Genomic DNA, 69,891 nt, shown 5'->3' on the forward strand with positions numbered 1-69,891 from the left:
AGAGCACTTTTCTACTTGAGTTCTCCAGGTCCAGCCACCCACGTGCTGGGATCTGCCCATTGCTGGACCACATCCCCTCCCACCCTGCCTCTGGCTAGGACTAGCACGGAAGCCAAGCGGTGCTCGGTGTGTTCTGTGGGCTACACGCCCGCTCTTCGCACCAGCTCCTCATCTGAGCTTGGGAAGATGCTGGTGTCTGTGTTTTAACTTTGTTCAGCTCACAGAGCACCTGCATCCGAGTTGAAACTCAGGTGTGTTGATGGCATCTCCTCACGCAGCCAACTCCTGGGAGGGCAGCGCTGATATAAAAATCGTGTTACCAGACAAGGCCACCACTCTGCCACCTGCGCGCCTCTGCTTCCACCGGCAGCTCCCGCGCTCCGGGGGCCGCGCCGTGCTTCCCACCCCCGGCTGTATCCCCGGGGCCAGGAGGGGTTTCCAGCCCTGAATTTCCGCGCCGGGCCCTCTGGAGGTCAGTGTTCGCCCGCGCTGCAGCGGACCTGTTGCAGCCCCGCGGAGGCTCCGCGGGCAGGGCCGGGCAGGAGCCGGCCCGCTCCGAACCTCCGCCAGCCCCCTCGGAGCGCAAGCCCCACGCGTGTTCTACCTGCCCGACCCTCCGAAAGGGGCGTAGGGTCCCCGCGCCCTGCGGCGACCCCGTGGTGCCTACGCGGCCGCGGAGCCGCTCCTCGCCCCCCCGCCCGGGGCGGTGCCGCACCGCGGGGCGTACTGCGGCGCGGGTGGAGCGGCGGGAGCTGCGCGGCGGGAGGCGCCGTGCGCGCCCGCGGAGCGCCCCGCGGAAGATGGCGTACATCCAGGTGGGTGCGGAGCGGCGCGGCCCCGGGATGATCCGCGTCCCTAGGCGGGGCGGTGGGGTCTGGGGCGTCTGCGGGACGCGTGCCGGCACCGCGGCGGGGTCCCCCGGCTCCGTGCCCGGAGCGGGTGCTCAACTTCGGGTTAAGTTCTGGGGAGGAGTTCTTGCGGCAGCCCCCGGGGAGGGGCAGGTGGGGCCGGGGCAGGAAGCCCTCGGCCGCTCCTCTCTCAGCTGGGGGCATCGAGGGAACCCCGAAGGGGTGCGCGCCCGGCCCAAGCCCGCACAAGGACTTTGTGGGGAGGAGGATGCTAAACCCCGCGGGCAGGATGGGAAGCGTTGGGGACTTCATCGGCACCTCTAGCCTGGGCATATCCCGGCGGGGTGGCGGCCACTGATGCCCTAGCCGCCATCCCCGCAGCAGTGTGGAGCGGGATTGAATTTCGGGCCGGTTTAACCCCGGAGCGAATTTTCCCCGGCCCTGTAGCTCCCAGCAGCTGTTTCCCAGCTGTAGCTCCGAAGGCTGCCGCCCAGTTTCAGGATGAGCCCGAGCGGAGCGTTTGTAGCTGCGTGGGGGAGCCCGGGCGCCTGGGGCGTTGATGGAGACACCCGCTGGCAACGCCACCCGTGAACCCCGCTCCAGTGGGGCCGCGCCCATGCCTCACCCCAGTTGGGGCAGAGCCGCGCCTCCTGGGGACCCTCGTCCTGGCGGGGATCTCGAGTGCTGCCAGGCTGGCGCTCTGTCTGCCAGGTGGTGTACTCGGGTGGGGAGGAGGGCAGCGGGGACATGTCGTTTTCTCCATCCTGTGATATTAGTCATGCTGGGGGAGACCACGCCATCCCTAGGCTGCAGTGGCCACTGTGGTGTGGCTTGTGAGCCTTCCCTGGGGATGTAACTGCAGGGGCACAACACGGTCTGTCACCTGTGGAGACCCCAGTCTCCTTCAGCATCCCTGGGGACACGGCCACGGCAAGCTGTTGTCGCTGGTGTCTGGACCCGGCTGTGGCTGGTGGCTGTGCTGACTCGGTGCAGGTGCTCCCTCCATGGGCCCAGGCAGACCAGGGGGACCGGGCCCCTGCAGCAGGGTGTGGAGATGTACCCCTGCCTCACACCCAGCCCAGGCCAAGAGATGCAGCAGGGACGATAGCCCTCCGTGAGGGCTCTAGTTCTGCCTGGAGGCACACACAGAGCTGGGTTGCTTCCTGCTTGCCCAGCTGGAAAGAAGGTGGTGGTGTGCGATGGTGCTCTCCTGACCCTGGGAGCTGAGTGCTTCTGGGATTGCCAAGTGCATTGCAGCAGCTTTGCTCCCTGGGATCCCTCAGAACCTGCCTCCTAGAGCATCCTTCCTAAAATCTCAGCCCTTCCTCAGTCTCGACCCTCCAGCTTGCTGTGAGCCAGGTGGATGAACACAGCTTGTTATGGTTGCTTTCCTTTCATGGGCCCCTGCATTTGAGCCACGATGTCACAGGTTGCTTGTTTAACTCTCATGTGCTATAATCTTCAGTTCTTACTGCTGTCCTCCTGTTTCCTGGTGGAGATTGTGGGTGGTCACAGACTCATTTCATTATGGTGCCTGTGGGACCCCTGTGTGTGCTCTTGGGGCTGGTGGCACTCCAGTGTGGTTTCACATCACTGGTGGCTGATTGTGAGCAGAAGGGCTTTCTGACAGGAGCCTACCCGTGTGTCCCTGTGGGCTTCCTTCACACAGCACGTGCTACAGCCTTCCATCGTGTGGCATGGATCCAGCCACTTCATTTCAGAGCAGTTTAAATATGCATGTTGCAGCTTTGCTAAACCTCTGTCACTTTGGCTGCAACATTGCATGAATAAGGAATGATAAAGCCTTTTAAACCACCGAAGAGTTTTCTTAAACAATTGGTCCATGGGTATCTGGTAATCGCTCTCTTGTCACATTGTGCTGCAGCATTTCTAGTCTCTTAGTCTCCACTTCTAACAAGAGGTGGCCTTTTCACCAAGCACTGGTCTCTGGGTTTATAAAGCCAAGTCTGTGCCAAAATGTGATCCATGGGAGAGCTCTTTAAACTCGAGGCAACTCCTACATCCCAGCTTCTTTATACAAGACCGCTCTTATCTCTGCTATGAGCATAGAGCTAGCAACCAATTTCTGTGGGGCAGAGTGGGTGTGGGGGGGTTGTAGGTTGTTTTGTTCTTTGTTTCTTTTGTGTGGTGGGTTGTTTGCTTTGTTTCAGGGATTCCCCCCTATAAAAAGGCAGCCAGGACAATTAGGATGCTCCTAAACGTTGTCAAGGGAAAGCAATAGAACAGAGATTTGAGCAGGCATCTGAAATGCTACTAAACCTCCATGAATGAAGTGAGTCGAGCATAATATTCTCAGGGTGGCTCTGGGAATAAACCACTGGCTTGCAATGATTCCTTCTTTTGCTGTAGATTCTTTCTGTGACTTGGGGAAAGTGGCTGCAGTGCAGGTTTTCAGTGTGACTCAAGTTTTAAGCGCTTCTAATTTGTGTGTTCTTCAAGTCACATCCGAGGATGAGACCAAAGGTGCACGGCTACCTCAAGTGATGTGTGTGTGATGGAGAGTATTCTGAGTCTGGAAATGCTGGTTTAACAAGTTGGCATTGAGACTGTTGGTGTGGACTGAATCTGGAGGAAATACTTCCCCCCCCCTTCCCCCCCATCCCACTGGAAAATTTGGATGTGGTTTGCTGTCAGTAGTTGGTGAAATTAGAGACAGGTTATTGGGGGGGAGGGGGAATGGTGGCATGAGATACCCCACTAGCAAGGGACAATGAGCAGGATTTTTGTGCTCTGAGATGGGTTTAGGAAGATTGTTCTTGGGGAAAGAGGAGCAGAGGGAGCTTGGTAGAGAAGGCCTGTAAATAGGAGAAGCTGATGCCTGGTCGGGAGACCTCTCCTGCCTCTAATATCTCCAAGGTACTGTACTATTTTCTCAGAAACTTAAGCTCATCCCAGGCCAGGGCATGTCATGGCAGAAAATTTAAAGTTATTTGAGCATTGCTAACCTGTTTTTGTCTTTTTCATTTTGCTCCCCTTTGCTTCATCCTGGATGTCTAAAAGGACAGTTGGAACCAATAAATGAGGTGAGTTAATCTGATGATTCACTCTCTGCTCTGTCTCCTCACTCCATCCTGAGGGGATTGTCTCGTATTTTCTGACTCTGCTGATGTCCTAGATATAAGTAATGCACTGCATTTTGGGCTGGTGATTCTTTTGATCTCCCCCCTCAGTGTTCAGGTTTTGTTCATGGGAAGAACTGTGTGTTGTACTGGAGCAAAGAGCAATGCTCTTGTGGAGTCTCCTCTGTATTTCTAAGAGGAAACCCCCTTTGCATGGTGTCATAGTGCCCTTGTATCTGCACACTTGTGAATACCACAGGAGTTGGCACTATTTTGGGGGATTATCTATGGAGAAGATTGCTCTTGCTTTACTCCTTCAGCTTCTTGGGGACATTTGAAGGTCACACACAACTGTAAAGCAATTTGACCCTGGATATGCAGACACTGTGCTCTTCTTGCAGCCCTGTGTGTCCTCTCAGACCGTGGAGTTTTGTCCTTTATTAGCAGTGCCCTTGTGCTGCTTCATGAATTCTTACCAGTTGCAGATGTTGGAGCTGGTGTGGGTGGGAAATCTAGTAAGATTTGTTTTTCTGCTCCTCTGCAGAGCTTTGAAGTGGAGGGAAGGGCATAGGGATGGCATGGACGTGGGACAGCAGCCTGCTGCCCCTGCCATGGGGTGCTCACACCCTGTGGCAGTCACAGCAGAGGAGCACTGTTACAGGTGGCACTGCCAGTGGAAACCTAAAGAATGAAATACTTTTCTGGGTCAAGTAACTTATGGGGGGGAAAAAAAATCATTGAAGGTTTCTCGTTAAATTAACCATCATAGCAGAGGGGAGGCATGAGGACAGTGTGCTTCTGTTAATCCATTCTAGTGTCAAGTTTTTGGGCTGCAATGCTGCACACATATAGATCATACAAATACCACCTACTGATACGTCTGCAGGGATGAAATGTGTTCAGATTGCTGTGTTAATTAAATAGACCCTTGCTGGATTAAATCAGAGCTTTCCCTTACCTTCTGTTTCTAATTCCTTCTGTTGTGTATTTGCTGATCTATTAGTTTGTTGATGTGTGTGAAAGAATAAGCATGTTTTCACTCTAGCATATTGCTGTGCCATAGTGTTTTGTAAATCACCCTCTTGCCAACCTACATAATAATACATTGCTGCTAGAGGGGAAAATACCTGTGGTGAATGCTTATTTTCTCCTGTCTAGTTATGACATCAGTGTAGCTGGGCTGATAACTGCATAGCACTTCTCTGTTGATATAGGTGAGATAAATATAGTTCTTAATGTTCTGTTGCAGAAACACCAACATAAATACAGCTGCATGTTATTTTTCAACAGCTCTTGATGGGTTGTAATCTTGTACTTTGGTTTCCAATGGCTTCAGGGTCTCCTTGCTAGAATCTCGGATCTCTTGCTGTGTCGGTGGACTTGCAGAAATTGTTGTCAGAAGTGCTTCGACTGTACCTGTTGTCAAGCAAATGAAGATGAAGTTGAGATCCTGGGACCTTTTCCTGCTCAAACTCCAGCCTGGCTGTAAGTTTTGAGGTGCAATTTCCTAGCTTTCCCTGAGGAGTAGGGGCTACTCAGCTGTGATACAGAATGCAAATAGGACATTTGGAGGATCCCATGGAGAAAGGAGGAACCTCCTGCAGGGGATGGGAACATAGGCTGCACAAACAGCAAGGTGAAAAAGGGCAGCCCTCTTAGCTCAGATAGTCAGGTTAGTCTTTGTAAAACACTTTTCCAATGGGCAAGGCAGGAGTGATTTCTGCAAACTAGCTGACAACTGCTTGAGCTGTGAGCCCTTTCCAAAAGATGCTGTTCGTCTCCAGTCCTATTTCCTCTTCCGATGGACCAGCCCTTCTGAGCACTCCAGCTTGGATGAAATCCTCATGAGGTTGTTTTGGAATATTTTCTTTTCTTAGAATGAAGGTGGTTATCATACAGGCAGATGAAAGGCATACCCCATATGTGCTCTGAAGGGGAAATTCATTTAAGGTTTCGTTTAGTAAGACTTGATCTCCTGCGTCATCTTGGTGCTCATCAAGATTTCCTCTCGAATCATTAAAGAGCAAGAGAGGCAGCATCAGGTTTTATCTGGGGCTTTGATTAGTGCATTTGCAAATCTATTGCAGAGAAAGTCAGTAAAGTTTTCTCTGTTCTGCTTCCTTTCATTTGGGAATCTGCAGCACAGAGGTGACCCCTTGGAGGCATTAGTGAAAACAAGAAAGGAGCAGAGGTCACCTGTCTTCTAGTGGCTACTCTGGCAGCCAGGCTGTTTTCTGTAAGAGCAGATAACTTGATGGGCATAGCTTCAGTGTGGTCAGAAGCTGTGGCGCAGGAGATGCCTATTTAGTGTGTCATGTGATGCTCAGAAGTTGGTACACAGGCACTGAGATGCTCAGTCAATTTTATCTGCCCCTGTGAGTACCTACTGCTATTCTGTGTCAGATCTGGAAGGTCCATGCCTTGATGCTGCGAGAAATTATCTCACATTTAAATCAGTCTTGTCCATCTTCTTTTTTGAATCCATGTAGAGTAGGGTGGTACTTAATGCTGAAGCAATGAAAATAGGGATATCCAAGATGTGTTAGTGTTGTTTTCAATATGGAGCAGCATATTGAAGAGTCTGGTATGTGCACAGAAGTGAATTCACCTGCAATCAGTGGGAAATGGAAACAAAATCAATGCTAAATAGGAAAGTATGGCACACGGGAGAGCACATTGAGGTTGCAGCAATTGGATGTAGGAGGATTGCTGCAGGAAGAGTTACATACATGAGAAACAAGTAGGTAGGTTTGTTGTGAAAGGATGCTTCAGAGTTTCTCTGGTGTACTGAGGGGCAGGAGGGACACTGTGTGTTTGGGAGTGTGGAGTGATTGTTCCATGGTGTAGTTTTTGACTGCTGGATCCTTCTGTCTATAGCAAATTGGCATTGTAAGGATTGAAGCTCCGTTCTTCTGATCTCAAAACTTGGGTGTATGGTGATAACAGATGAGGAGACTATGCCACAGGGAGAGAATATGGAGACCTCTGGGCTCATAAAATTTTTTTGCCCTAGTCCTGCTCCATCTGAAAGACTCTACAGTGATCTTACTGGACTGGCCATAAGCAGAAGACAAGGCACTCTGGAAGGAGGGGTGGGAGGGTGGGAAGGCAAGCCCAGTTTTTCAAGTATGTTGCCTTTTATTCTGAGCCTGCTCATGCTAGCAGCCCTGGGTAGGGTCCCTGGGACTGCAGCCTAGGTCAGGTATCCGTATGTTCTCCCCTCTTCATGTGATCCTGATGTAGTTAGGATCTTCCTGTTCTGGTCTAGTGCTGAAAGAAGATGAGTTCCCAGAGACAATACCTGAAAGGGGCAGCAGGAACCAAAGAGGACACATGAGAGTGGTAGCTTTGTGAGAAGGTGTGGATGCTGCCATGCCTTAGGCTCAGTGAAGCTGCCATCTCCTCTGGAACTGTTGCAAATCCTGTGGTCTCTAAGGATGTCTGTTAACACATGGTGGTGGGAACCTGGAGGTCAAGCTTTGTTTGCTTGGAAAGGCTGTTGGCTCCTCTTCTTGAGCTGGCAAAGAGCCAGGGTGCTGCCAGGGAAGATGAAGATGCTTTAAGCCTCCAGGGTGGAAGCTGGTGAGAGAACCCAAGAATGACTCGAGTAAGGAGGGCAAAGGAGGAGATACAAGGAGGGAAAGGAGGCAGGGTTATGGGAGGAAAGACAGGAGAAAATAAGCCTGTGGAGGAACAAGAGTCTGAAAGATAAAAAGGATCAGGGCCATGCTTTCTGTGTGTACAGGTTTAGGGTGGAAATGATCCCATGCAGTCTCAGCTGGCTCTGAATTCAGAAGTCAGTTCAGATTTCTATTGTTCACCGCATTAGTTATAAACTCTTAAATATCTGCATGTGGTTTTGGAAGCAGGAAATAATGTCTGGAGTTTGATGTGTGAGCAGAGGAAGAGTTTGGGGTTGGTCTCAGGATAAGATGTTTAATGGATGTGGTTTTAAGTTCTTAGAGATCTGTATATGCTAAGTGACCCCTTGTCCTTTTTCTCCCCCTTTGAGAAGCGGGGTTTGGATTCAGTGGAAACCCTTACCAAGGAAGATGGATTTGATATCACCATAGCCTGCATCTAGATGTATGCAATGGGTTTGGGAACAAATCAATTTATTGTATTTTAAAAATAGATCTAGGTTTTCAGCTGAGATCTGTTAGTCTTGCCATTGCTTCATGGCCTCAGGACACTGGTGTAATGCAGAATGCAGTTTGCTCCTTCCATACTCTCCACACTCAGAAGACTTCTTTTATGGTCTTCCCTGGCCTACTAGCAAATATCCAAATATCTGCTTAATAATCTATCTTTTATTTTTTTCCCTGTGGGTTTTTTTCCCTTTGACAGCCCTGAGACACCTTAGTGTCCTGCAGATTCAGGAGGGGATGTTGAAGCTGCAAGTTTAAGCCCTTCTTGGGAGAGTGTTGATTTTTCTCACTGTCTAAACTTCTTACAGTGGCATCTTATGAGGGGAAAAAAATCACTGAGGGTGATTATAGTGGCTCAAATGGCCTGGCAACCTCTTGTGTCATGAGGAGCATTTGTATCCTGGTCGTTTCAGAAATGGTCTGGGAATGAAGGTGTATGTTGGAGCTCCCTGTTATGGACTGTTCTACACAAACCTCAGAGATAAACAGCACAGGCTCTGTGAGACTGAATTAACATCAGCATGCAACTCCTCTTCCCAAAGGTTCAGATTAAACAGAAACAGAGCTGCTGCTTTAACCAGAGCCAAAGTTTATTTGAGGAAAAATTATTGTGGCTCAGCAGCAATTTCCTTACTAAAGGTCATCTGTATGTTATTAACTTACTATTACGTTTACCCATTGTAGAACATCCTTAATGCTTCTCTTCCTGATTCCCTTTTCACTCTGCCTTCTCCTCGTTCTGTGCATTTGCTTCTCAAACACTAGGGTATCCAAATGCCACCTGGGGTTGTGCAGATCCTCATTTCTGCATGGAAAAGCTGTTTGTGTTCCAAGTGCTTGATTATATGTCAAACCACATGATCTGGGCTGTGGAGTTGTGCAAATATTGTGTGCTCCTTTTAGCACAGGGTTTGGTTGTGATTATTAACAGACTGTTTTGGCTTTTAATGTGGATGAGCTGTGTCACTCAATTGGTGAGATTTGCATGGATCCTGCTGTGAACTTTGTGGGTTTGGATGAGAATTTCCAGTTGAAGTTTATTTTACATTTGGGGGCCTTTTCTGCAAGTTGACTGCTTTGTGCAGAGTGTATTTATTGCTATGCTCAAGTCATTGGTTAGGGAAGCAAGTGATCCAACACATTTCATTTATACCCAGGCCATGCATGTAGAAAGGGTGAATCAGGAGCAGAGCTCACCTAGTATTCTCCTTTGCTTTGCTCATTTCACACTGATGCTTTCCTCATGATATGCTGCTATCTTGTGGAGTGCTCTGTCTCATGGGTTAACCACAAGGCTCACTTGGCATGAAGCACTACACATCACCCAGCATTATGTGATTTCATTTCCATCAGCTCCCCTCTGAAGGTGCGCTTGCAGGCTTTATCTCTGGCAGTTGTTACTGTCTACTCTGGCTCTTCCTTCAGGCAAGGCTGGGAGGAGGTCAGGACTGCTTTTGTGAGCCACTGTGGCTGTGACACATTGCTTTTATTTATTTATTTGTTTTTAACCAGAACATTGTTTTATATGACAACAAACACTGTGTGTACATAAATAAAACCAAATTGAAGTGAGACCTGTGTGTGGAGCCTTCTCAAAGGTGCCACAGCTCTCATCGAAACTTGCTTTGTTATTCACATCCTGCCAACTTCCCTCCTGCCACCAAAACCCTTGGGCAGTAAAATTGCTTTCTGCTGGGAATTGCTTTTGGTTTATGGAAGTGGATAAAAAGCAGCCAGTTAGTTGAAAATGCACACCAATAAATAGCTCTTAATGACCTGTGTTTATAAGAGAGAGTTTTGAAACCTTAGTGGTGCACCTGCAGAACAGCATCTTACTGAGAGCTGTGTGGCAGGTTGGAGAGGTCTGAGCATGGTGGTTTCCCATGCTGGGTCATTCACAGCAAAGTCTGTGCTTCCAAAGAGTAGCTGGGAATTAACACCAATAAGCTACTGCTTGGGTTTCAGGCTTGGTAGGGTTTTGTTTCTTCTTGCTTTCTTTTTTTTTTCCTTCCTTAAAGACATATAATGCCTCTGAGGATCTGAGCCACGTGTACCTGTGTGCTCCAATAATGATATAACTCTCTTTGAAAGACAGGCAGAAAGATAAAGAATCTGTTTCCTACACAGATCTGAAGCCAGTTGCTCAACCTTTTGCTCACCAGGTAGACCAGAAAATACCCCACAGCATCCAGAGTTGTGTGCCTAAGATTAGAGCCAGAATACCAGCATGCATTTTAATCCTAAATATACTCCTTTTGCTGGGTTGAATCACCCAAAGGTCTCTTGTTCTAACAGGATAAGCAGCCAAAATGAGGACAAAGATGGAGACTCTGATAATGCAATCAGTGAGCTGCCTCCCACTCTTCAGGATGTTTCCCCTGACAGAAGGCGGTCATCCTCAGATGCATCACGGTCCACTTACAGCCTCACGAGGCGGATTTCAAGTAAGGTCGTCCTTCCAACGCTAATGTAATTCTTGTGGGGAGGAAAAGCTAACTCTGGTGCTTGCTCTTTCATCTTTGAGACAGGGAATCAAGTCAAGTGGAGGGTACATTGATTAAAATCTCATTCTGTCCTGTGGGAAGGCAGTGGAAGGGGGCAGATCTGTGTTTTGTTTTTTCCTGCTGAATCATGCACTTGGTCATTCCCTGTGGAAGTGGGTGGGGGGAATAGGTAGCTGAGCTTGCACTTCAAGGTGCTGTTAATTGTCGGTGATGTAATGGTGAAAAGTCCCATTGGGGAGTCTGCCGTGCTGGGCATGGCACGGACACAGAATAGCTGTACCTGAAGAGGCACAGCTTGGCTTGCACTGACTGCAGCTGAGTTTCTAACAGTCATATTTGTGCATTTCTTTCATTCAGGTTTAGAGTCGAGGAGGCCAAGCTCTCCGTTAATTGACATTAAGCCTATTGAGTTTGGAGTAATAGGAGCTAAGAAAGAGATCGTTCAGCCAACTGTCCTGCGGAAAACCTACACCCCAGATGACTATTTCAGGAAGTTTGAGCCAAGGCTGTACTCTCTCGACTCCAATAGCGATGACATGGACTCCTTGACAGACGAGGAGATCTTGTCGAAGTACCAGCTGGGCATGCTGCACTTCAGCACTCAGTACGACCTGCTGCACAACTACCTGACAGTGAGAGTCATCGAGGCCAAAGATCTGCCTCCTCCGATTTCCTACGACGGGTCAAGGCAAGACATGGCTCACTCCAACCCCTACGTGAAGATCTGCCTCCTTCCCGACCAGAAGAACTCCAAGCAGACCGGAGTGAAGCGCAAAACGCAGAACCCGGTGTTTGAGGAGAGGTACACATTTGAAATCCCCTTTTTAGAAGCCCAGAGAAGAACTCTGCTTTTAACCGTAGTGGATTTTGACAAATTCTCACGCCACTGTGTTATTGGCAAGGTGTCAATGCCCTTGAGCGATGTAGACCTTGTGAAAGGCGGACACTGGTGGAAAGCCCTTGTGCCTAGTTCTCAGGTAACAGAACTTGTCAGATTGTTGCCCCAATTTTTCTCACTCTGTTTGTCACGGTTCCCTTGCTTGTTGGCAGGTAATGGGGGTGCGTGTGTGTGTGTGTGTGTGTGTGTGTGTTCTAATTAGTCATTGTCATCTCGTTAATGCAGCATCTGCTGGGTTGAATTAATGTGGGCCTGTAACTGGTCTTACAGCTAATCCTGTGAGGTCAAGGAGCTGCCTTTCATATTCAAAGGAGGTGACATGACAAAAGATCCTGTGTCGGCTTTAATGAGAACAACTCAAGACTGCTTTGGAGGTCTGCACCTTTCTGGAATATTTTTCTTGTCACCACAGTGAGCTGCATCCGTTCCCAGACACTGCAGTGACACCATCCTGTCTGGGTCACTCCTGTGGTTGCTAGCATGACTCCGCTCTGCGGACAGGAGGGGAGCCGCTGGTGTCAGTTTCAGTAGTGATTTGATTCAGTAAAGTGCATAGAAGACAATCTCTGCAGACTTTGTGGCATAATGCATGAGCCAAAAATGGTGAGAGTGGTAGATTTATTTCTGTCTTTTTTTCCTTCTGTCCCTGAAGGAAACAAACCTGCCATAGATCTGGTTTTTCCCTTTTCTTTCTGATACAAGTGGCATGTTGCATGCTTCTGTGTTTGAGCATGTGTTTTGAACTAGATTGAACTGTCCCATGGGAAGAGGAGATGCACAGAGTCTCTATGCTTCCATGTCTCTTCTCAGGAAAGGGCCCTGGTCAGTGCCACCTGCTTGCCAGACAGTAAAAGAGCTGCTCAATTGGAAAGTCTGAGCTTTGCAAGCAGGGACGGTGGTTAGTTCTCAGACTTGCTGCTGGCAGTTTTCACTAATGTAGCTAGAGGCATGGCACCTTGTAAAGGGCCAAACTAAGAGCACAGCATGTCAAACAGGCTAAGGACAGGGGTGCCACTCAAGGTGCATCTAACAGGGTTGCTTCTCCCAGTTCCCTGCCAGCTCTGAGGTTGCAGTTGCTAATTTTCAGAGCCTTTGCTGAATCAAAATCCTGTGTGAACTTGGGTGGTCTCTACTTCAAGGATGAACTCATCCAAGGATGAACTCTTTGATTTTTTGACTGTTCACAAAAGGATGCATAGCCACAGGTATTAGGTGAGATGAACAGTAAACCATTGACCTCACTGCTGATTTATGGTGCGGGTCCAGGAGTCTGATTTCAAGTGGAAATTTGTGATCAGACATGTGTGGAAATGAAATTCGTTGAGCAGCATTCCTAGATAAAGCCTGCAGAGTCTGTGACTCTGCTTTGCCCTTGCTCTGTGTGTAGAGGGGCTGGGAGTGCTTTGAGTGCTTGCTCGTTCCTTCTGCAGCGTTTGAGGGGTAAGATCAAGACCTCAATAACTGCAAGAGAGCGGACTAGATTTGCTGCAGCAGGAGCTGGGGGTATTATGAGATTAGCCTGAACAATGTTCAGGCAAAAAGGAAGGTTTTGAAAGTTGTCCCTGAGTCAAAACTTAGGGTCACTGAGTGTGTCTTTAGCAATACTGTGATACTGTCAAGTCTTACATAAGGTTGGAAGAGACCTCGAGGAGCATAGAGTCCAACCTGGCAGTGGGATCTCCAAACTTGTGGCAGTGGGATCTGCTTTGGTAGTGTGGCAGTGGGCTGAGGGGATGGCTGTGGTAGGAAGTGGTTTATAGGGCAAATGGACAAGGGCAGACATTCCTGGGCTCCCTTCACTGCCTGGGCTTTTTCACAGAATGTTGGGGGAAGTTGGGTTTTGGTTTTGTTTCTTTCCTTTTTTTTCCTTTTCTTTTTACAAATGCCTAAAACAATTTTGGATTTTTTTTTGGCACTGGGGTTCAGCACAGGGCTCTGAGGACAGAGCTCTCCTCTTTGCATCCTGTTAGCTGCCTGTGATTCACACCATGCAGCCTTGCTTCTCCCCCCCCCCCCCCCCCCCCCCCGCTTTTGCATGATAAATACTTCTCTGCATTATGTATCTCTTTATTAGTAACATGGATTCATTCCACAGCTAATAAAGACTTGATTAGACAAGATCATCTCTGCCTTGGTGTGCCAGGCGTGGAGCCAGCCCCTCCTCCTCCCCTCTCCAAAGTTTCATTGAAAGCTGCTGCTGCTCTCAGCAGTGCTGTCTACTTCACCAGGATTCAAGATAAACTATTTATGCAGAAATTGGCATTTCTGATTATTTATAAAAGGAAAGAGAAGAAGAGAGAAGTCCATTTGACTGGGCAGGACTAACCTTGCAGATTTCCTTTCATTTGCATGCTGTCATGTGGGGGGAAAAAAACTAATTGAAGCAAAATGTCCTTCACACCTTGGTTTGTCAAGTGCCTTGTTGTGGCCTTTTCATACTTCTTTGTTCTTTTTGCATTAGCTGGCAGACTGCAACTGCAAAGAGAACAACAATACTTGTACTAGGACATCCAGGGAGGATGGAGAAGAGAAGGCTCCAAGGAGCCTTAAAGGGACCTACAAGAAAGCTGGGAAGGGACTTTTTAGGGTGTCAGGGAGTGATAGGACTGGAACAAAAATAGAAATGGATTGGTTCAGATTGGATGTTAGGAAGTTCTTCAGCATGAGGGTGGTGAGGCACTGGAACAGGTTGCCCAGGGAGGTGGTGGAAGTCTCATCCCTAGAGGTTTTTAGGGTCAGGCTGGATGCAGCTCTGAGCAACCTGATCTAATGTGAGCAGGGGGTTTGGAACTAGATGATCCTTGAGGTCCTTTATTTAGAATAAACCTTTATTTTAGAATAAACAAAATAAAGAGACCTTCAAGATCATTGTGTCCAACCCATCAACCAATCCAACCCACCCAAACAGCTAACCCATGGCACCAAGCACCCCATCAAGTCTCCTCCTGAACACCTCCAATGATGGTGACTCCACCACCTCCCTGGGCAGCCCATTCCAATGGCCAATCACTCTTTCTGTATAGAACTTCTTCATAACATCCAACCTTCCACCCCTGACAAGTCTATGATTCTATGATGCTTGGTATCATCTTCCCACAGTTTCACAGTGATTAAGATAAATATATATATATATATTTTAAGTTTATTGAATCAGGTATCTTTTATCTTAATGGTGATTAAAGTTAAGTTCATTGATCAGAGGGTTAAAGTAAATTCTGGAAAAAGTAAACCAAGAAAGCTTATTGGACAACTTCATTTTAATGTCCTCAATAATGGTAACTGTGGTGGGCTGAAAATTCCCCCCAACATTAAATTTAGGCAGACCAGCTCAGTTGGAAGCAAATGGAGCTGTATGTACAAGAAAAATTACAAGCCACAATGAAATGCAATGAATATGTTCAAAATATACAGTGTTTACAATTAATAAACAGCACAAGGACCCCCCTGGCCAAAGACCAGGGGAGCTGCAACTCCCTTTCCCTGCCTCCTTGCCTCTGCCTTTGCCTTTCCCTGCCTCCTTGCCTCTGCCTTTGCCTTTCCCTGCCTCCTTGCCTCTGCCTTTGCCTTTCCCTGCCTCCTTGCCTCTGCCTTTGCCTTTCCCTGCCTCCTTGCCTCTGCCTTTGCCTTTCCCTGCCTCCTTGCCTCTGCCTTTGCCTTTCCCTGCCTCCTTGCCTCTGCCTTTGCCTTTCCCTGCCTCCTTGCCTCTGCCTTTGCCTTTCCCTGCCTCCTTGCCTCTGCCTTTGCCTTTCCCTGCCTCCTTGCCTCTGCCTTTGCCTTTCCCTGCCTCCTTGCCTCTGCCTTTGCCTTTCCCTGCCTCCTTGCCTCTGCCTTTGCCTTTCCCTGCCTCCTTGCCTCTGCCTTTGCCTTTCCCTGCCTCCTTGCCCCTTCCCCCTGTACACAAAAGGGACAAGAGAAAATAGCAAAGAAGTTGTTGTTAATGCCAATCACAACAAAGTAGTGCAGCCAAGGTCAAACAGAAGTAAGTTAGTCTCTCCTAGAGCAAAGAAGCAAAATGACAGAAAGATTGTATTCTAATAAAGGTTTATTGTTTACATTACTAACTGAAGTCCATTATCTTTTGGGATTGTGTAGAACTTTATCATTGTTTTCCCTTTGTTCACCCAAGAGTGATTTATTTACATTTTACTACTTTCTGCTCATGGTCTGGGGAAAACTTTAAGGCTACCACAGTGACGCTCGTGCCAGCAACTTGTGAGGGTTTTTTGACTGCTAGTTGAAAGATTCTGCCTGTGGAATGATAGATTTGACAGGCTGACAATTTATATATATATTTTTATATACTTTTTTTTCTTATTACTTTCTTGTTGGATTGAACCTGAGCCTGCTGAAGTGTGCTTTGTGAGATCATGACAGACAGGAACCAAAAAGCCCCATGTGCAGCGGTACTTTATTTTTCAGAAGCTGTCCTTGGATTCTGGAGAGCAAGGCAGAGCCTCTGTGGTGCAGTTCTGATTGTTAGTTGATTGAAAATTTGCCAGGCTGGATTGGCTGCCCTGGGGCTCTGACATGAAGCAGCAGCTGGCAGCAGCACACACACACCCCCCACACCCCCCCAGTGATAAAGATCGTGTTGGAGAAGACGCTGAAGCAGGTGCTTGGAAAACCAGTAACAGGAGGGAGAGGCAAATAGGCAGTTGTAGATGTGATATGCAAAGATGAAAGACACAAAATATGTGATTTTAGATTATTTTTTTAACTGGCACTTAGGAAGATGATGAGCTGGAGAGATGGAGGAAAGTGAATACAGATGGCAGGATCTGTGGAGGTTTTTTGCTTTATACCGGTGGGAGTGGGGTGGGGGCAAGGTGTGTGGTAAAGCAAAGTGCCTAAATGATGTGGGCTAAGATCTCCTCTGCACTTGCTCTATCCTTCTGGAGGCCATTGCCACATAGTGTGCTGATAAAATCAGGTGTTTAGCCCTTGTCCAGCATCATGCTGAGCCCCCATCAAGCCCAGAGCTGGGACTGTGCCAGCATGAGTGAGCCCTGCTGAAAACACGGGGGATGCCAGGAATCTTTTGATGCATGTGGTGCTGGCAGAGATGGGTGGCTCTCTCCCAGGCTGAGGCATGGTCCAGCTCGTGCAGCCAACGGTTCTGTTGGCTTTGCTGTAAAATGGACCAGGATCACAGGATATTGTTAGGGGTTGGAAGGCACCTCCAGAGATTGAGTCCAACCCCACTCCCCACACCAGAGCAGGACCATAGAATCTAGCACAGGTTGCACAGGAATGCATCCAGATGGGTCTTGAAAGTCTCTGGAGAAGGATAAGGTCCTTAGGCCTGTGGATGGGATGTAGAGCTCCTCAGTGGGTGGCAGCCTGTTGTCATTAGTAGCAGAATATCTTCATGATGTAGTTGCTTGTTAGCTAACAGCATGAGAACTTGCCTTGGGTGTGATGAGGTGGGCTGTGCAGTATTGCTGTGCTCATTACGTTGGCAATAGCTTGCCAGAGATCCCAGATCTGGGCAAGTGGAATGCTGTCCTCTCAGCCTTGAGGAATCAGTGCCATAAACTACTTGATGCTAAGCTTCAGGCAAAAGCCTGTATCTGCTCCTAAGTGTTGGGTTTTTTTAGTTTGGATTGTGCACTTAAGGGGACTGAGTCCAAAGCTGTGGCACAGAGGAGCTGCCATCCCACTTATCATCAGAGCCAATAACTAAGCAGAAGGACTTGGTCCCTGTAGAAAATGTCAGTGCAGGTATTGCCAAATTCTTTATCCTTGCTTGTTCTGGGAGGCTTTTTCCTTGCAGGGTAATTAACATGTTTCTAAAGTGCAGTAGCTGCTCGTGGAGTAGCTCTTGAGTCCAGTCCCCATAGGAACACTCTGCACTCCTTAAATATCCCCTGAAACGTGTGTGGCTTTGCTTAATTACCATGAATGAAGTTGGCAGCCCTTGCTGGAGCTGGGCTCACATTCACATGTTTCACCGTGAAGAATAATTTCAAAACACATGCTCAGGACCCCAAGTTTTATTGGCATATGATTCATTTCTCTTTTGGCAGATTTGAGTGGGCAGGAATGAAATGTTTTAGGCCAGCAGTAATGAGAGCTTGGAGATCCTTCTGCAAATGGGGGGGGGGAGGGGGAGGAGGAATTGCCTGGTTGTGGTGGGGAAATAGCATGAAAATTCCTTCTTCCCTCAAACTAAGTAATTTTTATAGTGAAGGGGTTGTGTGTGTGTGTGTATTGGACTTGCTTTTGTTGCCTTTGTGCTGTGAGGGCCCTAGAAGGAGCTGCCAGCTCCTTCTGGTCAATATGGAATGTGCTCCACAAATGGAGTTGCTTTGCTATGGCAGCTGTCTGCAAGTTTTTGATTCCCACCTCGGGGATAAACTTATGCCAAGCACTGCATTGTTGTTCTTACCATGCCATGGCTAGGGAGGAAAGGAGAAAGGAAATTGACATCCTTGTAATTGCTCATTTCAGAGCATTCCTTTTGGGTGCTGTGCTACAATCTGCTGTGCAGCCAGGTGGTGATGGCATGTGGCTTGGAGACCTTCAGTTGTGCATGTACCAAGTTTGTTCTTGGCACCCTTGCTCCTTGACTTACCTATTGCAGTTCTGACAAGGAACCATCCTTGAGGGAGCATGGATGATGCTTTATGTTTGGTGGCACAGTGTATTAGTGAAAGTGATGTCAGCACCCATCTCCTGTGCAGATATAAAGCAGTGAACAGGCAGAGGCTTGGTTCAGAGAGCTGCCACAGCAGTTGGCTCAAGGCTGTGTCTGTCAGTGTACAACAGGGGTCTGTGTGTGTGACAGTCATGGGAATTAAATATGAAAGTGATGTTGTCAGGGATTTTCTGCTTCTTCCTTTTCTTTTTGGCTGTCCAAAACCTTAGCAGCTGTTTAATGAAAGGAGCAGTGCAGAACTGCTGCTGAGGAATGTGGGTTGGTTATGTGGGGCAGTGCTTGCTCAGTAATAGGGTGTTAAAATCAACCTGGCAGCTTTCCTGTGTCCAGTGGGCGAGATCCCCTGGGCAAAGCCTGTCTGGAGGTGGGAGGCCACCACCCTGCAGGTCACTGGAACTGAAGAATGCATGATGTGATTTGTTGTTGTATTTAGGCTTTGACATTCTACCATCTTTCTTTCACTCTGTCTTTCTTTCCCCTCCCCCCCTAGATCATTTCAGTAGTTTTCTCTCTCCCTGTTTTCCTTTGCCAGTCCTTAAGGCTCCAGTACTGAGATTTTTTTTCTTCTTGATATTCTTTTTCTTCATCATCCTTATCTGTTGGCTTACAGCTTCATCTCAGTTACCTCATCCCTTCCCCTCTGTGCTGTTCACTCCTTGTCCTTTGCAGACAACCAGGATTCTGCAGGGTGTATTTTACTGAGGAGGAGCACAGAGAAAGGGTCAATGGAGATCTTGGTCAGGATCTCCATAGGAAATCTTCCCAAAGGTGTTTGCACAGGAGAGTCTTTCTGATGTCCACCCAAACTGATACGAAGCCAGTTAGAGTTTAGAATGGATTTTGTGACTCTTCATCATACTCAGTTTGTTACATAGGTAACAATATTCTTATCCATTGGAAAGTTGGTTTGTGGCTTTTGTTTGTGTTTGGTTTGAGTTTGTGTGGGTTTTTTTCCTCTTTCTTTCCTTTTTTTTCAGGTTCTAGTCCTTAATAGCTCAGCCTTCCAGAAATAATTGCTGTGTGTCACAGGATGCTGTAGAAAGCCTGTTAGAGCAAACTGTTCTAAACCATCAGTTTTCTAATGTGCCTGGAGGTACCATCACAGATAACCTTGAGGAGGAAAATCAATCTGAAACTTCATTAGGAACGTTGCATAGATGTCTGTGCTGATGTAATGTGCTCTGGTTCCCGTCGGGAACCGGGAAGGGCTTCAGCTGCAGAATGTTGCACAGCAAACAGTCTGGGTGGGGTGTGTGTGGGGGTGTTTTGTGGAGACAATTGCCCTGATCCAAACGAGATGTGCAAATGGCATTAATTAAAAACTCCTCTCCCCTTGAGGAAGCCTCTTTGTGTTTCACGGATGACAGGAAAGAGAAAGTCTCACGTGTCTGGTTCAACCCAAACAGTAACTGCAGAAGGTTCTGGATCCACAGGCAAGCCCAAGGTTGCAAGCCCACGGGCTGGCTGTGTAATGCAGCTGTGGAGAGGAACAGCCAGGAGTGAAATGTTAATCAGAGCTCTAGGAGAGTCTTGGACATCCCAGACTTGATGTCTCTCTGGCACATCATCAAACAGGAAATTGCTTTTCCAGGGTCATCTGGGATCTGGGCACAAATCAGCGTGTCATCAGCATAACAATGGTGACTAAAATGATGCCTTTGCAGGCGGTGCCAGGGTGGGGGGACACTTCTGCATTGCTTCACTGAACACAATAGTCAAGGCAAAACCAACAGCAGTTTAGTTTCCTGGTGAAAAGACCTAGGAAAAGTAAAATTCAGGTGCTTCTTGCCCTGTGGTAGATGACACCTCTTGTGTATAGACTTGGGTCCCTCCTTTCAGCTCGGCCCCTGTGTAGGTCTGAGGTTTAGGTAGACTCTAGTGTGTGGCAAGACAAAAGCCATGCTTCTGTGCCCTCAGTCCCCCAGGAAGATGTCTTAATGCCACTGCTGATCAAGGTGCCTGTGAATAAGGTGAAGGGCATGGGGGTCAGTGGCAAAGGCAAGAGAGTGTTGCCAAAGTGCAGGTGAGCTCAGTGGGCTGGAGCAGCACTCTGGGCAGCTCCCATGGCCACACAAGCCATCTGAGACCTTTGTGGTTGCTTGTCCCTCCCTGACCTGAAACAAAAAGCATCCTAGGAAGAAGCTCTTCACCATGAGGATGGCAGGACACTGGAACAGGTTGCCCAGGGAGATGGTAGAAGCCCCATCTCTGGAGGGTTTTAAGGCCAGGCTGGATGTGGCTCTGGCCAGCCTGATCTAGTGTGGGGTGTCCCTGCCCGTGGCAGGGGGGTTGGAACTAGGTGATCCTTGACGTCCCTTCCAACCCTAATGATTGTATAATTCTGTTCCTCTGTATCACAGTGAACCTTGCTGTGTTATCCCCATTTTGCCCACTGTGCCAGCAAGTTGAAGCTGCAGCTGTTGATATCCACATCGTCATTTCTGACACAAGCTGTGCCACCAGCCTGTCCTGTTAGCAGAGCTGTCATGGCAGTGAGGGCACAGGGTGGCATGAGCTTGTTGTGGGAAGTGCAGCCAGCTCAAACCTGAGGAGGCCTGCCTTGTACCTTGGGCTTCTTGGAGCAACCCAGAAATACAGAATCACAGAATGTACCTGGTTGGAAGAGACCTCAAAGATCATCCAGTCCAACACTCATTAATTCCTCACTTGCTGATGGTCATAGGTGAAAGCTAGCAAGCATGGTGGGGTACATCAGGATGGAGGCAGTGCTGGTCCAACATGCCAGGGTGGAATGGGTGGTGGCTGCTGGCCACTGATTCATTTCTGAGTGCTTGATGTCCCCTCAGGCACCCTGGCAGGATTTGAAGCTCGTTTCCTAGATCCTTGTGGCTAAGCTAGAAATAATGTGTTTATGAGATCAGAGGCAGCTCACTGCTGGAGCTGAATGCCTTGGAAAGGCTGAGTCACTTGTACAGAGGTGAGCTGTCCTGAGAGCTGGGCTGCCTTCTCCAAACACCTTTTGCTACCACTGTGAACAATGGGGCTGCTGCTTTTTTGCTGGCTTTGAGCTTGCCTATCCTGATGGCCTCTCTGGGTTGGATTGACTGTTCCTTCCCTTAAAATAATGAACAGGAATCAGGGCATGCTTGAAAAGCAGTAAGGGGCAGAAGATGCTATTGAGGCGTGGGAAATAAGGCCTGATGTGAGACTCATTAAAGCTGGTGGCAGTCTGTCTTCTGCCTTGAGTGGATCATGCTTTACAGAGTGTGGCATTTTGTATCTCACCTTGCTCAAATCTGAGCCCACATAGGCAAAAAGCTTTTTCTAGAGGTGCCACTATCCCTGTTATTTTCTATGGAAAATCAGGGATTTGTCTTTACCTTTTTCCTGTGAACTTGTGACAGGACATGAGGGCTTGGTATGAAGCTGTTCCAGGGGAGGTTTAGGTTGGATATTAGGAAGCCCTTCCTCACAGAAAGGCTGATGAGGTACTGGGATGGACTGCCCAGGGAGGTGGTGGAGTAGCCATCACTGGAGGTCTTTAAGAAAAGATTGGATGTGGCACTTGGTGGCATGGTTTAGCTGATGTGGTGGTGTTGGGTCATAAGCTGGACTTGATGATCTCAGAGGTCTTTTCCAGCCTCAATAATTCTGTGCTTCCTGTCAAAGGCTTGTAGGTTAGACAGCAGGCTGGTGGTTACATTATAGTGACTCCTTCCATGATATCTGCAGGGGTTATGGGCATAGTGCTGGGGAGGGTTCAGGTAGGGGAAGATGCCTCTGTGGGTGCTGTGTGCCTAGTCTGATATTGTTAGTGCACAACATCAGACTTCTTTTTAAATGCAGCATGAATGTGTGTCAGAAGCGTGGAGGTCTGCCTCACCCTGCTGAAATTCACCATCCTTCCCTGACCTAGGAAAGCCCCTTACTTAGTTCCTGCAGGTTGTGGGCTCTGCAATGCTTTGTTACTGCCCTGGTAATAGGTTTAGAAGTCACCATCTGTTCTTGATGATAAACATGTCTTCAGGCTCCTTAGTTCCTGCAGGTCTTGGAGGCACCTGCTGATCTTATCCAATGGACAAATCCAGAAGCAATCACCCCAAATCTTAAGGTGGATTTTCAGTGCTCTAAGCTTAAGGCCCTTCAAAGTTCCTACATCCCTGCCCAGTGCCAACCTGCCACCTGGGTATCCCTGAAGCTTGGTGTTTGCAACTGGAGCTGTTTGATTGTCTCTTCCCAGCATGTAATAACATTGCTAATTAGTTTCCTAATTCGTGCTGACCAGATGTACCTGAATTTCTAGGAATTAAAGCCTGCATGGAACCTGACACAGTGCTGAATGCAAGTGGAAATAGGAGCAGATGTGTTAAAAGTGTTGTTGATATGTTATAAAAATGAGCTGTGGGTGGGGGCTACCTCAGGTGGATCCTGGTGTGGGCTCTGCGATGCTTTGTTACTGTCCTGGCAATAGGCTTAGAAGTCCCCAGCTCTTCTTGATGATAAACATGCCTCCAGGCTCTTCCAGCCACAGGTCTGAGAGGAGCTTTGTGGAAAAGCTCCTCAGCTGGCTGAACATGAGCCAGCAGTGTGCCCAGCTGGCCAAGAAGGCCAATGTCAGCCTGGCCTGCATCAAGAATAGTGTGGCCAGCAGGAGCAGGGAAGTCATTCTGCCCCTGCACTCAGCACTGGTTAGGCTACACCTTGAGTTCTGTGTCCAGTTCTGGGCTCCTCAATTTAAGAAGGACATTGAGACTCTTGAACATGTCCACAGAAGGGCAACAAGGCTGAGGAGAGGCCTTGAGCACAAGCCATGTGGGGAGAGGCTGAGGGAGCTGGGGTTGTTTAGCCTGGAGAAGAGAAGGCTCAGGGGAGACCTCATTGCTCTCTACAACTACATGAAGGGAGGTTGTGGCCAAGTGGGGGTTGGTCTCTTCTCCCAGGCAACCAGCACCAGAACAAGAGGACACAGTCTCAAGCTGTGCCAGGGGAGGTTTAGGCTTAAGGGGAGAAGAAAGTTCTTCACGGAAAGAGTTGTTGGCCATTGGAATGTGCTGCCCGGGAAGGTGGTGGAGTCACCATCCCTGGAGGTGTTCAAGAGGGGATTGGACGTGGCACTTGGTGCCATGGTTTAGTAGTCATGAGGTGTTGGGTGACAGGTTGGACTTGATGATCTTTGAGGTCTTTTCCCACCTTATTGATTCTATGCTTCTAAAATCAAAGATCATAGATGGAATTAGATGGATGAAGTTTGAATCACCTTGAATGTGAGACTCTCCTAGATCCTTAGGTTGTGTTGTCTTGGGGCACATCAATGTGTGTGGGTATGGCTTGACCTCACAAAGTCATGAGCATGGTGTGTTTATTGGGTCAGGTTTGTGGTGGGGGATGGTTTTCTGATTGAAAGAACTTAAAATGTCATACTCTGAAGAGGACTGTGATGTGAGAGCTGACAGAGGCTGGCAGAAGAGGGCTGCCTTCTCTTTATTAGAATAAACCTTTATGAGAATAGACCAAACCAGGTTGGAAGAGACCTTCAAGATCATTGTGTCCAACCCATCAACCAATCCAACCCACCCAAACAGCTAACCCATGGCACCAAGCACCCCGTCAAGTCTCCTCCTGAACACCTTCAATGACGGCGACTCCACCACCTCCCCGGGCAGCACATTCCAATGGGCAATCACTCTCTCTGTATAGAACTTCTTCCTAACATCCAACCTGAACCTCCCCTGGCGCAGCCTGAGACTGTGTCCTCTTGTTCTGGTACTGGCTGCCTGGGAGAAGAGACCATCATCAGCCTGTCTACAACCTCCCTTCAGGTAGTTGTAGAGAGTGATAAGGTCACCCCTGAGTCTCCTCTTCTCCAGGCTAAGCAACCCCAGCTCCCTCAGCCTCTCCTCATAGGGCTGTGTTCCAAACCCCTCACCAACTTTCTTGCCCTTCTCTGGACTCGTTCCAGCAAGTCAACCTCCTTCCTAAACTGAGGGGCCCAGAACTGGACACAGTACTCGAGGTGTGGCCTAACCAGTGCAGTGTACAGGGGCAGAATGACCTCCCTGCTCCTGCTGGCCACACTGTTCCTGATGCAGGCCAGGATGCCATTGGCCCTCTTGGCCGCCTGGGCACACTGCAGGCTCATGTTCAGCCTACCATCAACCAGCACCCCCAGGTCCCTCTCTGCCTGGTTGCTCTCCAGCCACTCTGACCCCAGCCTGTGGCACTGCATGGGGTTGTTGTGGCCAATGTGCAGACCCTGGCACTTGGATGTGTTAAATCTCATGCCGTTGGATTCTGCCCTCTCAGCAAGAGGAAATTGCAAGTGGTAAGTGTGTGTGTGTGTGCTGTGTAGTTCTCCACTGCCACATTATGTGACCCAAGAGGTGCTGTGACAGGAGGAGTCTGGAGTAAGAAATTGGATGGTTTTCCTTGTGGGAGAAAGGTCAGGCAGAAGATGGGCCAGTTAGGGCTGGATGCTGGCCAGGTTGGCTCTGGATCTGGCTCCAGGGGCAGTGGGGCATGCAAGGAGGGCATGTGGGTTTGCCCTAGGATCTGTTCTGTAGATCCATGCTTTTAGCATGAGGGCTGGGTCAAGATGCTGCTGTGCTCAGCCTTCACCCTGCTCCCCACATAGTGCTTCACTCACTAGATGTGCAGGGCTGATTGTAGGGGGGTTGCTTTGCCAACTCCCAAATCAGAGATCTTTGATGTGAAGCCAGGCAGCCTATTGCTGTATCTTCTGTGGAAAGCAAAAAGAAAAGGACTTTAAATTAAATTTGTGCTATGTCGTGTCAGAGGTGCAGGACTTCCTCAGTCTGCCACCCGCTCCTGCATGCCACACACGTCCTGCTGCCTTCTGGGGAGTAGTCAGGAGGAACATGAGAGGAGACACTGCCTGGGGGAAGACTTCTGATGCCATTACCTGATTTTGTTTCTAGCTCTTGGCTCCTTAGGTAAGGAGCTGGCTATCGGTGGGAGCTGCTGTGTGCTGCTGGCAGGCCAGGCTGGAGGTGCTGGGCTGCTCCTGGCGGAGGGATGGGGCTTTTCCTGGAGTGCTCCCTTGGATTTAGCTTGAGTCCTCTGGTTCATCCACACTTGGTGGAAATCCTGCTTTTCTATTTGCAGCTGAATAGCTGTGAGCTAGCTGGGCTTTCCCACAGCCCTAGCTTCAGCCTCCAGGAGGTGTTGATAGTTTTGCCGGGGGTGGGTACCTCATGTGCTGGCTCATCTGCTGCTGAAGCTGGTTCTCTGGGCCAGTTCAGACTGTGTCTCAGAGCTGGTTTTCTTTATTGCCTGCCCAGACCTTTTCTCTCTGATTCCTATAATCTAATATCCAGGGCACCAGTACAGACATTCAAGACTTATGTTACAATTGCAATGTCACTGCGGCTCCTCTTTGTTTTGGGAGTGGGCCATAACCGTCTGATCTAGGCTTGGGTTTGAACTGTTTGACTGCTGGAGAAGACCTGGCTCTGCACTCCTGCATGGCCCTGAGACAAGGCAGATGGATGGCTGCCCTGCCCAGGCTGCCTGGTGTTTTCAGTCTCTGGAGTTGTTTCTTTGTGTGTGTTTTGTATCTGAGAACAAGAGCAGCTCGGAGCCAGGTCATGCTAGCGGGCAGAGGTTGTTCTAAGCTGTGATGTCTGAGCAGCAGTGATGTCAGTTCTCCAGCTCTCTCTTTTTTTAAGCATCATTAAGTAAAAGAATAAGAAACAATGGCTCAACAGCCATAGTGATGTGGAACCACAGCCTGATGAACAGCAAGGGCGCAGTTAAGCTGTGCCGTGGTCCCTGGGTAGAAAGGGCTGGATGCCAAGGGGTTGTCTCTTCTGAACTGCCTTCCTGTGACCCAGGGATGCATTAACCATCTCATGCCTGAACTTCCCACGTGGCTGGCGTGGTCCTTTGGGGCTGGGAAGGAAAGAAGATGTCTTCTCCAAGGGGTCTGTGTTTTGTACATTGTTAAGGATGTCAGATTGAATGGTTCCAAATGGTTCTGATTTTACCAGAGTGGAGCAGGTATAAACTACTAACCTTGTATTCATTCCTCCTCATAGGTCCTCTTTGCATGACTGCTGAAAAGATGGTGAAGGATCAGTGATTAAAGAATGATCTTTACCTGGGAATAATATTCTTTCTTGTTTCTGCTCAGCACAAGGTACCACCAGATGGTTCTAGGTTGTAGTTTAGAGCATGACTAAGACTGAAATTTGTTTCTCAGGCACTTAGGCAAGTAGGATTTATTCTTCTTCCTGCTCTTCCCTTCCCCCTTGAGCTCTGCTCTGAATTTCCACCTTCCCTTTTCCCTGCAGAATGAAGTGGAGCTGGGAGAGCTGCTGTTGTCACTGAACTACCTACCCAGTGCAGGAAGACTGAATGTGGACATCATCAGAGCAAAACAGCTTCTTCAGACAGATATGAGCCAAGGTTCAGGTAAAGGGCAGTACATTTCTCACATTACTCCTGCAGAGATTACATGTGCTTTTCAAGCAGATGGGTGGTGAGGCTGCAGTTTGTGGGGGACCCAGGGGGATTTGGATGCTCAGTTCCTAGTAATACAAGGCTCTGGATATTTGTTTTGTATATACATAGCCAGCAGCAACTGCATTATTTGGAATGCTTGCCCTGAGATCAAGCAGGGGGTACAGACACTGTATTTGAAGTAAAAAACCATCTCTGCACCGAGGTGAGGAACCAGGAGCTGTGAGTTGTGTTCTGCAGGGCAGCCCATTTGTGGTTGTGTTATGCAGATGCTGTCTGAATGTTAATGTTGCAGTGGTTTCATTTAAGGTATCTGGCTGCTCTGTGGATGGGCTGAGGTTTTCCCAGTGCCCATGCATTGCTCCCTGCTGTTTCTGAGCCTGCTGGCCAGTGGTAGCTTTGTGTGTGTGCCCTCAGGTGTTTTTCCCATGTTCCAAGCCCCAGCCCCTGGTGCTGCCAGAACACTGGCATTTTCCAGCCAGAGCAGTATGCTCGGCCTCTACCGAGGCTGTCATCAATTGTGGCTTTGGCAGGGAGTGTTTTCAATCCAGCTGCCTGACTTTGGCCTCCACTGCAAATCCATGGGAGCAGAGTGGTGCTGTACCACGAGCCCCAGCCACTACCAAAGGCTGTTTTCCAGCCTGGTCCATCCCTGTGGTGCTCACCCTTCGGGAGCAGGGTGCTGACCAGTGATGGCCGTAACGCAGAGCCTGTGTTTTGTGTTCCCTGCCAGATCCCTTTGTGAAGATCCAGCTTGTTCATGGATTAAAGCTAACAAAAACCAAGAAGACCTCCTGCATGCGCAGGACAATAGATCCCTTCTATAATGAGTCCTTCAGCTTCAAAGTTCCACAGGAAGAACTGGAGAATGCCAGCCTGGTGTTCACAGGTAAATGTGGTGCTGTTACAGACCTGGCAATGGTCTTGGTTTTCTCTGAGCTGAACAAAGAAGCAGTTGTAGGCTTGCAGATGAGCCTGTGCAGGACAGTGTCTGTCCCAGGGAGCCACCCTGCGAGAGGTGACCATCGGTGGGGTCACCAGGGAAGCTTAATTAGCACTCAGTGCTCTGCAGAAGCTCTCCCAGCATTGCTACCTGTCGTGGGGTTGGAAGGGTAAGGCCAAGAAGCCTCCTCCCTTCCCCCTTGTAAAGTAAAGGGAAAGAAAATTGAAGGGAAAGGAAAAAAAAACCTCACAGCTGAAGTAGCAAAGCAGTGGAGCTGTATATTTACAAAGCAATGTAGGATATGCAGGGGAATATATACAAATTTACAATATTTACAATATATACAAAGATATACAATAAAGTAACACAGAAATGAGAGTTCCCCCCTCAGCAGAGAGGGGGTTCCCCACCTCCGCTCTCCCCCTCTCTCCCCCTTTTCCCCAGAGCAGGTTAGGAGAGAGAGAGAAAGAGAAAGAAAGAAGTTAAAAGCAGTTTTGTGTTAATTGGAAAGCAGTTAATACAGGCCTTATAGCTTATCGGTTTCAAGGCCGAAGCCTTGGCAGAAAGCCCAGGACAGAAAGCTGCTGCCCGAAGGAAAAGCGGAAGCAAGACTGCAGAAAAGTGCTGGAAAGCCCAGTATACCTTCCTGCACTCCCAGTTCAGAAGGTGCTTCCTCCCACTTTACCAATGAAATTAGTTTAGATAATTCTTTTCATTTACCAACTTCCATCCTCCATATTCCCTTTCTTAAGGGGACAGCCCCAACCGGTGACACTACCTGACTGGAGCTGGCTGGAAGTGTACCTTGTTGCCCCTGTGCTTAATTGGTGCCATTGGGAATGCTTTTGTGCAGAGGAGGAAGAGGCATTAATTGCTCTTCTCAGCAGCAACCAACTGGGGCATAAAGTAAAAAAAGGGAAGAGTAAGAGGGAAGTACTGAACAATCCCAGAGTGCAAACACTGGCAAAGGTAACTTCTGGTACCTGATGTAAATTGCCAGTGGGGTGATGTAGCTTAGGTATTTGATGCTGCCATTGCCTGTTCTGTAAGCAGTTTGTTCATGCCTTTATTTTTAAAGGGCTGGACTTGGTTCCAAGCCTTGTGTGGCACAGCTGAGACAAACCACGTCCTCAAGAGCTTTCTAAGTGCTGGAGATGCTTGGCTGGGATGGGAGTTCTTATTTTTAAACAGTTTCTGAGCCTTCTATTTTGTCCTTTGGACATGAAAATGGTCAGTAGGAACTGGCAATTGGGTGAGCTGCTCAGAGCAGGAGTAGCAGAGCACAGGGATGCATCCCCCAGTTCTCACCTGCAGACTGGGCAGCACCAGTGGTGCTGAACTGAGGCCATGGACCCACTGTGGCTGGTGGCCTTTTCTGCTGTTCCACAGTGTGCAGTTCTTGGGCAGGACTGCCAGGACCCCTAGCAAGTGGTGGGTTTCTCTCCCATGCCATGACCCCCTGTGTCACTCTGTGTACTGTGGAGCTTGGGCACCATCAGGATCAGGGGCAGACCTCCTTGCCCTCTGGAGAAACAGAGGGGCTGGGCAGTGGGACCCACACACTTCACCAGACTGGGCTCCCATGCTTCACACAAATCTTGGGGCAGCTTTCCACCCACTGCTCACCATCTTTCAATGAAGAGAAAGGAATCTGCATCTGGAAGAACATATCCTGAAGTGTGGTTTGGGTTTTGTTTCTCACGTGCCAGATACAGGTATCACAGCTGGTACAAGGAGTCCAATTCCAATTCATTAGTTTGTTTCCAAACACATTAGAACAAGAGGGATGCTGATCAGCATTTTAAATCTTGCCCTTCATACTCATAGATTTTTGGCTGAGGAAACCACTAATTAACCACTGCTTTGCATGCACGTCACCCTGACTGTACCTTGCATGTGCAGTGATGAATTTGTTCTGGGAAGCTTCCATCGGGTGATCACGACAGGTGAGAAGTACTCTCTTCTTTGTTTTTCCCTTTTGCTAGTAGAAGGAGAAAAGGCATTGGAAGGGTGAGGGGGATGTGCTGCTCCTCACCATGACTGATGAGGCTAGCATTACTGAGTGGAGGCCTGGCTAATTTTTTTCTGTGTGGATGGTTCACAAGTCAGTCAGTGGGCAGTTACCTGGCTTATAATCACAGGTTTCAGTGATGTGCCTTGGGCTTTGCTTTCTAAGTGACATGTGGCTTGCTTTGAATAAAAAATCCCAGGCCAGAAATGCCACCAGCAGCTCCAAAGCTGGGACGCATCATGCAGAGGCTTTTGGAGGAGCAGTAGGGCCAGGTTCTCGTGGCTGCTCTTGGAAGTGGTGGATGGCCCAGGCATGGCCATGCTGTGGATGATGTTAGGCTTACTGCTCCTGCTGCTATCCAGACTCTTGTTTGAGGCTCTGAATCCAGAGGTGTTGGTCACATTGTGGTGTGTGTACTCTTCTGCTGGTTTGGTGTCTTTGCTGCCTCCTGTCATTAGAGAAGCCAAGAGCCTGCCTTGTGAGGAGCTGCAAATCAGGGCTCATGCACAGGCATCTACAGTGTCACAGGAGCGATTAGAATAAAACCTTTATTAGAATAAACCAAACCAGGTTGGAAGAGACCTTCAAGATCATCGTGTCCAACCCATCAACCAATCCAACCCACCCAAACAGCTAACCCATGGCACCAAGCACCCCATCAAGTCTCCTTCTGAACACCCTCAATGACGGCGACTCATGGTCAGGAGATGTAGTGGTGGCAAAGATGCTGAGCCACAGTCAGTGTTCACCTAGGTGATGAAGATGCTCTGCTTGTTGGTGGAAGTGTGGCACCAGTTTGGTCTTGTGTGCGTTGGGTCGTTGTAATAACAGGAGTATCAGCGTGCAGCTTGGGGTGGGGATGATGGTGTTCCCCATATTGCTGCTGCCTTGGCATCTCAGCATATTGTGCAGCTGGAAAGCTTGTTAAGGCTTTGGGATCTTATGCTCAGATACAATAAAGAGCAAGTAGTTGCCATCATGGAGAAGCAGAACCTTGCGATGCGAGGATCTTTCTGTTATTTTGTGTCTCAGCAAATCAGCAGCATAGGCCCCAGCTTTTTCTCTAGGTTTTGGTCTTGCTTGGGGTTTTGTTTGGCTACACTGGGTGGCTCCTTCTGGTGTGTGTGTCTGTGGGAGTTGGGTTTTATTTCCTACTCTTTTCTTTTTTTCCCAGTCCACAGCTCTAGTCCATTAGGTCAGTTAATTAAATTTGCTGTTGACTCAAAGTCCAATTGAAAAGGAAGATAATCCTGCTTGAAGGGTGGGTGATGATGCTTTGAATGAAGAGAGAGCTGCAGAAGCAATCATGGGAGCTTTTTCTGTAGCTTCATCTTTTGGACCCAGTCTGCAGCTGTCTCTATGTTGGCTTAGCTTCCCTGGAAAGCAGTGGAGCCATACCAACCCCTCCCACCTGAAGTTCCTGGCAGGTACCACACTGCAAAGCAAGGCTATCTGGACAAAGTGTGATTAACTTTTTTCCCCTGCCCTTTGTGTTTTGGTGGTGGTGTTTTTTTCCTGTGGATCAACCTGCCTGGGTTTAGTGCACTGTGGCAAGGATTTCTGCTGTGTGCGCAAACACTGCGGGTGGGCACTTTGCTGTGCAGCGCTGCTCCGCTCTCTGCCTCCCTGGAGCTGCTCTGGAGAGCTGGACTTTGGACTGAACACAGGGTTGAAGTGCAGTCAGACTAGGAGACAGGCAGTGGGTGCCTCCAAGATGGGGGTGAGCTCTGTGTTAGCCAAGATTTGCAGGGGGTGGGCTGGTTTTTACATCTTAGGCATACTAGGATTCAACGCTGTAAGTTCTTGGCATTTACAGACAAAAATGCTGCTCCTTCCACATTGGTGCAGGGCACCTTGTACAAGCTGGTTTTCAGCCTTCCCATCTGTTTCTACCTCAGATGCTTACTGGAGCTGTCACAAACTCACATTTCCCAGTTTGGTGCCTAAAATGAGGTAGGATGAGCTCAGGTGGAGATATCCCCTCCAGGAGGAGGCATCCAGGGTCAGGGCTGCTGCTGCCAAGTATCATCTGTTCACAGCTTCTCATCAAAAGAGGCTGCAAACAGAAGAGTGACTGATACTTGTAACAAGTCTAATGTCCCGGCAGAAAAAAGATAAGTGAGGCAATAGCTGGTGGAGATGTTTGACTTTCATTTACTCCATCAAGCATTCTATTCTGTGCTGTCCAGGTAATGGCCATCCCTATGTGTGCTGTATCAGAAATGTGCTTTTTTGGAGGGTTCCTGGGCTTTTTTTCATCAGTGTGATGCATATCTCCCATGTGTCATCTTCTGCTCAGGTGCAAGAAAGCCCTGGGTTTACCTCTTGCAGAGAAAGAAAGCAAGCTTTGAAGGACAGTATGTTCTCCTAACCATACATGCCTGGAACAAAGGTGGTAATTACACTTTGTCTCCTGGTGTGGGGAAGGTGGAGTTTGGCCCTGGCAGCAAGGCTGTCAACTGCTGCCCAAGGTCATTTCCAAGCAGAAAAAAGGCTGTTTCAGGTGCAGCTGCAACATGTGGACTCAGGATGGTTGGATGTTGGGCTCTCAGAGACACCACACACTCCTTGCTGAGGGCAGACTGTCCTCTGAACCCCAGCCCAGCCTTCAGAAAGCCCGAGCTGTGCAGTGGGAGGTGAGACAACGCCTGAAGTCCAGGCACTGTGGAATTTTGTTAATGATTAGAATGTTGTTAGTGGCAGTGGTTGGTAATGCTGTTTGTGTTGCAGTAAAGCCCAGATGGCCCAATAAATAATACACTGCTCCAGGGCAAACTGCATCTCGGTGACTCCTTGACATCTCTTGATCACTTCACATAAAAAATACAGCCTTCAGGGCTCACACTTAGGGAGTATGCATCTCCCCGAGGTCCTGTGGTGACTCTGTGTGTCCTTCTCCATTTAAATAAGCTCTTCTTCATGTTTACATGACAGGGTCCTTAGGGCTTGTGAAAGAAGCAGGGTGTCCAAAGAGGGAAAAACAATTTTTGTGCTCTGGGTACCATCTGTGCAAAAGCTTTGCTGTCTGACCTGGCTGAGACTAACTGTAGCTGGGGCAAGCATCAGGGCTGGTGGTGTCTGATGAAGAGTGGTGTTGGGGGGACTCATCCCACTGCACTGTTCTCCTGTGAAAGGTGGCTGTGGCTGTAGCAGGACCTGATGCTCTGCCTAGGGGAGGGAAGCAGGCTGGGACAGGGTTTGCTTGTTCGTGGAGAGATTGGCCTCAATGTTTGAGAGATCTCCATCATAACAGAATAGAATTAACCAGGTTGGAAAAGACCTTTGAGATCATCGAGTCCAACCTATCACCCAACACCATCTAATCAACTAACCCATGGCACCAAGCGCCCCAAATAAGTATTGGCTGAGGACGCAGCTCACAGGCACTTGGTCTTGTGAACCACTTGTAGGATTCTATGTGATTTTCTTTACTTATAAATATGTTTTTTATGTATACCATGTCCCCATTTCCTATAAAGATTTAGGAGCAGCTTTTTTTCATTTTAAGTATTTGAAATCCTGAGGGAGCACTGCTGAGGAGTGAGGCTGCATGGCTGTACCTGTGCTGCCAAGGGCTGCTACAGAGGAGCACTAACACCACCACCCCCTGTCTCCATGCACTGAGTGCTGTCACAACACGAGTCTTCTGACCCTGAGATCACTTGGATGCTCTATCCCAGGGCTCTAATTAAGTGCCAGTGAATAAGCAGCCTTTGATTGCAGTAACAGATTGCTGTTCAATAGCAGTATACCTGGCTCCTCTGTTGGCTCATTTTCCCTTGCCTTTGGGAGAATACAAGGACCATTTAATGATGTCCTTTCCAACCTAAGTGATACTGTGATGTTTAAATTTTTAGAGGGGGGGAAAAACTGTCATTGTTGGTGCCTGTTGCTGATGGGACAGTTCTGGGTAGTTTGGTTTGCTTTCACTCAAGTGTTTTGGTTTTGCCTGTTTGTTCTTCCTGTGGCATTACAGCTTGAGAGGATTGCAGTTGGGATGGGGTCTTCCTTAAATCCTGCCTTCTCGTTGGAGGTGGATGTTTTGGGGTGGTGGTTGATGGGGAATAAATGACCACTCGTGGCACAGACAGCCTCTGGTGAGCACAGCTGTGGCCTGCTGTCACCCTTCACTCCCAGGGGCGTTGGAGATGCTCTGGTGCCAACCAGTTTTGGTTTTATATGTTGTCTAATAAGCATTTTTTGGATGTTTGACAGAATATGTTTTGGGATGGCTTTGATCCATGACAGAATTTCTGGAACAGTTGTTGGAGATGAAGAGGAGGAGAGTAGCCCTGACCTCGCAGAAGAGACTGTATGGAGGGGGACCAAAGCTGAAGGTGGTCATCAGCTCCAGACTTCACTGTCCAAATGCTCCCAGGCTAGGCAGAGAGGAGCAAATTGCTGTGCAGCTCTCAGACCCACACTCATCTGTTACAGCTGGAAATTAACTAGGATTCATTCTGGCAGCTCGGGTTCTGGTTGAGGAGAAGATGGCTGAAGCACCTCAGACCTTGAATTTTGTTCCCCTGTCAGCTCTGGTGATCATAGTTATGGTGTAGACACTGGGGACACGGTGATGCTGTTGTGTTTGCTCACACACTGAATGAGATCTGAAGTGCCCTGAGTGGGCCACGGAGATAGCAAGGCTTTGCAAGCTTTCTTTTTTAATTAGCAGGCTGATTTCCAAATGTCCCAATTAACTCAGCAGGTTGAAGGCTGGTAATGGTTTTGTCCTCAGGCTTCTCCAGACATACACCTGGATTTTGAGTTGCCTGGCTGTGTGAGAGCATGACCTTCAGAGGCCAGCATCATCTTTAGGTGCCCCTTTGCAGGGATGGAAACTTCTATGTGTTTGGGTCATTACACATCCATGTTTTCTCTTACTGCCACAGATGCTCCTCTGTCTTTTCTCCCATTGCTTCCCCCCCAAAAACAAATACTCAGGCACTTTGTGTTTTGTATATGCTGGGTGGGGGGAACCTCCTGTAATATATAAGGCAACTGAAATATGTGTGTGTGTGTGTGTTTGTTTTTTCCCCTGTGCTGAAGTGCAGGAGAAAGAAGTGGCTTCTGCTTTGAAATGCCATGGTGTTGGGCACTATAACATCTCTTGGGTGGATGGATAGATAATTAGGAAACTTGCTGCTAGAAAATTGTTTCTGGTTGTCTAATAGCTGTGTGCTTCTAAAGTATTGGACTGTCTGTGTCTTCTGTATCTGGAGCTCAAGCAGAATCTAATCTGTGCTTAAAGCTGTGTAACCCTGCCTCAGCCAGAGAGGGGGAGAACAAAACCATTCATGTCAGTACTGTGTTTTCTGGGCATTTCCACCTGCTGAATTTATATCAGAACTTGACCTTTGCATCTGGCATCATAAATACTTCATGTGTTTATGCACTGGACACCATATGGTCGGAGTCTGGGGAGAGCAGAGTGCTCCCAGCGAGCACCTCCCACAGTCCTGGCTGCTTTGCTCCAGGTCCTGTGGCCACACAAGGTGATCCAGCAGGTCTTGTGAGGACATCTGCTTTTGGGGCAATAGGATGGGAGAACAAGTAGGGTGTACTGGGAACAGGAGACCTAGGCCTCCTGGAGAACCCCCTGCCTGGCAGAGCCTCTTCCACAGCAGGACGGTGAATGAGCTTCAAAACTCTTCTGGGTCTCCATTGCTTTCCATCCTCCAGATCCCCATCTATGCCTTCCTGGTCTCCATGACAGGTACTGTTTGTCAGCCTGGAGCAGGTGACAGCAGAGCAGAAAGTGAGGGCTGGTCAGAGATGCTGTGTGGGGTCCTGCAGCCCTGATCCTGCTTTGGGGTTGCTTGGGGAAGATGCTCCAGGGACAGATTTGACAAGGAGGAGTGAAACACTGTTAAAACCTGGTGAGAGCAACAAGATGCTCATGCCTCCTGAGCCAATCTGTTGCTTGCTTCTGAGGCAAAATCAAATTCTCCAAGTGAACTGACTTAGCTAACAACTGTTCTTCACTGCAGATGTGGCAGAAACAGTTTATCCTGGAGTTCTCTGGAATTTGGGGGGAATCTCTTTCTCCTAAAGGAGGGAGCAAACCCTCTGATCCTCAGTGCTTGCTCATTTTGCCAAGCCCATTAATTTAAGCAGTGTCATGCCTCTCTCAGCTTCATCCTTTCATCTTGTTTGGCTCCTGCTGAGGTGAAAGAAGCCATAAGCTTCTTGTGTCTCAAATGAGGAGAGACCTCAGTGACAGTAGCTGCTCTGGATGATAGAGCACTGTCTGGAGATGAAATGCCTCTACCTGGCCTTGTGGCCATCAGAGGAGCTGTGTGAATGTGCCTGACAGGTATGGCCACCACTCCCCTTGCTTGCATGGCATTGGTGTTGGAGCTGTTCCTGTGAGGTCTATCAATATCCATGACACCATGTTTTGGTGGATCTGGGGATCGTAGTGCAGAGGAGTAAGATGCAGTTTAAAATAAATACAACTAAACTGAATTGAAGGTAGCAATCCAGCTGTAGATGCTCCTGTCCAATGTCCTCCAGGCTGTTGCAAGAGATGAATCCAAGTTTCTCCTGATGAGGTAATTTCATGAGGTGTCAATTCCTGTGTGTCACTGAGCTCTCTGCAAGACATTTGCAAGTGCATTTGCATTTCCCCTGTTCCCTGGGTCTTTCTTGGCTTCTTTCTGCTCCCTGTGTGAGGCCAGGCCTTAATTAGCCAAATATCTTGATCAAGGTGCAGCACTGGTGTAACTGCAGGGTCCCCTTCCCAGGCTGCTCCTGCCAGAGCACAGGGGCTGCCCTCACAGGAGAGCAAGAAGGGAAATGGGTTTCCAATGAGTTTCCTTGGTGTGGTGGTCTCCCGTGTGGAAAAGCAGCTGGATGCTGGAGCGGCGATGGGTCTGTGCATGGGCAGGATTCAGCCATGTGGTTCCAGTGCCCTGGAGATGGGCAGGTTCAGAATCATAAAATCACAGAATTGTTAGGGTTGGAAGGGACCTTAGAGCTCATCTAGTTCCAACCCCCTGCTACAGGCAGGGACACCTCACACTGGATCAGGCTGCTCAGAGCCACATCCAGCCTGGCCTTAAAAACCTCCAGAGATGCTGGGAGGTCAGTTTTATGTGCACTTCGAAGCTTGATGGAGATTAAATTGAGAGATGTGAAGGCACTGCACTCCCCTGTGCTTATCTCTTCTCTACTAAATGTTACTGGCCATGCCTAAGGAGCGAGGGGCAGAGCATGGTCCACACCTGTGACCTCTGCAGCGTGCGTCATGAGTCCGGCTGCTGCCTGCTCCGAGCAGCACCCACCTTGTGCTAAACAGCTTTTGAATATTGATGTCAAGCAGTTCACAAGTAGGTTTCAGACCTGCTTAACCCGACAGCCCAGACCTGCTAGCTGATGGCAGAGCTCAGCGGCTGGCACAGAAAAGGATCCACTGGTTCCGGCCTGCAGAGTGTGGGGGACAAAGCATTGCCTGCCAGAGCATGTGGATTAAGGCACTGTTTGAGCCCCTGCCAAGGTCTCCAAAGTGGGGAAGTGCAGGGAGTGTTGATGGGTCAGTGCTAACAGGATTGTGGTTCCTGCCAGAGACATATCTTTGCTTATTTCTCTCTTTGCCAGTGGTTTGGCTGCAGTTCGAGGATGTCTGGGCACAGCATGGAGTGTGGCCACCTGAGCAGGGTGCTGATGGCTACGTGTTTCTGGGGGTGGGTTTTGCAGCTTGCAGCACAACCCTGGAGGTGCAGGCTTAGATGTGCTTGTGCTGCAGAGCCCTGGGAGTAAGCTATTTACCATACAGGCATCTGTTGGGTCCCTGGTCTGGTGGGCTGAGGGTATCAGATGAAACTTGGACAGGCTGTGGCAACAGCAATTGCAGGTATGGAAGAGTGGGCAGGGGTTTTAAAAATGATTTTCTGGCCTGATGATTTACCCAGGCTCTCAACATTCCTCTCTAGACCAGCTATAAACATTAAGCTGGATTTTAGCTCTTCAGTATTTTGGCTGAATATCCTTCAGTGGAAAGGAAGAGGGCAGAGCCCTCTTATTCTCTGGGGAGTTCTTGCCCTGCGGAGTTGGTTCCTGTGACTGGCTCTGTGATGATGCTGGCTGGCACATTGTGGGATGGGGTGCATGTGAGCTGTACCCAGGGTGCTCTGTTCTTTAAGGGCTTCATTAAAATACACAGGATGCAACGAAATTAGTTTTTAACTAGCTCAAATCCACTTTGGGGACAACTTATTGGAGAGTGGGTGGTGGTGTGCTGTAAATAAACTGATGACAAACTAGTATAAATTGGGTGAGGATGTTGTGTGGGATGTTCTAGCCTGAGTAGGGCAGATGAAAAAGAAGCACCTTCCTTCTCGTTATTTTTCTTCTCCTTGAGTTAAATGGTTTTAATTGCATTGCAGGTGACTTATGTGCATAGCTGAAGAAAAGGTAAACTATTTGTGCTGGAGCTCCCACCCACTCCATCATGCTGAGGTTTCTCTGCCTGTTGTTCCCAGCTGCAGGTGGCAGCAGAAGCCCTGTGTGGCTGTACTTGGCAGCAAAGCATGGGTGTAACTGCTGAGTAACTGCAGGGCATGTCTGGCAGAGGATTTTCAGGAAGTGCAGACACTTTGTGGGCCCAGCTGCACAGGGTGCTTCAGCAGAAAGCTTGTCCCCCACCACAGAAATGGCACTGGTAGCTTGAAGTTAGCTTTAGGATGTTTTCTGCATGGGTGTTCCTTCCGGGTCACTTCCAGGCTGCCAGTATGTTCAGTCAAAAGAGGAATTAGTATAGAATCATAGAATGGTTTGGGTTGAAGACATCTCCAAAGGTCTGGTCCAACCCCTCTGCAGTGAGCATGGACATCTCCACTAGATCAGGTTGCTCAGAGCCTTGTCAAGCCTGACTCTGTCTCTAGGGATGAGGCCTCAATTACCTCCACGAGCAACCTGTTGCAGTCTTCCATCATGCTCCTGGTGCAGAACTTGTTCCTCATATCCAATCTAAATCCCTTCTCTCTTTTTCAAACCACTGCCCCTCATCCTGTCACTACAGGCCTTTGCAAACAGTCCTTCTGCAGCCTTCTTGCAGTCCTCTTCAGGTGCTGGAAAGCCACTATCAGGTCTCCCTTGAGCCTTCTCTTCTCCAGGCTGAACACCCCCAGCTTCCTCAGCCCATCCTTGTAGCAGAGGTGTTCCAACCCCCTGATCATCTTTGTGGCCCTCCTCTGGACCTGCTCCATCAGGTCCATATCCTCTCTGTTGAGGGCTCTAGAGCTGGATGCAGTACTACAGGTGAGGTCTCATGAGAGCAGAGTGAAGTGGCAGAATTACCTCCCTCTATCTGTGGCCACACTGCTTTTGCTGCAGCCCGGGCTGCTGTTGGCCTTTGGGGTTGCAAGTGTCCATTGCTGGCTCATGTCCAGCTACAAGGGTGGTATCTGTGAGAAGCTGCTAGAGGCTTCCTCCATGTCCAATAGAACCAGTATCAGCTGTGTCCAAGACAGACCCACTGCTGGCCAGCAAAGGCAAGCCCATCAGTGATGGTGGTAGCGCCTCCAGGGTAATGTATTTAAGAAGGGGCAAAAAACTGCTGCACAACAGCACTCAGAAGAGTGGAGAGAGAACATGTGAGAGAAACAACTCGGCAGACAGCAAGGTCAGGGAAGAAGGGGGAGGAGTGGATTTAAGCCTGGGAAGAAGTGCAGGATGCAGAGGAGGTGTTTTTAAGATTTAGGATTTTTTCTCATCCTGCTCTGATTTGATTGGTAATAAATTAATTTCCCAAAGTCAAGTCTGTTTTGCCTGTGATGGCAATTGGTGAGTGATCTTCTCCCTGTCCTTGTCTCAACCCACGAGCCTTTCAGGGTAGTCTCTCTCCCCTGTCCCAGTTGAGGAGGAGAATGACCAAACAGCTTTGCTGGGAACATGGTGTCCAGCCAGGATCAACCCACCACGAGTGCATTACTTGTCCTCAAGGATGCAACCCTGTTAATGGACATAAGTGAACCAAATTTCTGTTTAAGCATTTCTATTAGAGATGTTTTTAATTGTTTTTATTAAAGAAGCCTTTCTGCTCCCAAATGAAACTCTCAATAAAGAGCAGCTGCAGAAGCAATTGGTTTGACCTCTGCATCCTTAATTGCTTTTTTGCTCTGCATTGGCTTGAAAATGAATGTTGCTATTATGTAAATTACTGCACTGGAGGAAAAAGAGCTCATGAGATCAGGTGTGCAGTTTCTGGCAGGAAAATAGGTTTCTTAAATGGAAAGCAGTGTCTACCTGTCCACAACCCAGAGTCTGGGTCAGTCTGAAAACCCCAAAGGATAATTACCTCATTTTCTGCTTCTGAGCAGCTCCATGCAGTTACTGGGGAGGTTTTTTTGGTGGCTAAGAGCAGATTTAATCTGAAATCTACTCTAGGGTCCTTTCAAGACTCTGGAAGGGGATGCTCAGACATCAGAGAATACAGCTCAGTCCCCTTGTACCTGGCCTCAGAGTGTGGCACAGCACCCAGCTGCTGTCCTGTGGGCTGGACCATGAGGACTTCTCCTCCATCTCTACTTGTTGGAAGAAGCTGAAAGGGAGGAGCAGATGGGGGGGGGGGGGAAGGAGGGGTGTAGAATAAACAAACAAAAATCCTATATAATAAGATCAGAGAAGACTTTGCTTTGGGGGTACTTTTGTGTGGTTTTTAGCACCATATTGGATTTCTCTAGGATAATTAATCATAGCAGGACCTTTAGCATAGTCATGCTAGCTACCCTTGTGATCCATTGCCTCGTAGAAGAACTTGTTAACAACTCTGACAAGCTGTGTATTAGGCGGAGATGGATGGCTTAAAATTCTTCACTGCATCTTCAGAAGGTGGCCTTTCTAAATAACACCAGCCTGGCCTCTTGACAGGCTCACTTCCTCAGCAGCCATCACAGAGCTGATGGCATCCTCTCTAGATAACTGATGGTGACAAACAGAAGAATTGCAGTGATGTAATTCTGCTTCAAGGCCAGGTTGCATCCTTACTCTGCGGAGTCTGCTCTAGTGGAAAGGATCCCTGCCCATAGCAGAGGAGTTGGAACTAAATCATGGAATCAATAAGGTTGGAAAAGACCACCCAACACTTCACGACTACTAAACCACGGCTTCAAGTGCCACGTCCAATCCCCTCTTGAACACCTCCAGGGCTGGTGACTCCACCACCTCCCTGGGCAGCACATTCCAATGGCCAACTACTCTTTCTGTGAAGAACTTTCTCCTCACCTCAAGCCTAAACTTCCCCTGGCACAGCTTGAGACTGTGTCCTCTTGGTCTGGTGCTGGTTGCCTGGGAGAAGAGACCAACCCCCACCTGTCCACGATCTCCCTTCAGGTAGTTGTAGAGAGCAATAAGGTCTCAAGACCTCTTCCAATCCTGATCATTCTGTAAGTCTACCTCAGCTATTCTTGTTGAATACCATAGTAAGTGTGGGTTTGTGTCCTGTGGATCTGAACTGTGTAGCACAGCTTACCTCATTCCTTCCAAACTCCTGATTTGGTCCCTCTGATGTTTCTGAGGTGCTGAGCTACCCCAGAGCTGCTGGTGTCTGGCATGTTGTGTGAGAGGGCATTTGCAGGACCCTTGGCTTTCTGGAGGCAGGGCTCTGGATGGACAATCAATGCTTTTGCCTTGACCAGTCTCTGTCTCTGCTCTCCCCAGTCTACGGGCACAACGTGAAGAGCAGCAATGACTTCATTGGGAGGATTGTGATCGGGCAGTACTCCACGGGTGCCCCTGAGTCCAACCACTGGCGCCGGATGCTCAACGCGCACCGGACGGCTGTGGAGCAGTGGCACAGCCTGCGGTCCCGGGAGGAGTGTGACCGTGTCTCTCCAGCTTCCCTGGAGGTAACATGAGGTGGAGGACCAACAGCAGTCAACCCAAGCAGGCAAAGGAGGAGGAAAAAGTCCCACTGACCAAAATACCCCAACTCACACCCTCCATGCACCTCACAGCAGCTCTGTTGGTTTGAAGCAGCTGCTGGAACCCTGCTGGCCACGCTGACCCCTGTGAACTGTGTCCCACTGGGTTCTGATCCTTTACTGCTCACACTCAGCACCACTCAGCTGTTTGCATCCTGCCTGGCAGAATGTGTGGCCGAGCAGCATGGGCTGCACATGGAGGTGCCATGGGAAGCCCTGAGTGGGTGGAGGAGTTTGGAGTTGCCTCCACTGTCCTTGCAGTCCGAATCCATGGCTCATCCTCTCAGAGATATACGTACCTGTGTGCTCTCGTTGGTGAACGTGGTATTTAGGCTAGAATCTTTCTTTCAAACGGTAGAACCTGTGGTGCAGTCGATCCTGGCTCCAGTTTTGTCCTTGTCCTAGTTTCAGCAGAGCTAAGCTGCTGTTAGTCTGTCTGCCTGCGTGTGTGTGTGACGGGGCGCCCGACGGAGGCGGCGTCACCTCAGCGGTGAGTCCTGCTGCTCCCTAGCAGCCTGCCTGTGCCCAGTAGATGCAGTGATGACGTAGCAGAGTAAACGTTTCCCAGTACCCTTCGTGCCAGGCCAGCCAGCTCGTGTCTCTCCAAACCTGTGTTGTGCAAAAGAAACCTGCCCTGGGGACTTTTGCGCTTCTGAAGACCCAAACCACACGATGTGAATTCTCTCACAGGCTGCAGTGGCTCTTTCTGTGTTGTGTGTGTTAAGCCAGGTAGTCCTCCAGGTCACCAAGTGAGCTTAGCTGTGGTCAAGCTGTCCTCTTGGTTGCTTCTGTACATTTTATTTTTCCACAGTGTGTTGTCTGGTATGATGATGATGATGATGATGCAGATTGTATATTTACTGAAAATAAAATTCTATTTACCTGTGGCATGTAGGCTGAGGTGATGCTTGCCAGCACAATTCATCCCTGTCTTGTGCTTCATTGTTTATGGCTGTGGCATGAGAAAAGCCATAATGTTGGCACTTGCTCCCCTCCCCCCTGTGGCTGTAGGGATGTTTGGAAACATACCAATGGAGATTGGTCAGGAGAGCAAGCCAGACATGCTGGTCCCCAGCCAGAGCACACCCAGCACACTGTGGGTCATATGTGTCAAAGTCTTTGCACTGGGTGCTGGGTCCTGACTTTTGCAGGACTTGGCTCCCAGTTGTTATTTTTCTATTGTTCTGTTTATCAGCATTGAGATTGTGTAATAATTTGTGTCTTGCTTACAGCCCATTCAAGAAATCAAAGGAAAAAGTCATCCTGAAGAAGGCTGGGCCTGGCCTGTGGCTTTAGAGTCTTTCCCATGTCTTCACATGGGAGAAGGAAGCATCTGTTCTGTGTTCAGCAGTGCTTATCTGTGTGGGCTGCAAGCCTTGGGGTGCTATGTACGGGTCAGCTCTGCTGCCCTGTCAGTGTTGCTGTGATCAAACAGAGGAGGTGGGGATGACCCTGGGTTCTGGCTGAACCCTGCTCCCTAGATCACCTGTGGAATTGCTGGGTGGTAGCCCATGCTCCAGGCTGTGGTCCACTCTTCCTCCTTGCACCCTGGCATGCAGAGCTACCCCATGGCCACGCTGGTCCACAGGGGGCCCATCCATTGCCTTGTTGAGATTTGAACCAGCCTGCTCTCCATCCACCCTGGCCCAGCCCCTTTTGCTGGAAGCAGGAGAGTTGCCTTAAGCAAAATGAAGGTGGTGTTTGTGGCAGGGACGTGGGGCTGGGAGCTGCAGAAAGCTTTACCTTCACTTGTAGTCTTTTGACTTTTAAAACTGGGAGGGCAGAGTGATAACAATGCAGAGCTTACACTGTGAGGCAGTCATGTTGCTCTCTGTTGATCAAATGAAGTCCAGTAGCAAATCCCCTTAGCTCTTGTGCTTTTAATAGTTTGTTGTTTGTTCTTTAAGAAAACAATACCTACATATACCTGCTCCACCCCTGGTGGTTGCTCCAGTTAGGGACAGGTGTAGGTGTGTCAGTCAGGGTGTTTCTGCTCCAGCCTGAAGGTCTGTGGTGTACCTCTGATACCAGCATGCCTGCAGCACAGCTTTAGTCTGGGATGTGCTGGGGTTTACACTGAGTCATGAGTGTTTCATTGCCTTCTAAGCTCAGAGCATCCCTACACCTTCTCCATATAACAGCCAAGCCTGATACGGTGACCCTGCCATGGTGGAGGAGAGAATGCAACAAAATACAAGGAGGCTACAAGATTCTGTATCCAGAGCCCACCTCTCAGTGTCTGGGAGAGAGTGGCAGTATAGATGCCCTGCTCCCAAGCAGAGCACAGCATGGCCTCGGGCAGAGGATGGCAAAAAAGGGTCTTGGTGATCTCACTGCTAAAACATCACCCTCTGGCTGTGGGTAAGCACAGGTAGGAGCTTCCCTTGTTGGTGTGGTTGTGCATGCTTGTGGTGGGTTGTAAATTCCCCCCCCCCCAACATTAAATTTACCAGAGCAGCTCAGCTGGAAGCAAATGAAAGCTGTATTTACTAGCCAGACTACAATCTACAATGAAATGCAATGAATGTGTACAAAATATACAGTATTTACAATATCTATAGGTATTTACAATTAATGTGCAGCTAATAGCTTCTCCCTCCCCCTCCCCCCCTTACCCTTTTGTACACAAAAGGGACAAGAGAAAGGAGCACAGAGATATTTTGTTAGACTTAGCCAAAGCAATGCAGCCAAGGTGAAGCAGAAGCAAGTTAGTCTCTCTCAGAGTGAAGAAGTGCAAAGAGAGAAAGATTGTTTTGCAGACTAGTTTAAGCTCATTGTCCCTTCCAATGGATTGTTTGGAACTATAATTATTTTACTTTTTACACCCAGTAGTGATTTATTTACATTTTACCACTTTCTGGTCAAGATCTGTGGAAAATTTTAAAGGCATAGCCTAAAACTACCACAACGCTCTTCCCTGACACCTGCATGTGGCTCTCTTCTGCTTGCCAGCACAACTGCTCTGTCCTAGGAGCACAAAGTGATGGGGAGAGCGATTGCTGCAGGGCTGTCCATGGGCATCCCCTTCCCCAGCATGTTGTGGGTGGTGGGTTTCAATTGTAACCAGCCTCTCGAGAGCAAGGTGCAGCAAAGTCATAGCAAATCACTGGTCTTTGGCTTCCTCCTGCTTTGTCTCATCAGTAAATCACAGTGGTGAGGGAGCTCATGGGGTGCCCTGGGCAAATATGTGCTGCAGGAGGCCAATCTCTTCCTATAACTCAAAGAGGCTCAGATAAGGGGCTGTGATTTCAGCAGTCACTGCCATTGATATTGTTTTCCCTGTGAGGTCTATGGGTAGCAGCATAAACTCTGGGCATCCACAGAGGCTGACCTGAGACCTGCCCCTGCCTGTTCTTTGCTCAAGCTCTGGGAATGAAATGTTAACAGAAGGTCCTCTTGCCAGTTAGTCTGTCCTTGGAGCCACGAGGTGTCCATTTCAGAGGGAGGGGGGTTTCTTGTACATATGATGCCAAAAACTTGAGAGGGAACCCTGAGGAAAGGTCAGAAAAAGCAGGATGAGAGCACCCTGAAGAGCTGCTGACTCGGAGGACAATCAGAAAATGGTGTGGGGAGGGAGGGGGGGCAGAGCAGAAGGGCTGAATAAATGGGACATGGCTGTGCTCCCAGGGCTGCATCCAGCAGGTAAAACACATCCCATGTTCAGTGGAATCAGAAGATAACACAAAGTGCAGCTGCAGCTCCAGCTGCCTCTGTGTGCATGATGTGCATGTACTTTCCCAGGGAGCAAAGCTGGCGCCCAGCTGCTGTGCTGGGCAAGGAGCCGCCAGCTCGAGGGCAGTGCAGAGGACTTGGGGGTCCTGCCTCCACTGAGGGGATGCTCCTGCACTGGACCTTTAGTTAGACTGTAGTTATTTTGGGTCTCTGCTCCCTCTTGAAACATGGATGTTTATGTTTTAGGAGCAGATTATTCTCAGAGTTTTACAGAAGTTTGCTGATAATTGCTCATGACACCAGCTTTATCTGGGGCTGGCACACAGTTAGGTCTGATATATCAGTAGGAGTTTCCAGTTTCAGCTCAATGTATGGAACTAAAGGGAGAGGGGGATGGGAGTTTTTTTTAAGGGGTTTTATTTAGTGCAAAGGAAACTCAATATATGTGAGTCAGCTGAGTGAGTTGCTGCCTCTGGAGTAAGTCTGGGTGCTTTACTGAAAGCTCAGTGTTACCCTAAATTGCTTCTACTTGTATCTGGCCAGTAAAAATGGATCAGCCCAACTAAAGTCCAAGAAAGCACTGGATATTGTAATCTGTGGCTAAGACTGAAGGGGCAACAGCACTACATGTGTCCCTAAGCAGCTCATTCACTTGAGGTGTAAACTGGAAATGGAGCAGGATCACAAAATTGCATAGTAGTTGTGTCTGTACTGTTTCCCCCATGCAACAGCTCAAAAAGGACTTTACACAAGAGCTGTAAGCATCTGAAGTTTATTTCCAAAAAGGCTTTGAGAGGAGAGATGCTAGATAATATTGTCTGTTAGTAATATTGACTGCTGCCCCTTGCTAAAGGCTTTCTGCTCTTCTAGCACTTCGTGGATCTGGCAAGCACAAAATGGGGCAGTAACGAGTTAAATTACACTGCACAAAGCCTTTACAAGACAGTGCTCCCCTACAGCCCTGGGCACCTCTCCACCAGCTCCCTGCAGGCACAGCCTGCCTGACCCAGCTGCCCTGCTGTAGCTTCCCCTGCTTTACCACCTTACCACAGCCCATGCTTTCCAGCTGCCACCTGTTTGAAGGTGTCATGGATTTAGTTGCAGATTTAACTCAATCCATGATGGAAGGGTTGCTGCCCTTCCACGGCAAGCAGAAGGGGCACGTTTTTTCAGGCACTCCAAGGTGAAGGTCTGCCCTGAGGTCCCCTTAGTACCTGGCTGCTGATGCCCACCAGAATCTCTGTGGGGCAAAGCATCAGCACAGCTAAACTGGGGATTCAACTGTTGTGTCTCAGGAAGCAACGGGTGGGTAGATAAAGGATTTCTTTGCTTGCCTGCAGCCTCCAATGTTTAACAAAAGCTCTCTGAGAGACGTGCAGCTTGAGCCAGGCTGCAAGCTCAGGTCTGGGCTCAGGGATGCACCAAGCCTGCCCGGGCTCAGCCAGCGGTGGGTGGGAGGCGGGTGTCACTGGAAGAGCTGCTGCTTTTGGGGGAGGGAGCAGCACCGCGCCTATATTCACCTCCTCCTCCACAGCCTCCCTGACACAGCTGGGAGGTCCCGGGCTGAGAAGTGACCTCTGCAACTGGAGCCGGGCGAGCGCCTCGTCCTGCGGCCCTGGCGATGGGCAGCGGCTGGGACGTGTGCGCGCTGCTCGCCGCCGCGCTGCTCGCAGCCCAGGCTTTCCCCCAGACAAACATAAAGATCAGTCAAGGTGAGTGCAAAGCGCCGGTTGTGTCCTGGGGAAGCGGTGGCCTTGAATTGTGCTGGCTCCAGCCGGGAGCGGAGCGTGGGTACCTCCTGCCGGGTCGGCAGCCGGCGGTCCGTGCTCTCCAGCGGCTCCAGCAATCTCTGGTTTCACTTGAAACCAGCTGCGCTGCGAGGTTGTGCCAGAGCAGCCCTGCGCTCTCTCTCCCGGGCTGTTGAAGCTGTCTCTGGGCTGGTTTTGCTTCTGTGTTTAGCTGGTTTGTGTTTTCGCCTTCGTCAGCCTGTACCTGTGTGTCCTGCCGTCCCTCCTGTGGGTCCAGCGCGGACGGCAGCAGGCACAAACAGCAGCATGGGGTCACACAGCCCGGCAGCACAGGCTGGGGCAGCAACCGTGGCTGCCTCTTCATTTATTCACACTTACTGTATTTGAAAAGTGGCCACAAATAGGGCATTCCCCTCTAATTTTCCTCCTTCCCCATCCCCCGTGCTCTTGGTGATGATGACTGCTATATGTCATTTAAATTTCTTGCAAACTTTTTTTGTGGGGCTGGTGCAAGTGAGAGTTGCTTCTCTGAGCTTGTTCATGCTCTGTGAGGGGCTCCTTCAGTGAGTTCGTGAGAAGGGGAAAAAAAGGTCGCTATGAGCCTGGCTTTCCTGCCAGACACCTAACTCCTGGCAGCTTCCCCAAAACTAATGAAGGAGGAAAAACCTCTGCAAGATAACTCCTGTTAGTGCCGGCTGCAGGAGGGCTGCTGCTGCTGTCTGCCACAGCCTCACAACTCCACACACACCTGGCAGAAGATCTGAAGCTGTAAAACCAGCTGGGTTTTGCTATAGGATTTTAAACCCAAAGCCTTCTGCGGGCGAGGAGGGTGCTTCCACTGGTGTTTAATGTTTAACTTGTAAATTTGGAACAAGTGCCTTGAACAACACTTCGGAGTGTGTAAAATATTGCCCAGTTATTAAATAAGCTTCACATGCATCAGTGGTCAACGTCCCCTCCAGCTCCATACATCACTTGGAATGAGGACCAAACCCCCTCCCCTGATCTGGTAGTCTTGAAGGTAGGTGCCCTGAGCTATCCCAACATCACACAGCATCACTAGCTTAGCCCCTGACACATGTTGCTGCCTATCAGACCCTAGTTTTAATACTGCTTCTTTGGTTTATTCAGTAAAAGAGGATGTGGGCTCATGGATGTGTTGAGGCTGCAATTTGGCTCAGCTGGCACTTTGAACCCCCCTAGCCTCACCACAAGCCACTTTGGGGCTCTCCTGTCCCAGACCTGTTGTCTTGCCCATTCCCTTTAACTGCTCACTGCTCCAGCAGTGCCAGCACAGGCTAAAGCCATGGTGACAGTCCTCCTCGTGGTCCTGACCTGGTAAGAGGTGACTTGGTGTTGTTGAGTAGCAGGGTGCCTGTTCTGAGCCTCACCTCCTGCTGCCAGCAGGGCAGTGTTCTCCATCCATCACTCAGCACTACAGCACTCAGATAGTACCTGCAGAGGGGCTCTGCAGGTAGCTCTGCCCTGTGAAGGACTCAGACATCCACGTGGCAGGGATCTCCTCAGCTCTTCTCTGTTGGCATTCACTTCAGAGAAGCCTCTTGAGTGTTGGTGGACACCTTCCAAACCCAGCCACTTGCCAAGAGCTGAAGAGGTTCGCTTGCCTTTTCAGGTCAGATGGCAGCATTAGCTTATCAGTTTGCCAAGGAGGGTGTTTCAAGACCCTGCAATTCTTTGAGGTGTCTCTTAAGATCTCAGTTATTTTGGAAAGCATCAGCTGTTGATGAAATGGAGCTCTTCAGTGGCAAGAAGATCATCTGCTGTCTAAAACCTTCTGATGGAGCTACAGCCTCCCAGGAGTCTTTTTTGCATGGAGATTTCCTGCCAACCTTCTCCTAGCCCTGAACTTCGTAACTCAGGTCTGTGGATTGCTGGAGGTGTGGAGCACTGCACCTTGGGGTGAAGCTGTTGAGAAAAAGCCTGCTCTTTGCTGGGTGAGTCCGTGGGAGTCACGCAGATGGTATTTTATCCTTCCCAGAAGCATCCTGGAATGAAAAAAGCCCTGTGAAAGCGGCTGGGATTTTCTCAGTTAATTAGTTCTGATTGGAATGTAGCCACTTGGGGAAGTGAAACTTTGTGGCAGAGCAGTGCCAGTTTCTGCAAGATTTTGACAAGCGATTTTCCTGATGGTTATGCAGTGGGGCTCAGCTAGTAAATAAATAAGAAGGCTCCAGTTTTGTTGGCACTGATTTAGAGAGCACAAAACTCTTTCTGTCACCTGAAAATTCTTCTTTGCCAGTTTTTTTGGAGTTAGTAGCAACTGTTTGGTAGGAATCTTACCCTCAAGTAAGCCTGGACACTTATTTTTGTGGTGCTGTATTACTTATTTTTGTGGTGGTGCATTAAAACATGAATCTGACCTTAAAATTGCTGCACTGTAAATAAGTAAAAGGAGGAAGGATTCTTCCCATTGCTCTTCACCAGGAATTTGGGGACAAATGGATGAAGTGATATGGAGTCGGCAGGAGCCCCTGTCCTCTGGGTAGTGGCTGTGCTGCTCCTGCATTGTGCAGGATGCTTCTGGGGGTGATATTTTGCTGGGATGCTTAATAGAGAAGATCTGGTCTAAATAGCTCCACAATGCTTCCCCTGCCCCCCTTCAGATCCAAATACTATCATCAGCTGCCGGCTTGGGTTATGAGGTTTTCCTGCGGGGCCATGAGCAAGCTCCTATATCCACAACCAGTCATCCCATTTCTTGTGGCCTCTCTGATAAAAGAAGCACCTGAAGACTCGAGATAAAGCAGCATCCCAAACCATTCCTGCCTGTAAAACTGGGAGCAATAGTTCTCCTCCAAAGAGACAGCCAAAGCCTCTGATCCTGACCTAACAGCAAAGATGCTAATTAAACGCTGACCTCCCCTATTTTCCCTTTCGGTATATTTAACCTTAAATTCCTCCAGGCACCTCTGGTTCACTGAAGCTCATCAAATTAATGCTACCTAATGGGAAGCAGCATGGAATAACAAAGAAGGACTGTCTCCATCTCTGACTCAGTTTTGGCTACTCTGATTTTCACAGGCAATCGGGGTGCTGACGGACCTGGCTCGGAGCCAAGGCACTGGGACGCCACTGCTATTAGCACTTGGGAGCAAAGGGCCCCATTTGCCGGGGATACTGCTGGGTTAAGCTCTGTGAATTTTGCCACTATGCTGTTAGAGGTGAAGAGTTCGTTGCAGGGATTTCACAGCCTCTACTATAAAATCCCAGCTGCTGAGGAGCTGATGGTGCCTCTCTGCTGCAGACCCCTGGGGTGTCCTCAGCAGGAGGGAGCAGCAACTCGGTGCCACCACAAGCCAGAACCAGGTCCTAGCCCTATCCTGAGCGGGGGGACATTCCTCATCCATGACCTGGTAGTGAAGCTAAGGCTTTGTCCTCTGTGTTTGACCCCCTACTTCACTTTTGGTGGGGAGAGGGATTCCTGGCCAGCATCACAGTAGAAGAGCTTGGTTGCGGTAAGTCACACCTGGGAGGTGTGACAGAAGGCACCCAGGGGATGGCTGATGGCTGTTTGTAAAACACTCAGAGCTCCCCATGTGGAAAGAGCTGATGAATTATGAAAGTATCACCCAGAGCTGCCAGCACTGTCATGGGGAACAATTCTGCTCCTTGAACATTCCTGCAGCTGCTTTGAATTCACCTCACCTCTCCATTTCCCTATGCTGATGCTGCTGTCACCACTGCCATGACCCAAATGACTGCTGGCAGGGTTTTGCTCTCCTCACCCTTGGGGAAAGCCATGTCCACTAGCCTCTCAATAACAGAGGCCCTCTATTATCAACCTGACCTCTCTGGGCTTGAGCCTGTGACCCACTTGTATAGTTTCACAGCATCTGGTGTCTCCTGTGACCTCTTGTTACCCTCTATTTTGGTATCAGCCCTGACACCCCACAGGGCTGTGAGAAGTGGCTCTGGGGGAGCTGGTGATTCCCCAAGGCTCAAAAACTAGCAGCTGAGGAAGTTGAGCTTACCTCCCACAAGACTTGGGGGTCACACAGGTGATTGGAGTCTGCTGCATCCTCTCCATATGTGACAAGGGGAGGCTGTGACATGGAGGAGCCAGAGGGATGTGTTAACCTGTTGCGGTGTTTGCACAGCAGCAACTACAAAGGCCCCACAATGGCCTCTTTTGGGGTGGCTTCCCTGCTGTGCTGAACAGTGGTGAAGGAGGAGGCAGATTGCTGTGGGCCCCAGCTCTTATCTGGCAGCGGGAGGCAGATATGCCGGCACTGCTCCTAGCTATTTATGGGCCAAAATCCAAAGTGTGAGTACGTGCACCCCTGGGGACACAGGGACAGTGAGGGGGATTGGTTGGAGGGAGGAGGTGCTGGCCGTGCCCAAGGTGAGAGCAGAAGGGTAGGGTGCAGCTCTGACCCCACAGCCCCCAGCTGTCATCTCCTGTCCCAGCATGGTAGCTCTGGTAGTGGTGACATTGGTGAGAGGAGTCCCTATCACAGCTTCCCCAGAAGCAGAAGTCAGAGCCTTTAGTTGATGCACACTTTGCCTAAAAGGATGTTAAACTGGCTTAAAAGGCTCCTCCTGACTTAGGCAGATGCTAAACCTGAGAAACCCACTGCTTTTACAACATCTGTTCTGGCTTCTGCAAACTTTTGCAAAGCTTCTACACCACCTCGTTTGTCCAGACATGGTTTTGGTTGTTGTTATCCTGGGTGAGGTGTGGGGAGCAGGGCTGGGTGCTGCTGCCTCCACTGCCTGCTTGGCTGTCCAGCCGTGCTGCCTCACCCTCAGCTGCTGGATATCCTTTGCTCTGCCTGCAGCCATGCCAGAGCCTGTCCACGCCTACTCCTGCCCACTCTTCTGGACTGAGTACGAGGGGCATTGCTACCGCTACTTCCCCATCAACAAAACCTGGGCTGAAGCTGACCTCTATTGTGCTGAGTTCTCCATTGGCATCAGATCAGCCAAGCTGGCTTCCATCCACAGGTGAGGGGCACAGAAACTTGTTATCCCACCCTGGCACAGCCTGGGGAAGAAGGAAATGCAAATGAAGTCCCATCCCCACAGCAGAACCTCTACAGCAGCTGCAGGCTTGTGTCCCAGCCTGAGCATCCCTCTGCAGCAGTGACTGGGTCAAGCAAGTCTGATGCACTGGGCACACAAAGGCAACATAAAAAACCCCTGCCTTTTCCTGGGCTGGTAGGAAGACTACCATAGTAGTCCCCAAGTTCCCCAAACCTGCATCTTTTTACTCTTGGAAAAGGAGTAGAAATACAAGATGACTACATGAGTTTTCCCTTCCATTCCCTCTCCCCTAGCTCTTGCCCACCCCACGCAACTCTTGCACAGCAAGTAATCAACAGCATTTAGAAGAGGGAGATCCATCTGGCCCTGTGGTCAGGCAGATACTTAGGGGCACGTCTGACCATTGGCCTCACATCACCTCAGTGGCTCTGTGCTGCTCTGTTTGCCAGCTGGGAAGAAAATGTCTTCGTGTATGACCTGGTGAACAGCCGTGTGCCTGGCATCCCCACCGACATCTGGACAGGGCTCAACGACCTGCGGCAGGTGAGAGCTCCACGTGGTCCTGTGGGAAAGGGCTTTGGAAAGTTCCCTTCCTTGGGATTTCCCCTGGAAAGCCACTTAGGTTTCTTCCTTACTCCTTATTGCCCATTAATCAGCTTATGCTGTAGGCTCAGTTGTGCAGCACTTGGGGGAAAGTTGTTTTTTCATCCCCTCCACCCTGCTTATAAAATGAGAGTGTTTCTAGAACTGATTAACACTTGCTAAGTGTTCACATGACATTTTGGTAATGGACTAACAGAAAGGGGATTGCACTGCTGGTCCATCAAGAGCAAATAGCCTCCAGTGTCAAAACCCTCTTCTGTGTAACACACTGCAGCATTTCCAAGCTGACATGTTGGCAATGCACAGTCTAACATGTAGCAGAAAACTCAAGAGAGTGGTCCCGTGTCAGCAAATTTGTGTAGGTGTTGGGAAAGGAATGGATAGGAAAAGGGACACAGAATTAGGTGGGTGTGTTACAAATTATGTGAGTTTAATTTCTGGGCTTTCCCTGGTGCAGAAGCTGTGGATGCTGGCACTTTCCAGGGTAGGTTTTTGGTTGTAAAACCCAAATGTGCTGTTTGACCTTTGCTGAGTTAGTGACAGCCTCTCCCTGTGTCCCTGGCCTGTGTGGCACTTGGGGTGGGGGCCAGGGACAAAGGTCGGCATGGAAGAGAGGTGCCTGCTGCAAACACAGCTCTGCTATCACGACCATTCTTCACTCGCCCCATGCCAGGAGGGTCACTTCGAATGGACGGATGGCTCCTCCTATGACTACCACTACTGGGATGGCAGCCAGCCCGACGACGGGATTCACTCCATCCCCGAGGAGGAGGACTGCGTGCAGATCTGGTACAGGCACAGCAGCGGTGAGTGCCGCCGGGCGGTGAGGGAACCTTAACGCTTATTTGCATGTCAATAAATGCAATCCACCGCTTTCCTGAGGAGGTTGCTGGCAGGCTGAGGATTCGAGTTTGATTTTTTTTATTATTATTATTTTCTTTCTTTCTCTGCAGAGCAGGGATGCTTTTTCTCCTTCACCATGTACACACACACACCCTCGCTTTCTCTCTGCTCACGGTCCATCTCCCTCTCCCGTAGCAGAGGCAGCATGGGAGCATCACTGAATTGCTGCATTTAGCCAAAGGTCAAAGCTTCCCATTTCCCCTCCCACACACTGCCTGTAGAGTCACATCTCAGTCTGCCAGCTTCCCCCTCCCTTTCTCCCTTGAGGTGCCAGGGGCACCTCACTGAGATGGGCCAAGACTCTGCTCGTTCAAAAATCCCACCCCACACCTTAACTTCCAGTGAGACCAGCCAGGTGTGTCCAGCCTGTGGACATACTTTAATGTCCCATCCACCTGTGACCTGGTGATATGTTGTGCTTTATGGGACTGTGTTTGCAGATGTCTCCCTGCTCCCACGTTCAGGCTGAGGCCAGGTGTCCTTGCCAGCATCACTAGGATGGGAATATTGCAAAGGGGCATGGCTGGAAGCAGCCTGAGGACATCCAGGGAAAGCATCCTGCAATGTCAGGAGGTCCCAGTCCCAAGGGCAGTGCATGGTTTCTCTCTGACACCTTTTTTTGGCTAACACCTTGGGTTTTTTGGGGGTAGCGCTGCGCTCCTGGAACGACAACGCCTGTGGCAGAGCCTTCCCCTTCGTCTGCAAGATCCCCTCGCTGGCCCTGGACTGAGGCTGCTGGCTCTGCCTCCACCCCTTTCATTTCGGGTCACCTCTCCAGCCGTGCCGGGGAAGAACAACCAGGACAGGGCATGGGTGATGAGATCCGTGTAGCTGCTCAGCACCCTGGCCAGCCTTCAGCTGCAAAACCACTGCTGGCAGTGCCGTGGGGATGACTGCAGCACTCGCCCACCTCGTAGGCAAACGGTGCTGGGAGCTGTGCTAAACAGTGAAGGAGCCCCCGAGCCTGCCTTTGGGTGTCAGATCTGCTCTCTCAGTGTATTAGAGGTAACCCAGGATTTTACCAACACACTGAAGTGCTAGCACCAAAAATAGCTGTGTGTAGGAAATTATTTTGCCCGTTGATATGTGGAAAGTGGAGGAAAAGTGTGGTTTTCTGTTAAGTTATACAAAATGTCTCTTCTGTGTTATTTTTCTCTCTGTTGAAATAAACAGCCAACAGCAGGTGGAGGCTCCTCTGTCTTACTGGCACTTGAGTAGCAGCAAATCCTGATGACAAGGGGTCTTGTGTGAAAGGAACTGGTTTTGGGCAGTGGAGTGGGGACAGCCTGTAGCTTTTGATGCAGCCCTGTTTGCTAGGTGAGATAATGTTCTTTCCTGAGGCCATTGCTGATGTCTTCCTGCTCTGCACTGGCACCACAGAGACACTTTTGTCTTCCAGGTAATCTTTGGGGAGGTGCATCTGGTGGTGGCAGCTGCAGGGTGCCTGGTTGGAATTGCTTAGCAGGGAGATGGGACCCTGCTCCTTGCATGTGGGTGAATCTGCAGGGCTTGGGTGCTAGTGGGGCTGTGGTAGTGCTGGGGCCCAACAGATGGCCATAATATCAAGGCAAAAACATGCTTCTCCTTCAGGGCACATGACTGCAAGGGTGCTACTGGACCCAATCAAATGCAATAAATCCAGTGCTCCCTGGAAAGCCTCTGTGCTGTGCCCTCTAGTCCTGCACAGACCCATGGCATATGGGTGGCTTGCAAGAAGCCCCATGCAGAGGAGGCTGCCTCCCCCTCTGGCCCCTTTCCCTCTCTTGAAAGTGGGGTGTCCCTTTTATCCCTGATTTGGCATAAGCCCCAGGTTCTCACAGCACCAAAGCAGCTGGGACAGTCCTGGACTGCCTCATCTGAAGCTGCTGAGCCACTATCTGCAAAGATGAGTGAAAGCACCCTCATAAAATTGTCCATTTTCCCTTGATGGCACTGTCTTAGAAACATAACATTTCAAAACCAAGGCTTTCCAGATTGATTGCCCTGGCTATAATGAGGCAAATAACTGAGGCTGTGCTGGCAGCTCATAACTGCTTCCTTGGGCGTCAGCACAGCTTTAGGCTGTTTCCATGTGGAGAGAAACTGTAACTGGTGGTGGTGTCAGTGGAACATGTGTGGAGCAGGTTTCTAAAATAAGGAAATATTGTCATCCCTGATCATGTATTTCCTGTGTTTATATAAGCAACATTTTTATATACACCATATAGGAATGCATAATGCATCCAAATGTTCACTGCAGTATACATCTCCACACATTATCCACAGTCTGACACAGAAAGCAAGCAGTGTGCATTGCTTCCACTCCTGGGCAGGAGACAGCATTGAAGATGGTTTCTTGGGGCTTTTGCTTCATCTGAAGATGTGGAATTACACAGAGATGTTAAGAGTAGGTAAAGAAGCTAGCTGTATATAAACCAAAGATTCTTGGATCTGACAAGCTAACGAACTGCAGATGTGTAGGCACTGATCTGTGGCAGGAAAAGGGCTTGAGGAATGTTTTTGGTGGCTGCACCAGAGTTCATCTGTGAACAGGCCCTCTGCCTGCTGCAGGACAGCAGGGTTCTGTGATCTGCCTGGCATGGCACATGTCTGACTGACTGCTGGTTCTGAGTGCTGATGCTGCAGTGTGGTCCCTTCTCTGCAGTGGAGATCTGCCATCCCATAGGGAACAGGAGCCAGCACACCCTGCAGAACCCACCTTGGGCTTGGCCATGCCCAGAGGGGAGGCTTAAGGTGCTGTAGAGGCAACTGCCCCACTGGCTGGTGCTGCTGCACAGTGCCAAGCTCTACTTCAGGCTGCCTCTCCTTGGTTTCTTCTCCCTTTCCTTCCCATGCCTCCCCATTCAGAGGAGCTGGGAGCTCCTCTGGGCCAGAGCTTGGTCTGCTTGGAGCCAAACAACTCTTTTATGATTTTCTTTTCCCTTTTATTTATTTTTTCCCCCTCCCCCTGGAAGTGACATGTGATATTTCAAAAGAAAGGTTAAAACCTTCTCTTGGGAAAGTGTTTGAAGCCTTGGGCCCTACTGGGGCTAAAAATATTGCTAATGGGGAAACCTATGAAAGCTGTCAGCTACAATTAACATCTTCATTTCCAGGTAAAAAGAACCCAACGTGCGTGACCTGAAAGTCAGGACTAAAGTTATTAGGGGCTTTGTTTTGCATCCCTCCCAGCTTCCCACCAAGGCTCCAGGGTCCTTCCTTGAAAAACAACCCTCTCTCTTCCCTCGTGTCTTCAGCTTCAGAGTCATCAAACAAACCTCAGGAAACAACAGGCGTTTGCACCTTCTTAATGAGTTTCTAGCGGATCTGGTGAGGTCAGCGCTCAATGGAAGATGGGAAGTGCCCTTTCTCTCAGCATGGGTAGTCTCAGGTTTTGGGTGGCCAGAAAAACCTCCAGATTTTCAGGCTGAACTCTTTTTATTTCCTTTTTCTGCACTCTTTGTCCCACAACCCCTAACCCCCCTGTTACCTTGAATTTCTCTGTCCTGACTTACCATATGGTGCAGGCAGTGGCGGACCCCAGCAGCAGCAGGGCTCTCCCACACCTCTCCTGCACATTACTTACAAGCAACCTGATGCTTGAGAATCCTTTTATGTCACTGACTTTTTCAGGAGCTGAACAGCTTCCTTTGTAGCTCATGAACGTTGGAGTAAGCTGAGAGCAGTGTGATGTAGCCTAGAGGAGAACAAAGATAATTGTCTGTTGGTGGCAAATGCCTTTACCCTCCTATACCACATTTCTTGGTCTGCAGAGGCACAGCTGGCCCCAGGCAGAGAGAGGCCCTGGCATGGCAGGCAGGAGGGATAGCCCTGCTGGCACCATTTGCTTTCTGATTCCTTCCCCACCCCCCCACCCCCCCCCCACTATTATAATTCTTTATTTCTTGAAATATCTTGCTGGATGTCCAGGGATGGGACCTGCAAAGCCAAGTGCAGCTTCCTGGAGCGCACTGCTGCAGCTCACTGGCAGCAGCCTGCGCTGGCACCGGCAGCCTGGTGAGGACTTTCCAGTCTCTCACCTCCATCACTCAGACAGCTGGCTGGGCTGCCCTCTATTAATTCTTAAGATTTTTTCCTCTTGAAAATTACTGGGAGGGCAAGGGCTGCACAGCTGATCTTCAACCTTTCCTCGTGCATCGCCTTCCCCTGCCCTGTTTCCCTTGATTTTCGTTGCCTGAACTTTGGCACATCTTCTGCCCCGGGGCAGGGATGCTTCAGAACCCTTCCCTGGGACAGGGAACAAAAATATCTCAGGGCCAAAAAAAGGCTTCCAGCAGCTCAGTGAGTACATTAGAGATATTTCCTGGCTGTGGCAGTTAGGTCCATCACCAAAGAAGACAACAAAAGCATCTGATAAATGATGTTAGCTCTCTGTGATGGTGCTAGCACTGGACCCCCCCAGCTTTAGCGTGTCCCAAATGTGTGGCAGGGAGAAATGATGCAGTGGGGCATGAGGAAGGCAAGAAGGTTTTGGTCCTGTGCTGTGCAGGTCCCTGCAGATTTTGGCTTAACCAAGATGTTCCTTATGTTCTGCAGCAGGGGTTTCCCATCCCACCTTGCACCAGCTGCTCCCTGCTGCTGCCAGGGAATGAGCTGGTTGGTGGGAGCCAGCAGGGACAAACCTGCTGGGAAATACATCTGCTCCTGCACACATCCAAGCCCAGTGGTCCCTCAGACAGACAGTGGCTCAGCTGAGATGGTATCAAGAGAAGTGGCAGAGGCATGATCAAAGGTGGATTTGTAAGCTGCAAGCTCCTGGTGTGTGACAGCACCTTAATCAATGCAAAAGTTCAGTGAGACTTCAAGCAGCACCAGGTTCCCCTGGAGAAGCTTTTTGCTGGGTGCTCCTCCAGCCTGGGACACCCTGGGACAGTGCTGCCTCAGCACCAGGGCCCATTTGTTGTTAATTGCTCCTTATCGGTGCACCAAAAGCTTTCTCCCTCTTTTGTGGCCGTGGATTTCTAGGCTTCCTGTGAAAACTGCCTTGGTGGGAAGTGCTGGCCATGGTTTAGCAGCCCTGTCCTGCTTTGGCACAGAACTCTGCAGCACAGCCACCCACAAAGCATGGTGAAGGTTTTTTGTGAACAGGGGCTTGGTAACTTGGCTGGAAACTTTCATTCCTGGGGGCTAATCGTCAGAGATGCTGCTGATCAGAAGTAAAGCACAGCTTGAGCAGGAGCACAATCCCTGCTGTGGGTTCTGCTCATAAAACAAAATCAGTCAGCCCTGAAGGGCACGGAGCTCAAGTGCAGGTGAGTGAGAGAAATGACTGGCAGCTGGCACCCTGAGCTGCAGTTCCTGGAGCCAGTGAGCCAGAGTGGAGCTTTCTTGGGCAGACTCCTCAGCAACACCTGGCTGCTTCCCCCAGATGAGGTCCCAGATGCCCTGCTCCTGCTGCATGGACAGAATGTAGATTTATTTGGGTAATCTGGAAAAAAACCCCACAGTCTAGTTCATCTCTGGGGGTTACCATGGTGACTGGATATTTGCTCTTTTGTATTTCTTGAAAATGATGCTGGGCTGTTGATTGCATGGTTCGTGAAGCTCTTTGTCAGGAGCCTGATGGACTGTGGTTTGTCAGGGCTGTGTGGCAGGGACTGGTGCTGCTGTCTAGCAGCTTTCCAAAGGGGAACTTTGATGGAGTGTGGCATGTGTTACAACTGCATCCCTCCTACAGAAACCCAGTGTCACAGCTCCTGTCCTAGGGAGTGTGCACCTCCTCTGCTCACTCCCTCTGACAGCCATTTGTACTCGTGCAGTTGCTTGGGATAACAAAAAATCTGAGTGATTTCTGGGAGACCTTGCTAAGGACAGGACAGGACAGGTCAAGGCTAGCAGGAGAAGCTTTCTTCTTGCACCTCTGTAGCATGAGGAGGACTCAGATGAAATACCCTCCTTTGGCTGTGTTCAGATATCTGCTGTGGGCTAGGAAGGTGAGGGGGTTTAACTCAAAGGTAGTCTAAGGAATCACCATCTCCTGCGTGATTGGGGGAGGAGATGAGAGCCATATGGCTGGAGCCTTCCCTGGAGCAACACCCACCAGACACAACGGGAGGGCTGTGGCCCTGCTTCTATGGGAATAACCACCATCCTCTGCTTCTGGAGTGCATGGAGACTTGGGAAAATGCCAGCTTAGATTACAAGTTTACCAATTTTTGGTATTACAAAGACAGCACTTGCTGGAGAGCCCTGGGATAGAACAGTGCTGTAGGGCTGGCTTGAATTTTCAGAGGTGGCTGTAGGAGAGGACAAGGAAGAGGTCTGTTTGGTTTGGTTTGTTGATTTGTTTTTTCATCCTGAAGACAAAATTCATTTTATTTAGGTGCTCAATGGCTTAATTTTATTTAGACTCAATGGTCATGGGTTCCCAAAAGTTTGTTGACCTACACTTCAGTGGCTGTTTGAGAGCTCAGCGTTCATGGTCGAGTATTTGTTTAGTGGCAAAAATCCACTTGCCACTAATTCCTCTTTTATCTCTTTGAGATAATTCAATTAGAAAGCAGAACATCGTGGCAGGTCTGCAGAAGTTGTTTTGTGCAGCTTTTCTGCCGTGGGGTGTAAGAAATCTGTGAGCTTCCAGTCTGCTTGATGGTGCTGAGTGGAGCACGGCGGCTGCTGGACCCCATCCTCCCCATCACAGCCAACCTCTTCCATCCTCCCATCGCCAGCCATGGGTTGCACCCAGCAGAGACTGAACACGAAGATCACAGGCAGAGAGAGGGGAAGGAAAAGGCAGAAGTGAGGATTAAAGCAATTAAATGTGGTATTTCATCAGTGTAGAGGGCAGGCGCTCACAGGAAGGGGCCGTGGCCTTTGTTAATCTCCACAGCATCATATGGAGTCACGCTCCTAAATAAATGCTGACTGCAAATGACAGAGGTATGAACCTGGTATGGATAGTTACCCTCCCTTAGCTGGGCTGTGAAGGTGATTGTAATTTGGTAAGAGTAATAATATTAGCAGCTCTAATGAAATCTTAAATGCCAGCTTTGTAACCTGCCCTTTTTTTCTGCATTGGCTCCATCCAGCCATCAGCTGCAGCGGTTTGAGGTGAGGAGGTGTCACTGCACCGGATCCCTCTGATCCCCCATGCACCCTGGGCTCAGCTGAAATGTCAGAGTTACTTATTACCCTGGGCCCCATAACCACACAGGTAGCAGAGTGACTTTTGCTCTGGCAGTAACTCAGGTAGGGCACCAAAAATCCTTCCTTGGATTGGATGCTTTTGGGTGTATTCTGCATCCACAGTAGATTCACTGCACTTTGCCCTGCTCCCTGGGTGCTCTGCGCTGCAGGGATGGCCCCTGCAGGCATGACTGCCAGAGAAATAGCCATCAGGCTCCCAAAGCACCCTGGCACTGGTTCAGTCCCTTCCACCCAACATACCCCCAGGGTATGACTTTTTGCGGAAGGAATGATGTGTTGTCCTCCCTTTGGGGAAGGACTGGCGCGTGTGTGGGTGAGGGTGGAGTGGGGTGAGGCAAAGGCTGCTTGCAGTTTCTTCCACTCCTCGTTTTAGCAAACATCCATAGAAGGCACAAATGCCTGTCAGGGTGGGGTTCTTAGCTTCAAAATGCCAGTTGTTGTAGGGTGAAAAATTCCCCCCAAGAATAAACTTGCCAGCCCAGCCCAGCTGGAAGCAAATGAAAGCTGTATTTACAGGCAAAACTACAATCTACAAAGAAATGCAATGAATATGTACAAAATAAATAGTATTTACAATGAAAGGCAATGAATATGTACAAAATACACAGTATTTACAATCTTTACAATGAAATGCAAGCTATTTACAATGAAATGCAATGGATGTGTACAGAATGCACAGTATTTACAATCTTTACAATGAAATGCAAGCTATTTACAATGAAATGCAATGGATGTGTACAAAATGCACAGTATTTACAATCTTTACAATGAAATGCACACTATTTACAATGAAATGCAATGGATGTGTACAAAATGCACAGTATTGACAATATTTACAGGTATTTGCAATTTATAAACAGCACAAGAACCCCCTTGGCCAAAAACCAGGGGAGCTGTACCAGCTTCTCCCCCCTACTCCCCTCCTTACTCCCCTGGGACACAGAAAGGGACAAGAGAAAGAGCAGAGAAGTTGTTTTCAATACTAGGCCCAGCAAAAGCAATGCAGTCAAGGTCAGTAAAGCCAGGAGAAGCATCAGCCAGAGCCCAAGAAGCAAAAAGAGAGAGAGATTGTTCTCATTGCTAGCTTATGTTTGTTATCTGTCCAGTGGATTGATTAGAACTTATTATTTTCCTTTTTACAGCCAATGGTGATTTGTTTACATTTTGCCACTTTGTGTTCAAGATCTGTGAACATTTTTAATGGCATAGCCTAAACCTACCACCCCAGTGCAGACTCTCACCGCTCAGATAAGCTGGCAGCCACAGCCACCTCATCCTTCCTTGTGTTAGGGCTACCAAGATGATTAGAGGACTGGAATGTGCCTGATGAGGAGAGGCTGAGGGACCTGGGGTTTTTTAGTCTGGAAAAGATAAGACGTCGAGGGGATTTAATAAATGTTTATTTTGAGGTCTGTGGTGATGGGTTGGACTTGGTGGTCTTTGAGGTCTCTTCCAACCTTGGAGATTCTGTGATTCTGTGAAATATCTGAGGGCTGGGTGTCAGGAAGGAGGGGACTGGCTTTGGTCATTTGCTCCCTGTGATAGGACAAGGAGCAATGGATGTAAGCTGCAGCACAGGAGGTTCCACCTCAACACCAGGGAGAACTTCTTTACTGTAAGAGCACTGGAACAGGCTCCCCAGAGAGGTTGTGGAATCTCCTTCTCTGGAGACTTTCAAGGCCTGTCTGGATGCGTTCCTCTGGGACCTGAGCTAGAGTGTATGGTTCTGCTCTGTGGGGGGTGGACTCAATGATCTCTTTGGGTCCCTGACATCCTGTGATCCTCTGTTACTTTCTCCATTTTCCTGGTTTAAACCCCCCCACCCAAAAAAGCTGCTCTGTTGTTCCAATGGCTCAGTGCAGTCAATGATCCATTTTGCTTCTTGGATGAGTCATGGATCCTCCTCTGAAAGACCTCATTATTAACATGCCATTTGGGGCATATGTCTGCATTTTCCACCAGTGGCAGCAGCCTTGTCTGTGCTCACCAAGGGAATCTACACAATTAATGGCCTATGCCAAATGGCTGCACCCTAATGCAACAGATTTAGTATCTGTGGATTTTTAAGGGATAAGTTGTCCTTTTTTGTGTTTCATGGGCATATTTAGATACAACATGCTCAACACTTTTTCCTTGTTAGAAGTTTGTTTGGCACGTGCTGTCTGTCCCTCTCTCCACTCTGGGTTTCTGAACAAGCATTGCCATATATTGTATGAGCCATTATGGGCTGTAGGGTATGAATCACAGCTCCCAGCACTGAAATGAGGCCATCCCCACCTTGGATCTGGTCATTATCAAGGATATATGACTGTTTAAGGTGATGATATGGTGGTCAGGCCAGCACCACGGGGTTAGGGTCAGGTAATCCTGAAAGAGTGAGATCAGACATTTCTGGTCCTGTACAAGGTCTAGTCCAAAGTCAGTCGAAATCCCATGGACTTTCCTGGGGTTTGAGCCAAACTGCAAGGATGGAAGTGTTCCTCCAGACTGCAAGGATGGAAGTGTCCCTCAGCTGGGTGGAAATCCAGCTACTGTCCCTACTTCATGGGTTTTCATAGCCTGGAATAGAAAATCCCATTTGGGTGGCAAATTCACCTCCATGCAAACCTCAGCCTTCAAACCTTCACCAGGCCTTTTGAAGCCTGACTCAGGAGTGTTCTAATTCTTGTGGATTGTGGCAGGTTTGATGAAATTTGCTTAACTCCCTTGGTTTCCATGGGTCTGAGAAACCAAGCTTGGGGAGGGGAAGTCGGTGCTCAAGCTGATCCTGAATTTCACTGTAAGTCTGATGCGTTTCTTCATGTATCTGATTAAAGTAAAGGGTGAGTTGGTTTATTCTTTTTTTCTTATCTCCTCCAAGCAGCCCTGAAGGACCAGGGAAAAAAGGCAGGGCTGATTTGTTTTCCAATTCCTTTGCCATCATCCAAATTGTTATGTGAGCTGAATTTGGCCCAGTGGCATTGTTTAACTAATTCTGCAAGATAAGATAAAGTAAGATGCTATAGCTGGATGCTATGAAGAGGAGATGCAGGCAGGGCTGTCACAAGTACCTGCCCTGCACTTGCCAGACAGCAGCTTGTCTGGGCAGCAAAGGTGCTGAAAGCTTCTTCACAGAAAGCACTTCCCAAGTGATGGGAATGTTAATGACTTCCTCCTTTCATGCAAGGATTAGTTGCTGGTGAGGGTCTGCTTTTCTGTCTGGAGTAAACCAAACAGGAGTGGTTTGGATAAGATGCCACAGGTGAGAAATTGCAGCCAGAGATAGAGCAAAACCAGAAGCTGCAGCAGAGCAGGGATGGGGAAAAAACAAATAAACAAACAAACTAAAAATTAGTATCATAGTATCAGTCAGGGTTGGAAGGGACCACAAGGATCATCTAGTTCCAACCCCCCTGTCTTGGGCAGGGACACCCCACACTAGATCAGGCTGGCCAGAGCCTCATCCAGCCTGACTGGGAGCTTTCCAGAAGAGGGAGAAAAGTACACAGAAAATAAAAAGAACTGGGCATGCTGCATGGGAAAGTACCCAGAGTGAAAAATCCCTGTGAGAGAGGGAGTACCGGTGAGCAAGCCCCAAAGGATGCAGTGCAATTGTCAGTGTGGAACTGGTGATTGAAGAACAAAAGCAGCTTCCTCTCTAGTTCTCCAAACTGCCCTTGCAGCAGTTTCTGTTAGCTCAGTGGTCCATCCCTGCTAGCTCGTTTGGGGGAACTGGATTCTCTGCTAGTGACAGATTTTTCATGGAGCTAAATTCTGCACTCATTTATTTCACACCCCTACAGTGATTTCTCTGGTGCTGCCCAGGGTGTAAAGGGCACAGGTCCTGTATGCCAGGCTGAGAAAGATAACTGCTTTCACAGTAAAATGCCTTCTGCAATACTAAATAAGCAGTTTAAAAACAAAGCCTAAAATCACTGTTATTAAGCTGTGACTGCTACTGGCCTCTGCCTTTTCTTGAAGGTTATTGACTGCTGCCATTGGTAAGAGGTTTTTTTCTTGGTTGGGATTTCCTTCTCTCCAGGCAGCTGAGTTCCTGAAAACTCATGTTTATCTGAGGCATCTTTGTACCCAGGACATGGTGCTTGCTGAGGTGGCCAGGGTGATGTGTTGGAGTGTCCTGGGGAGGACATTGTAGCAGCTCATACGGTGCCACTTGCCTCCCTGTGGAGAGCTGCCCTGCAAAGCCTGAAAGGCTGCTCTGTGCCTGGAGCTGCAGCAGCGCTGCTCTGTGATCTGAGGAAGGCAGCTACCATTGTTTCTAAACACCCTGCAGAGGTTAGATCTGCTGATCCTTATTCTTAGGACATCAGCTGAGCTCTTTGCTCTGTTGGATCACTTCAGCACAGGCTGGGCGGCAGAGGAGTCTGCAGGATGAGCTATAGATGGGTACCATGATGGTGCTGACTGCTCCTCACAGCACGTCTGCAGACACACACAGGATCCTGCACTCTTGTGTTTCTGTTATGCTCATTTTGAACATGTAATTTCCACATGGCTCTGGGTGTTTGCTTTTTCCATTAACTCAGAACAGCTATCCCTGAGTAGCACCAGAGACCAAATGAAATGCCTGCCAGAAGCAAATCTAGGAGACGCTCCACTGTGTTTTGCAAGAGAGACAACAGAGATCCTATTTCCATGGCAGGTTGCTGTAATGTTTGTTGCTGCTCCTGCCCTAGCAATACTGCTGAGGTCCCAACAGGGCTGCAGGCTGAATTTGGCCTGGGTGCAAGCACTAGGCTCTCCTTGGCTTCACAGAAGGCAAGGCAGTGCCTGCCACATCCTTGTTGTGCCTGCCACATCCTTGTCACCCCTGCCAGTGCTGGGTGAGTGCAGGAAGCCCAAAAGTCTGTGGGACTGAGATTTCACATACCACCAAAACCAGCTTCCAGGTGTCTCAGAGGCTGCCCTGCTGCTGGAGACATCTTTCTCCCCAGGCTGGTGGGTACTCCACATTACACTAGAGTTACCCCAACTACACCTTCCAGGTGTCTCAGCATTGGCTTTGCTTGCACTGAGGAGGCCAGCAGCACCTGCAGGGACAGTGCACAGATGCTTGCCCCTGGTAAGTGTCCAGCCCCTGGAGCTGCTTGAACAGCATGGAAAATACCAAGAAAAAGGAGATAAAGGATGTGACAGCATGGGAGCTGCAGACACGGTGTCTGCCCCTGTGGCCTGGGAGCACTGTAATGGAAATTCATCAGATCTGTACAAAACAGAGAGAACACTAAGCCAAGTGTGCTGTGGGTGCTTGCTGACAGTTTGTATTTGCAGTAGGGCCAAATCTCATATTTTCTGTTTTGTAAAGACTGGATCTGGGCTTTTAGCACACCTCACTCCTGGTACCTATGCTGGAGAGTGGCAGCTGGGGCAGTATTGCCTTCACAGAGCAGAGGACAGGAAGTAGTTGGGTACAGTGAGCAGCTGGCACAGGGCAAGTTTTCCACACTGAGGAAATATTTGATGCATTTTCTTTAAGCAAACAGCCCTGAGGAAATGTGTCCCATTGAATCTTGCTTCTGTGAACTGCCAGAGAAGGTGGGTGCCCTGTGGGAAGGAGCTGCCAGCTTGGATCTCCCATCCTGTGACAGACAAGGAGACTGTGGCATGGTGACATTTGCAGGTGAGGCCACCTTGCTGCCCCTAATTTATTATTTTTGCTGTCACTAATTAATTTTTGTCCACCCAAATTTCCCATATTGGTGGCAGTGGGCTGTCCACTGTGGAAACCCAGGCCAGAGGCTCTCCAGGGTGATGGAGGGGAGCTGCAAGTTCTCCTCAAACCCAGTGCAAAAAAGCATCTCTGGTTGGTGCATGATTCAGCTCAGAGGCTTCTCTTTGTGAAAACGGGTCATAATTCGAATGTATTTTCCCTCCCCGGGTCTCAGAGTATCACCTTTCACTATTGCTACTTCTGACATGACAGCACTAAGCAGAGGGCTCAGCTCACACTCACTTTTTTCAGTGAATCTCCCTCTGGTTCATGGCCAACACTTGAGTGGGGACAAAGGGTTGGTCCCTCTCCAAAACCACTGACTCAGACCACTGCCCTGCTGTGTGGCTCCTGGAGGTCATTGCTTTAGGCTAGGAGATCCCAAAGCTGGAAGTCCCAGGAGCATTCTGTAAGAGCATATATGCCTCCCCAGCTTCCTCACTTGGTGGCGTGGTAAACACTGGCCAGGGCCCTGTGGGAGGAAGAAACCCAGGAGGGAGATGGATGGGAGGCTGCAGTGGGAGCTCCATCAGGGGCAGTGGTGCTGAGCAACCATAGTGATTCTCCTCCAGTTCTGCCTGCCCTGGATGCAGCATCACTTGTTGGGCATGTCACATCCAGGGAAATTATGTGTTTTCTCCTTAATTTGGCACAAGCTGACTTACAGAGCCAGGGTAGCTTCCCTGCTGTGGGCTTTCTAGATCTGCCAGATGGGACCCTGTTGGGCTGGAAACACTCAGCCCTGACTTTGACTTTAATGCACCAAAGATGTGGTTATCCTAATGCAGCACAGCTCCCATTGCACCATTATTCCCCACTGCCTATGGGCTTCTTGATATAAAGAGGCTCCCTCTGGGTGCAGGCACCCACATCACCCATGTTGAGGAGGCTGTCACCTCCAGCCTTTCCTCTGTATGCAAATGCTATGATCTCTGCAGATCTGAATTTCCCTGCAGCTCCCTGCCTCCCTTAATTCCCTCTGTTTTCATAGAGATTATAAAGCAAATCTTTGTACCTAACTTCAGGTTCTTCTGTTTGCAAAGCACTGGGAACAAGGGAGGGGTGGCTGTGATTCCAGGCAGCAGCAGCCTGGGGGGATCCTGTGGGAATGAGGCTTGGCAAGGGCCAGCAGGTCAGTGCAGGCTCCTGGGGTGCACACAGAGATCTCAGCAGTTGGACAGCAAATAGGTGGAGGGTAGGAGAAAAAATAACAAGTGGGTGGAATCCCCTGGTGGAATTATCATCTTGGGGAAGGCAAAACCCAAGACAGTATTTTCTAAGTTTCTCTACTCAAACTCTGCTTGTGGACTTGAACAAGATGAGGGTACTGCCCTGTGGGCAGCTGAGAGCTGCACTGCGTGGGGCTGCAGGGGAAGTAATTTCAGCATGCTGCTGATTTTCTTTTCTTCCCCAAAAAACATTCAGAAGATGAAGAGCAAACGCCGTCTCCGACACGCAGCAGACACCTGGATGGACAGCTCAGCATCTGTACAGCGCTGGTGGGGAGGCCCAGGTCTGTGTGAAATGACTCCTGCCGCTGCTTCTGCGCCTGGCAATGGCAGGGGCGGGGGACAGGGCTGGCGCTGCTGCACTGGGCGCTGTATGCAGATAGCAGCATCGTCCCCGCGCTGTGTGCTCGCTGCTGCTGCTGCAGCCCCACGGCCCCGAGCCCGGCGGCGTGGGGCAGCGGTTGCGACCTGTCCCTGCGATGTGCATCGCCCCCGGGGGAAGGGACGCTCGGTGCTTATGCAGGGAGCGAGGCAGGGCCTGCAGGGCACAAACGTGAGAGCTTGCTGCCATCTCTTGGCTATGCAAATCAGGAGAAGTGCAGCGGAGTTACGGAGGGGTCCTGCGGCAACTTGCCTTGGCCAGGGAAGTGTTGCTCATGTGCTGCCTGTCTCTGCTCGGTGCGTTTTCACCATGATTCCCAACTGCCAACTATTAGTCACCTTACCCTGTGAAGTGGCCCTGGGTTTGATGGGAGAGCACTGACTTGTGCTCACTCTTGGCCAAGGTGACTCTGTGCTGGTTTCCAACAGCCCAAGCTGAGCATTTAAGCAAGCACGCTGTGTTGTGGGACACCAGCATCTCTTTCTTCAAAACAAAATCCTTGATCAAGGATCTGGTTTTCATCTTGCAGCCCACCACAGACAAACATTGAGAACTATCTGTTGAACGATGGAAAGTCTCAGGCACAACTGTTTCCTTCAGTGGTGCGCTGCAATGTCTGCAGTCATGTAATTAGCACCTCCCTGGGTTTAAAACCAGAGGCTGCCACCAGCAAACAAGTGAGCACTCTCTGTTTCATACACAGTGCTTATTCTGTGTGTTGCCTGGGACTGAATGGCAGCAACTACCACTGAGCATAATAGGTTTCCAAAATGAGCTTCAGAAATCTCACTCCATCCATCACCACAAAACCCAGCAGTGTGATGGGTTATGCCTTGACAGCTCCAGGGCACCAGCAGCCATCGAGGATATTTATTGGTATGGCAGCCTTTCTTTTTCATTTGTGTGGGTCCAGATAGCTCATCTGTGATCCTTTGCCTCCAAAAAAGAAAAGATAATAGAAATTGTTGGGAAAATGTCAGTGAATACTTTGGGCTGCTGAAGCTGGATGTAGGAAATGCAACCTGATGGCTGGCTTCCCACGTGAGGCTGGAGCTGAGCTGCCACCCACCCTGCAGTGGCATGGTTTGAACCCCACTGAGCTTGCTTCATGTTGTGTGATCCCTTTCCCAGCTGGGAAGCGTTGGCCATTGGCACTTGGTTTGACTCCATCAGGGCCACAGTCCTGCCCAATGGTCTTTCTGCAGTTGCATGATGATGGGCTGAGACACCTCCCCAGGGGCTCACCCTGACTTAAATCTCTCCTTTAGTGTGAATGCTCTTGGGAGAACAGCACTGTGAAAACAGACCTGAAAAGCTATCATGGGCATTTGCTCTGCAGGTTACTCCTCTCCTTCCCATGGCGATACAGCCAATATTTGAGCAGCTGGGGAAAAGGAGAGAGAAATTGCCTGGGGAGATGAGCAGGTCAAACCCTGCCTGATAGTTTGTTGATGCAGATGAGATCCATTTGAATGTGACATCTCTGGCAGTGCCATAAGCTGCTTTCCCAGATATAAGGTTGTCAATATATCACTCTTCTAATACATAAAAATATATTTTAGTGATGCTGCACTGACAGAAGGGAGGGGGGGCAGCGGGGGACATGGATCTGCTCTGAGCTAATAGCCTATGGCTGAGAATATGAATGTTGAACTGGTGCATTTCAGGCTGTTTTCCTTGCCTCTGCCCAAATCAACAGTGGTGAGTCATCACGGCAGGCGTTATCAGCTGCCACGCTGCTCGCAGCGCTTCACAGCACAGGCTGCCGAAACCTGCTGCTTTCCTCTCCTGCTGGCAGGAGCAGGACTCTGATCCCACCCATCCTCAGAACCAGAATGATGATCACTCAGTGGAAATGTGGTTTGGGGAGCCAGAGACTCTATGTTCTGTTTTCAGTCCCAAAAGAAGTGGTGCTCTGCTCCTGTCCTGGGATGGGAGACTGCAAAAAATTGGACAGGCTGAAGTGGCTCTGGGGAAGAAGAGCCATGAGGTGGGCAGCCCAGTGCTCCAGGCTGGCACATCCCACAGGTGCAGCCCCACG

The 69,891-nt window shown here is 49.4% G+C and overlaps 2 protein-coding genes across 2 annotated transcripts; both read left to right on the forward strand.

The window, feature by feature from the left end:
• Window positions 1–711: 711 nt before the first annotated feature.
• SYT17 (synaptotagmin 17) lies at window positions 712–42,334 on the forward strand. Its single transcript, XM_068147400.1, has 8 exons — window positions 712–815; window positions 3,875–3,892; window positions 5,265–5,413; window positions 10,372–10,520; window positions 10,938–11,557; window positions 26,407–26,527; window positions 27,309–27,464; window positions 41,191–42,334. Exons 1-8 carry the CDS (start codon window positions 801–803, stop codon window positions 41,385–41,387), a joined length of 1,425 nt encoding a protein of 474 aa, XP_068003501.1. The 5' UTR covers window positions 712–800; the 3' UTR covers window positions 41,388–42,334.
• A 4,340-nt stretch (window positions 42,335–46,674) lies between these two features.
• On the forward strand, window positions 46,675–54,551 carry CLEC19A (C-type lectin domain containing 19A). The gene is made up of 5 exons (XM_068147401.1): window positions 46,675–46,837; window positions 51,673–51,838; window positions 52,327–52,420; window positions 53,154–53,286; window positions 54,034–54,551. Exons 1-5 carry the CDS (start codon window positions 46,747–46,749, stop codon window positions 54,111–54,113), a joined length of 564 nt encoding a protein of 187 aa, XP_068003502.1. The 5' UTR covers window positions 46,675–46,746; the 3' UTR covers window positions 54,114–54,551.
• The last annotated feature ends 15,340 nt before the right edge of the window (window positions 54,552–69,891 follow it).

The sequence above is a fragment of the Melanerpes formicivorus genome, unplaced genomic scaffold (genome assembly GCF_026170545.1).
Source record: "Melanerpes formicivorus ecotype bairdi unplaced genomic scaffold, bMelFor1.0.p_v2 SCAF_14, whole genome shotgun sequence".
Classification (NCBI taxonomy): domain Eukaryota; kingdom Metazoa; phylum Chordata; class Aves; order Piciformes; family Picidae; genus Melanerpes; species Melanerpes formicivorus.

Bases quoted from the DNA above. Each gene is read 5' to 3' on its own strand.
- SYT17 (XM_068147400.1), top strand. The intron at 11,558-26,406 runs GTAACAGAACTT...TTTTCCCTGCAG, and splicing joins CCCTTGTGCCTAGTTCTCAG to AATGAAGTGGAGCTGGGAGA. The intron at 26,528-27,308 runs GTAAAGGGCAGT...GTTCCCTGCCAG, and splicing joins AGATATGAGCCAAGGTTCAG to ATCCCTTTGTGAAGATCCAG.
- CLEC19A (XM_068147401.1), top strand. From the start codon at position 46,747: ATGGGCAGCGGCTGGGACGTGTGCGCGCTGCTCGCCGCCGCGCTGCTC. The intron at 51,839-52,326 runs GTGAGGGGCACA...TCTGTTTGCCAG, and splicing joins AAGCTGGCTTCCATCCACAG to CTGGGAAGAAAATGTCTTCG. The intron at 53,287-54,033 runs GTGAGTGCCGCC...TTTTGGGGGTAG, and splicing joins CTGGTACAGGCACAGCAGCG to CGCTGCGCTCCTGGAACGAC.